This window comes from Lactuca saligna, chromosome 1 (genome assembly GCF_052625555.1).
Source record: "Lactuca saligna cultivar CGN05327 chromosome 1, ASM5262555v1, whole genome shotgun sequence".
Classification (NCBI taxonomy): domain Eukaryota; kingdom Viridiplantae; phylum Streptophyta; class Magnoliopsida; order Asterales; family Asteraceae; genus Lactuca; species Lactuca saligna.
In genome coordinates this window covers 189,417,982-189,490,070 of record NC_136417.1, presented here as the reverse complement: position 1 = coordinate 189,490,070, position 72,089 = coordinate 189,417,982, and the positions used below count along the sequence as shown (strand labels likewise).

The 72,089-nt window shown below is 39.6% G+C and overlaps 1 protein-coding gene and 1 non-coding gene across 3 annotated transcripts; one reads left to right on the top strand and one right to left on the bottom strand.

Annotated features, from left to right (window-relative positions):
* Window positions 1-19,516: 19,516 nt before the first annotated feature.
* On the bottom strand, window positions 19,517-19,623 carry LOC145027945 (small nucleolar RNA R71). The gene has a single exon (XR_013675706.1). It is a non-coding gene; the product is annotated as a small nucleolar RNA R71 (small nucleolar RNA).
* A 13,153-nt stretch (window positions 19,624-32,776) lies between these two features.
* Window positions 32,777-35,508, top strand: PHOX2 (Octicosapeptide/Phox/Bem1p (PB1) domain-containing protein / tetratricopeptide repeat (TPR)-containing protein). Of its 2 annotated transcripts, none has more exons than XM_078995203.1 (2): window positions 32,777-32,975; window positions 33,085-35,508. In XM_078995203.1, exon 2 carries the CDS (start codon window positions 33,094-33,096, stop codon window positions 35,368-35,370), a length of 2,277 nt encoding a protein of 758 aa, XP_078851329.1. In that variant the 5' UTR covers window positions 32,777-32,975; window positions 33,085-33,093; the 3' UTR covers window positions 35,371-35,508. The 2 variants fall into 2 exon arrangements, with proteins under 2 accessions (XP_078851329.1, XP_078851324.1); XM_078995198.1 differs by having other exon boundaries at window positions 33,067-35,508.
* Window positions 35,509-72,089: the final 36,581 nt, after the last annotated feature.

Genomic DNA, 72,089 nt, shown 5'->3' with positions numbered 1-72,089 from the left:
TGTTCCTATGTTTGTTGGTCAGCAACTGAGAAGAACCACCATGGCGGTTGGCCATGGTGGTTGTCGCTATTAACATCGATACGTCACCGTTGTTGCTGCTTGTGTTACTATCGCCATCGCCAAACACCACCAAGTGGGTGGTTAGGAGTATTTCGCAAGTCAAAGGCGTATGTGTGTGTTTTACTTGGTTTCGTTGGCTGGAACTCTCAAAAACGGTGAAACATCCCAAAAATACGACCCAAAAATTTTGTTTTTAAATAATAATAAAAGTCATAACACTAAATGTCATATAATAAAACCATACGTCGGATATCTCAAAAGCCATAATAAAAGTGTCGTATCAAAAACTGTATCAAATCACATTTAAGTATCTGAACAAAACTCCCAGGAATAAAGTTGAAGCTGTGGAGTGTGCGATGCCATCATCCCCAGCTCTTCCCTTTACTTGTGGAAGTACCTGAAACCAAAACTGAAACTATAAGCACACAGATTAGTGAGCTCCCCCAAACTACCACATACCAATAACATATAAACACATACGGGGCCTTGCCCACTGCATCGGACCGAAGTTCGGAACTAACTACGGCCTTGCCCTCTACATCAGACAGAAGTCTGGAACTGACTGGGACCTTGTCCCCTGCATCGGACCGAAGTCTGGAACTAACTTCATCGGATCGAAGTCCGGAAACTGAGCATTGCATAGCATGTCATAAACATATCAACTAGCATGAACACATTAACTGCAGACTGCATCGGGTCGTAGCCCGGAACACATAACGCATAAATCCTGTCTGAGCCACGAAGGCATAAAACATACTAAAAACTGCATTGGACCATAATCTGGAAACTACTGCTAGCTAAACGGGATGGCATTGTGGCCTTAGACCCGTTCCTACTGGAAGGAAACTCACCTCATAAACTGATTGCTAAATGAACTGCTCGGGAAACTGTCTGCTGTTGCTCCAGTATCTCCCTGGCTACAATTTCCATAACACACTAAATCAAATACTGATAAGTATACTGAGGGTAAAATGACTATTTTACCCCTGATCAAAGTCAATCCTACTGGTCAAAGTCAACATACAGTTGACCTGACTCGTCGAGTTGGGTCACCAACTTGTCGAGTCCTCACCCACTTCCTTGCTTCTGCTCGCTACTACTCATCGAGTTTGGCATAGACTCGACGAGTTCCTCTTCAATTCTATTACTCAGTCAATCTGCATTCGACTCGCCGAGTTATATGAACAACTCGTCGAGTCTGATCTAGATGTATGAAGATTGTCTCGGTCTCGCGACTCGACTCACCGAGTGTGAAGAATGACGCGCCGAGTCGCATGCATGCAATTACTATTCAAATGATTCTGCTGAAAACCAACGCATCCAACTGATACATCTGGGCTCCTAAGGCTTGGTTTGCACGTAAAGGTTCCATTTTTACGTGCACATATACTCCAAAAGAGGTTTATAGGCTTAAAATGCATGAATAAGGTTAGATCTAGGGTTTATATGCAACAAGGATCAATAAAGGTATTAGATCTGGGTTTTGCAATAGAAATATGATTAGATCTGAAAGCTATACCACTACACAAGCTCCTTTACTAGATTAAGCTCATAAATGGGCAAAAAGGTAGCCTAAATGAGATTTCTAAAGAGAAGCAACCAAGGAACAGAAAGAGTCCGATTAATACCTCAAATGCCTCTAAAATGTATGCAAGAACTTGATTCCCTTCTTCTCCTTTGGATCTAGCCTTCCTCTTCTCTTCAAATCTTCACTCTTTACACAAAAATGCCCAAAAACACTCAAGATAGGTTAAGGTGTTGCTATGAAACATTCTGAGGGTGGGGGAGGCCAGATTGGGCGCATAAGGGGGGGTTATATAGGGTGCAAAACCCGTGGATCTAGGGTTTCTTCCAGATTGGCGGACTCGCCAAGTCCAAGATATGGACTCATCGAGTCGCCCACTTTCACGTGCTCGAAATCCCATCTCTACTCGACGAGTCAGGCAATAGACTCATCGAGTCCCTCTTGAAAAACTTGGAAAAATAAACATTAAATAACATACCAGAAATGGGGATGTTACAACTCTCCCCCACTTGTCTCAGACTTCATCCTCGAAGTCTACTGCTGCTACATCTGCAAACAACTCTGGGTAGTGCTCCCTCATTTCCTCCTCTGCCTCCCACATCCACTCAGATCCCTTCCGATGCTACCACTGCACCTTTACTAACTGAACCACCATGTTCCTCAAGGTTTTCATCTTCCGATCCATGATCGTTGTGGGTCTCTCAATATAATTCAGGTTGCTATCAACCTGAATGTCCTCCAAGGGTACTACTACTGCCTCATCCACCAAGCACTTCCTCAGTTGAGAAACATGGAAAGTGTTGTGGATCTGACTGAGCTTTGCTGAAAGATCCAACCGATAAGCAACCCGTCTCACCCGGGCCAAAACCCTAAAAGGACCGATGAACCTGGGGCCCAGCTTGCCCTTCTTCTGAAACCTGATAACACCCTTCTAGGGTGATACCTTCAGGAGAACCATATTGCCCACCTGGAATTCCAAGTCTAAATGCCTCCTATCGGCGTAACTCTTCTGCCGACTCTGCGCAGTCTGCAGTCTGCTACGAACCTGCTGGATCAATTGTATTGTCTTGAGCACCACTTCGGTGCTCCTAATGACTAGCTGACCGACCTCGCCTGAAAAAATCGGGGACCTACGCATCCTCCCATAGAGCATCTCAAAAGGAGGTCGATCAATACTCGCATGGTAATCGTTGTTATACGAAAATTCCGTTAACAGAAGATACGTATCCCAACTGCCCTGGAAGTCTAGAACACATGCCCGCAGCATGTCCTCGAGTGTCTGAATCATTCTCTCGCTCTGCCCATCCGTCTGAGGATGGAAAGTGGTGCTAAAATGGAGACGAGTACCCATCTCATCATGAAACCGCTTCCAGAATCTGGAAGTAAAACGGACATCTCGGTCTAACACCACTGAAACAGGCACTCCATGTCGTGCCACCACCTCTCGCACATATATATCAGCTAGCTTCATAGCCGATATGCTCTCCTGGATCGGTATAAAATGAGCACTCTTCATCAACCGATCCACTACAACCCAAATCGAATCCACTCCACGTGTGATCCTAGGAAGCTTAGTGATGAAATCCATAGTGATATCCTCCCATTTCCACATTGGTATGTCAAACGGTTGCATCTTGCCGTGAAGCCTCTAGTGCTCTGCCTTAACTTTCCTGCAGGTCAGGCATCTTTCCACATACCATGCGACATGCCGCTTCATGCAGGGCCACCAATAGTCGGGTCGAAGATCCCTATACATCTTCATTGCCCCTGGATGGATGGAAAATCGTGACTTATAGGCCTCATCCATCAAAACCTGCTGCACTCCGCCCCAGTACGGTACCCATACTCTCCAATGAAGGTTTAATAATCCTCGGCTATCGTAGTCAAAAGAAGCTACTCGGCTCACAATCCTCTCACACTTCTGCCTCTCCTCCTTGAGGCCCTCGGCCTGCGCCTCTTTGATTTGCTCCAATAATAGAGTAATCACCGTCATCCTCAAACAAATGTCTTTGATCGGGGCCGCTACTGCCTTGCGGCTCAGGGCGTCGGCCACCACATTGGCCTTCCCTGGATGATAAAGGATCTCACAATCATAATCCTTCAACACATCTAACGATCGCCTCTGCCTCATGTTCAGATTCGGCTGGTCCATGAGGTACCTCAAGCTCTTGTGATCTGTGTAAATGGTACACTGGACCCCATAGAGGTAATGTCTCCAAATCTTAAGGGAAAAAACCACTGCCCCCAACTCCAAATCATGCGTAGGATAGTTAGCCTCGTGAGGCTTCAACTGTCTCGTGGTGTAAGTTATCACACGGCCTCGCTGCATCAACACTGCTCCCATACCTATGATCGAGGCATCACAGTATACTATGAAATCCTCTACTCCTTCTGGCAAGGTAAGAATTGTTGCCTCGCACAATCTCTGCCTGAGGGTCTCAAATGTAACCTGCTGCTCATGCCCCCAACGAAACGCCACCGACTTCTTGGTCAGTCGGGTGAGCGGTACTGCTATCTTGGAGAAATCCTGGATGAATCTCCTGTAATATCATGCCAAACCTAGGAAGCTCTGAATCTCGGATGGAGATCTCGGGACTTCCCACTGCATCATAGCCTCTATCTTGGCCAAATCTACCAAAATACCCTTCTGGTTGACGAGATGACCAAGGAACTGCACCTGGCGCAACCAGAACTCGCACTTGGAGAGCTTTGCAAAAAGTCTCTCCCACCTCAAAATCTCTAGCACCTCTCTCAGGTTCTCCTCGTGCTGCTCTTGAGTCTTGGAATGCACCAAGATATCATCTATGAATACTATTACAGAACAATCCAGCATCGGCCTGCACACGCAGTTCATGAGATACATGAACATGGCTGGAGCATTCGTGAGCCCAAACGGCATCACCACGAACTCATAATGACCATACCGGGTCCTGAAAGCAGTCTTCTGCACATCCTCATCTCTAACTCGCATCTGATGATACCCGGAGTGTAAATCAATCTTGGAAAACCAAGATGCTCCCTGCAACTGATCAAACAAATCATCTATCCTCGGAAGTGGGTAACGGTTCTTCACCGTTACCTTATTCAGCTCCTGGTAATCTATACACATACGGTGCGACCCGTCCTTTTTCTTTACAAAAAAAATTGGTGCACCCCAGGGCGAACTGCTCGGCCTAATAAAACCCTTGTCTAGCAGCTCTTCCAGCTGCGTAGATAACTCCTGCATCTCTGGGGGAGCCAACCGATACGGTGCATTGGCTATCGGAGCCGCACCAAGGATTAGGTCAATCTTGAACTCGACCTACCTCTCAGGAGGTATTCCCGACAAATCCTCAGGAAATACATGCGGGTAGTCTCGTACCAGCGGAACATCATCAACTGTTGTCTTGACCTTCTCCCGGGCATCTAAAACATAGGTAACATAACCGACGCAACCCTGCTGAAAATAACGCCTCGCTCTCACCGCTGAACACAGAACTGGTCCGCATTGTGGCCTCTCGCCCTGAATCACTAACTCTCCCCTACTGGGAGTGTGAACCCTCACTAACTGTAGCTCACATTCTATCACTGCCCCTATTGGGGCTCATCCAATCCATGCCTACTATAACCTTATTCCCTAGTAGGGGAATAGGGACCAAGTCCATCGGAAACCGCTCATCGAATAACTGTAGAGAACATCCTCTGTGTACCCTTGCGACCCTAACGGTCCTATGAGCTGCTATCTCAACCTCAAGTGGACAATCTAGCTCCCCAGGAGCTCTGCTAAACCTCTTGCTAAGCGCAAGAGAGACGAATGATCGGGTAGCCCCCGAATCAAACAATATTGTAGCTAAAACGCTTTTCACTGAGAACGACCCTATACAAAACATATAACCATAAGAAACAATTAATAATAAATGCAGAGATAAGGGAAAAATACATACTCGTCACCACGTCAGGAGTTGTTCGCACCTCCTCTGCTGTCAGCTGAAAAGCCATACTCTTTGCCACCAGTGTCTCAGCTCGGCCTTGACGTCCATCTGTAATCCTCAAAGTAGCAGGAGCAGGTGCTGACACCTTTCCTGCAGCAGCTAAACTCGGACACTGGGACTTTTTATGTCTCCTCTGATTGCGATGGAAGCAAATCATATCCGATGTCGTAACGGTGATAGTAGTGGCTGTACAATCTTTGCTCATATGCCTGGTCCGACCACACTTGTAGCAGCCGACACTCCTTGCCTTGCACGCCCCATTGTGCAATCTCCCACACATGCCACACCGAGCGTGGCTCTGCTGACTCCTAGCTTTGTGATCTGAACCCTTGGGCTTTTTGCCCGCACTCCCTGTACCTGGAGCCGCCTCCGGCTTCCTCTTTCACTCAATCTCTCTCTCTCTCTCTCTCTCTCTCTCTCTCTCTCTCTCTCTCTCTCTCTCTCTCTCTCTCTCTCTCTCGTGCGCGCGCTCGCTCGCTCGCTCTCGAGCTCTAACAATCATGTCATCCAGCGTTTTACAGTTGGACCGGCTCACAAACTGGCAGATATCACTCCGCAGCATCTCATGATAACGAACCTTCTTCATTTCCTCATCATCCGCGTACTGAGGAACAAGAAGAGCCCTCTCCCTAAACTTGGCGGTAATCTCTGCCACTATCTCTGTAGTCTAGGTAAGATCCTGAAACTCGCGTGCTAACTGCTGCACCTCAATAACCGGTGCGAACTTGACTCTGAACCTGGTAGTAAAGTCTGCCCAGGTCATGGCATCCAAAGCTGCATCATTCCTGATGGCATGACCAATCTCCTCCCACAAATCTCGTGCCCTATCCTTTAGAAGACAGGATGCCAATCTGACCTTGTCCACCTCGGGACACCTGCTCGTGCAGAATGTGGTTGCCACATCCGCCAACCATCTAGTACTCCCTATGGGGTCCCGTGCCCCATGATAATTCGGAGCTCTGCATACCCGAAACTCCCTAAAAGTAAGTGTGTGCGACCCCATCATGGCTGCCACCTCAGCACGGAAGGTGCTCAACCTCTCTTCCATCAACTCTAAGATACCCTCCTTGATCGAACTGAAGATCACAGGAGTCTGCTCAAGTACGGTGCGAGTAATCTCTAAAGAGAGAAACTCCCTAGTCTGCTCATCCAACTGCCCGGCCTCCGGGCCTGATCCTAATCCCCCTCCGGCACCTGAACTGCCGACTTCTAGACTAGGGCGTAATACCACCATTCTCAAACACAACATAATAAACATCAGGAACACTGATATATCTTGAGGAATCACTACTACCACAAGTTTCCTGGTCTCATCTCAGCTTTCCTTGATTCGAGTACGGATCCTCTGCTTTCCGTAGTACGGGCCCATACTACCTTCCACATCTATCCGTACTTTCCTCAAGTACTGCCTTGACTCCACCAAGTCACTATTACTGCTAATAATCTTTGCTACTCCCATCCTAGGCTTGCCCTAGGGAATTCTCTGACTATACCTGATCCAGTCCTCAACTGCTGAAAGCCTCCTTGTGATGCCAATTAGCCATCACCTGAATACCATCGAATGCGGCGAGGCTCAGATAATCCTTCAAGTAAAAGACTCATCCCTACAACGGTTAGACTCAGACAAGAGCTACGCAATAGGGCCAAGTCTAGCACTCTGAGATTATTCAACCCTGTTCACATGTGACGTGACGCATTCACCTAATGGCTAACTCCCATCACTTAGAGTCCCACAAAGCACAAAGCAAGCAACATTCAGACATAGGAGACTACTTAAGCAATTCTATCCTCATAATGGGAAACTGTACTAACATACAATGCTAAGCTCATGTTATCAGGCATAACCTAAACAGGCTATCCTACTGCTGACTACTCAACGCTAGCATGCAATTCTTATAAAGCTGAAACACATAAAGCAGGCATATAAGGCATCCTCCTAGATCCTTAGTCCTATACTTGCATGATGTTCTACTGAAACTGAAACTGAAACTCAATATTAACTAATACATACTATTGTATGGGTAATTTGGGAGTACTTACTTGAGCTCGGATGATCGCATGCACCACACCCTTTTCTCTTTTCAAAGTTCTTTTCTTTCTAAAATTCTTTTTACTTTTCTAAAACTCTTTTCTTTCGAAAAACATTTTACCATTTCCTTAGTTTGAGTTCAGACACACCCGAAAGTGTGCCCAAATCCCTCAAACCAAGGCTCTGATACCAACTTGAAACATCCCAAAAATACGACCCAAAATTTTGTTTTTAAATAATAATAAAAGTCATAACACTAAATGCCATATAATAAAACCATAAGACGGATATCTCAAAAGCCATAATAAAAGTGACGTATCAAAAACTGTATCAAATCACATCTAAGTATCGGAACAAAACTCCCAAGAATAAAGTTGAAGCTGTGGTGTGTACGATGCCATCATCCCGAGATCTTCCCTTTACTTGCGGAAGTACCTGAAACCAAAACTGAAAATGTAAGCACAAAGCTTAGTAAGCTCCCCCCAAAACTACCACATACCATACAATAACATATAAACACATACGGGGCCTTGCCTACTACATCAGACCGAAGTCCGGAACTAACCAGGGCCTTGCCCTCTACATCGGACAGAAGTTTGGAAACTACATCGGACCGAAGTCCGGAACTGACTGGGACCTTGTCCCCTGCATCGGACCGAAGTCCGGAACTAACTTCATCGGACCGAAGTCCGGAAACCAAGCATAACATAGCATGTCATAAACATATCAACTAGCATGAACACATTAACTGCGGACTGCATCGGGCCGTAGCTCGGAACACATAACGCATAAATCCTGTCTGAGCCACGAAGGCATCAAACATACTAAAAACTGCATCGGACCATAATCCGGAAACTACTGCTAGCTAAATGGGATGGCATTGTGGCCTTAGACCCGTTCCTACTGGAAGGAAACTCACCTCATAAACTGACTAGTAAATGAACTGCTCGGGAAACTGTCTGCTGCTGCTCCGGTATCTCCCTGGCTACAATTTCCATAACACACTGAATCAAATACTGATAACTATATAGAGGGTAAAATGACTATTTTACCCCTGCTCAAAGTCAATCCTACTGGTCAATGTCAACATACAGTTGACCTGACTCGTCGAGTTGTGTCACCAACTCGTCGAGTCCTCACCCACTTTTTTGCTTCTGCTCGCTACTACTCATCGAGTTTGGCATAGACTCGATGAGTTCCTCTTCAATGCTATTACTCAGTCAATCTGCATCCGACTCGCCAAGTTATATGAACAACTCGTCGAGTCTGATCTAGAGGTATGAAGATTGTCTTGGTCTCGCGACTCGACTCGCCGAGTCCAAAGAATGACTCGTCGAGTCGCATGCATGCAATTACTATTCAGATGATTCTGCTCAAAACCAACGCATCCAACTAATAGATCTGGGCTCCTAAGGCTTGGTTTGCACGTAAAGGTTCCATTTTTACGTGCACATATACTCCTAAAGAGGTTTATAGGCTTAAAATGCATGAATAAGGTTAGATCTAGGGTTTATATGCAATAAGGTTCAATAAAGGTATTAGATCTGGGTTTTGGAACCGAAATATGATTAGATCTGAAATCTATACCACTACACAAGCTCCTTTACTAGATTAAGCTCATAAATGGGCAAAAAGGTAACCTAAATGAGATTTCTAAAGAGAAGCAACCAAGGAACAGAAAGAGTCTGATTAATAACTCAAATGCCTCTGAATGGATGCAAGAACTTGATTCCCTTCTTCTCCTTTGGATCTAGCCTTCCTCTTCTCTTCAAATCTTCACTCTTTACACAAAAATGCCCAAAAACACTCAAGATAGGTTAATGTGTTGCTATGAAACGTTCTAAGGGTGAGGGAGGCCAGATTGGGCGCATAAGGTGGGTTATATAGGGTGCAAAACCCGTGGATCTAGGGTTTCTTCTAGACTGGCGGACATGCCGAGTCCAGGATATGGAGTCGTCGAGTCGCCCACTTTCACGTGCTCGAAATCCCGTCTCTACTCGACGAGTCGGGTAACAGACTCATCGATTCCCTCTTGAAAAACTTGGAAAAATAAACATTAAATAACATACCAGAAATGGGGACGTTACAAGTGGCCACCACCACCATCGTGAGGTGGTGGCTGCCACCACATGCCATCGTCGGCCACTACTAGGTTGTTGTGTGTATGTGTTTATTTTAGTAGTGGTTGTGTGTGTTTAGTTGGGAATAGCATTGCAAAATGTAACCATAAATTGGAATAATAAAATGAAACCCTAACCACCACCGTAAGGTGGTGGCTGCCGCCACCGGCTGCTGTGCCGGGTGGCGGTGTGTTTTGCCTTGTTGTGTTAGATTCGTTTGGGATGCTTGAAACCCTAATGGACCTAATGAAGCCCTAATGGGCCAAATGAACCCCAATTGATCAAAGGACCTAGTAATTGGGCTTATTGGGCTAAGATTGGGTTGGAAACCACTACTAAATTTTGGGATTGATGGGGACCGCATGAGAATTAGGGATTGATGGGGACCGCACGAGAATTATTTATTAAATTTAGAATATGAATTAATTATCATTGGCAAATTAACCTAAAGCACTATTGGACTTAATGGATTAAGTTCTTAATGGGTTAAGTAGGAAAACTTAACTCTAATTATCATTTTATGTGAAAACCTTAATTTCACTTGGGCCTTGAGTTGTTGGGCCTCGCCATTGGGCTTTGGTAATTAGAATATTAATGGGCCATCCAAGAATAATCATATGGACTAGAATATGTTGATGGACTTAGGGTAAGGCCCATATGAGGGTGTGGGCCCAATTTGGAAAAAAAATTGGGTTGTAGATGGGCTATAGTTTGGGCCTTGATGATTATATGATATTGGGCAATTGGAAATGCCAAATGTTTGGACTGGACTAAGTAGTTAGGCCTTTAATTATGAACATGTAAAGGTTTGGGGCCCAATTTGGAAAACTGGGCCATATGTTGGGCCTTGGGCTTGAATCAAGCCAAGATGGGGTTATGTAGCCTATTACTCTAAGACCTTGTGGTTATGTGTTGGGACCCAATTATTAATTGAGTGATGTTTTAATATTGATAGTTCGGGAATCTGTCATCCAGCAGTTGGGATTGTGTCTACGGGACTTCAACATTCTGAGGTAAGTTATCCTCACTATACCAATGGGTCTAAGGCACCACGACCGGCCCTTTATATATTTGTATATGGATTATGGCATGATATGTTTATTCATTACATCCAGTAGTTAGGATGGTGGTATGCTTATGCTTAGTGACCTGGTTAGGTCAGTGTCCTGGTTTTAGGATGATGCTATGTTAGTGATCGATAAGGTCTATATCCCGGTTATTGGGATGTTGCTATGATTAGTGATCTGTTAGATCAATTTGACTGTTATATGATATGAGCTAGCGTATGATATTTATGTGCACATGTTTTTATGATTGGGGGTTGGTTTGAGGCGGTCTCGCTTATGCTGAAGGCCAACATACTCGGTGAGCGTTCCAGTTAGGTTGTAGGCCATGCGAGGCCGTCCAGTCATGTTGAAGGCTTGGGAGTGGTCTAGATGGGCTGTAAGCCCTGGGAGGCGGTCCAGTCAGGCTGAAGGCTCATTATGTATGTTGTTTTGTATTTGCGGATATGATTATATGTGTATTATTGTGGGTATGGGTATTTTGGGGGGGAACTCACAAAGCTTTCAGGCTTACAGTTTCAGTTTATTGTTTCAGGTAAATTAGGGGATCATGGCAAGGCAAAGGCGTGATCATAAAGCTCCTCATATCTCATGATTTTATGATTTGATTCTGGGGATACTCTGATGATTAAACTATTTTGAAAACAAGTTGTGATAACTTAATGGTTTTAAATGTTTTAAAAAGTTTTAAATTGGCTTGAATTTTTGGGATGTTACACAGCAAACACGAGGTTTCTGCTTTGTCTATTTATCCGGATTGCGGTTTTGAGATATTTGGGGTGTCTTTCCCGATTGACTTGATTCTGATTCCCATGGGGGATGTTTGTGTAATCGCGGGTATAGACTGGTTGAGCCGTTTCGGTGCCATGATCGATTGCGACGGTCAACATGTGATAGTTCGAACCCCAAGTGGGGGAGAACTATTTATCTAGGGAGAGGGCGCCAGGATCGGTTCAGGGTTTTTCTGAGTAGCAAGGGCTCAAAAGTATATTCAGCATGGGTGTGTGGGTTATTTGGCGTATGTGGTGGATACGCGGGTCGGGGATCAAGTCTCGGTTTCAGACGTTCCAGCCATTAGAGAGTTCACTGATGTATTTCCGGAGGAGTTACCCGGTGTGCCTCCTGAGAAACAGGTTGAGTTCAGGATTGACCTTGTGCCAGGTGTGGCCGATATTGCCAAGGCGTCATACCAATTGGCACCGCCTAAGATGCAGGAGCTGTCATCTCTACTGCAGGATCTGTTAGGCAAGTAGTTTATCCGTCTGAGCAGTTCTTTATGGGGAGCACTGATTCTTTTTGTCAAGAAGAAGGATGGTTCACACTGGATGTGCATTGATTACCGGGAGCTAAACAAGTTAACGGTGAAGATCTGTTACCCTCTTCCACGGATAGATGATCTCTTCGATCAGTTATAGGGAGCATCTTGGTTCTCCAAAATAGACTTTAGGTCTGGATACCATCATTTCAAGATGAGAGAGGAGGACATGAAGAAGACTGCGTTCCGGACTCGTTATAGGCATTACGAGTTCGTGGTGATGCCTTTTGGGCTCACCAATGTGCCGACAATATTTGTGGATCTAATGAATCGAGTATGCAGGCTGATGCTCAATCGCTTAGTTATCGTATTCATTGATGAAATCTTGGTGTATTCCAAGACGAAAGAGCGGCATGAGGAGCATCTGTGTGAGCTTCTGGGAGTTTAGAGATGAGAACGACTTTATGCTAATTTCTCAAAATGTGAGTTTTGGTTGTGAGAGGTTCAGTTCCTTGGACACCTCGTTAACCAGGATGAGATTTTGGTCGATCCGGCTAAAATCAAGGTGATGATGCAGTGGGGGGTTCCGAAATCTCCCTCGGACATCAGGAGTTTTCTGGGCTTGGCAGGGTACTACCTGAGATTTATTTAGGATTTCTCCAAGTTTGCAGTACCCCTCACTCGTCTGACAAGGAAATGGGTAGATTTCTGGTGGGACCCTGAGTAGCAGACGACATTCGAGACTCTGTGATAGAGACTTTGCGAGGCCCCAGTGTTGACCCTCCCTAAGGGAATAGAGGATTTTGTGGTTTTTTGTGATGCGCCCATCACCGGCTTAGGTGCAGTCCTCATGCAGAGAGGACAGGTGATATCCTATACTTCACAACAAACTGAAGTTGCATGAGATGAGATAACCCACACATGATATTGAGTTGGGAGCAGTGGTGTTTGCCCTCAAGATCTAGAGACATTATATATATGGGTCTGTTGTACCATCTACACAGATCTGGAGACATATCATGGATCAGCCGAACCTGAACATGAGGCAACGCAGGTGGATGGATGTGGTCAAGGATTATAACTATGAGATCCTTTACCATCTGGGTAGAGAGAATGTGGTAGCAGATGCCCTAAGCCGCAAGTCCGCTGGACCTTTTATTCATGTGACATGTATAAGGATATTTGTGGATTCTCCACTAGTAGGCTTGATTAAGGAAGATCAGTTTTGTCACACCCCCAAACCAAGGATGGCGGAAACGTCCGGGGGTGGAGGACTTCATGTACAGTATCACAACAACGTGTATAATAGTGCTCAAAGTAAACACAGCCATCATAAATATAATTGAAAAAGTTACACCAAAGTATATGTTTACATGTTTCAAAATCAATTACATTATGATGACAAAAATAAATTGTTAACGGTTTAACGTCCCATCCTCAAAGCGCTGAAGTTTTCCTGTTTCACTGATTTCCTGAGAATACAAGTAGTTTTGAAAAAGTGTCAACAATTAAGTTGGTGAGTTCATAAGAGTTTTGTTTGAAGTAGAAACCGTTTTCCTTGTAAAATCGATATAGTTTGATTTCCAGAAAATTCAATATTTTCTTAGTTAAGTGTGAATAGAAATATTCCTATATGATGCATTAATGAACCCTAGAATGACCCGTAGAGTTCCTCTATAATCGTCCAGCGTATATAAGTTATATAAGGTTTAAATTAGACAAAACGTTGAATATAGTGGGTCTACCCTAGGTCCACAACCCAATGAGGAACAGGAGATGAGGCGGGCCCCACCAATTCTAAGTCAACCGAGACTAAATTCTTATATAACTCAAACATATACGCTCAGTGATTATAGTTAAAGTCTAACAATTCTAGATGAAATATAGTTTTAATATCATAATAACTATTTTAAGTGAACCTGGTACTTTGTATCAGTACCCCTTTTTGGTATAAAAACCGGCACTTTGTATTTGTACCCCTTTTTGTATAAACCCGGCACTTTGTATTTGTATCCCTTTTTGTATAAAAACCCGGTACTTTATATTTGTACCCCTTTTTGTATATAAACCCGGCACTTTGTATTTGTACCCCTTTTGTATAAAAACCCAGTACTTTGTATTTGTACCCCGTTTTGTATATAAACCCGGCACTTTGTATTTGTACCCCTTTTTGGATAAAAAAACCCGGTACTTTGTATTTGTACCCCCTTTTGTATATAAACCTGGCACTTTGTATTTGTACCCTTTCTTTTTATACGAGTGTGTTATGTAAATGATCATAAACTATACCTATTATAGTTTATTAAAATGTTTGAAATGTATATGTACCCTAACTATACCTATTATGTTTTAGTATGTTTCTTTGTGGTGTTTAAGAATCCCATCCTATGTAAGTCAAATGTATAGTACGATATAGCTATGATTAACTTGCTTTGTTTTGTACTAATGGTTATGATGGAGGATTCTTATAAATTCAGTAAGTAATTTCCTATTATATAAATATATCATAACAAGAAATACATGTAATATATGAAGTTATCAAAGATTTAACACTTTCCTCAACATGTTACAAAGTGTTTTGATAGTTAGAAGCTGTTAACTAATTCTTAACCTTTCTGCACTATTTTAGAAAAATAATATAAAAATCATACGAAGTCAAAAACTAGATCCGTAAATTCTGAGAGTTCCTAAAATGAGTATAGTTTACTCATAAATTTTATCATGATTTTTGGAAGCTTTTAACTTGTATTAATATACTCATATTCACAGACTGGTCCGAATTTGTGTTTGAAAAGACAGGCTGTTTTGTAAAAATCACCATAAATTGTAGAGAAATCGTGTGGAGATGTGAAAGTAGTCATTTTAAAGCTAAGAAATGGAACTACTTGCACCTAAAACAGTTTTGAAAAATAAAATGTTTAATTTGTCCAAAACAGTACGTGAATGGAGTTGAACTTTTCTGATAAAGTTGTTAGAAAAGTTTAGTTATATTCTTGGTGTTTTAACTTGTATTCCCCCCTTAAAAACTTGAGAAAACATTAAAATGTAGGGGTATGAACTCACCTTAAGTGATTTCAGTAGATGATTGTAGAAGAATGGAAGTGTTTAACTCAAGAACACTTGGAGATGCCTTGAAGATTTTCAAGAATCTAACATCATAGTTATGGAGTTTGTGTAAGCAATCAATGATTTGAGTAGAACGAAGTGCAATAATCACAAGGAGGATGAATTATACTTACCAAGAGTGGAAGAACACTTGATAATCAGCCTTGGAGACTTGAAATGGAGAGAAAAAGTTTCAGAGAAAAGTGGGGTTTTGATTCTTGGTGAAATGAGAGAAAATGAGAGAAATAAGGAGAGAGGATGTTTTGTTCCAGCTCTAAAAACGTGGGAATGGGTGGTAATTGAGTGTAAGGGACATTGAAGTGACCTAGGTAAGGTGGGGAGGTGTGGTTGGTCATAGAGTGGGTTTGGGGGTGGTTGCTTGTGACATAAGATAAAGCATAGTCAACACTCCACCTCTTTGTACTTTACCCACTAGCTTTTATTATTTAAATAAAGATTTTTATGAAAATATGATTAAATTATGAATATTTAGGGTTTATTATGTTCAAATATAATTTTGGGTGAAAATCCCGCGTTAAAATAATTAAAAACGGGCTTAAAATGTTAAAAATATCAAAAATGGGCTAAAAGTGACAAAATTCTGAAATCTGGCCGAGGTTCGGTCTTCTGATGCTAGAACCGAGAGGAGAGAGGGGTAGAACCGAGAGGAGGCGAGGAAGCGAAGGAAGCGAATCAGAGTTGAGAGGCGAAGGCGAGGGCTCGGGTTCGGTTCCTCATGGGCGAGGTTCGGCCCTGAGAGGACCTTTCGGGTTCGGTTCCTCCTGGGCCAGGTTCGGCCCTGAGAGGACCTTTCGGGTTCGGTTCCTCCTGGGCGAGGTTCGGCCCTGAGAAGACCTTCGGGTTCAGGTCTCCTAGTTTCGGTCCTCCTGGTTTCGGTTCTTAGAAGGTTCGGTTCTAAAAGGTTTCGCCTCTTATAAGAGGGTTTCGGGTCCTTAAGCCTATTTTACTCGTTTTTACCCCGTTTTAAGCCATTTTTGACCCGATTAAGGGTCGGAATGACCCAAATGACTTCAAAAAGTTACGAAAACTTTTGAGAGAGATTTGGGAGAGATTTCACATACTTGGAGAGATTTCTCATACAAAGAGATATTTGGGAGAGATTTCTCATACAAAGAGATATTTGGGAGAGATTTGACATTCTTAGAGAGATTTGGGAGAGATTTGACATTCTTAGAGAGATTTGGGAGAGATTCTTGATAAGAAGAGATAGAGTGAAAACGATTGAGAGAGGTTTCATGTGTGGCATTTGTGAGTGTCCGGCTTCGCAATGCAAGGTTTGTAAACTCTGTTAAGCCTTGTTAAAGGATCTTACACACTCCCGATGAGTATGCAACATTGTTTTATCGGTTTGTCTCACCACGTACCACAGTTTTAGGTTAAGGAGATCTAGATGTTCGCACTTTTTGGTTTATGATCTCTCATTAGAATAGGGAGTTGTTTAGTAAATACATAACGTAAGCCCTAAAACACAAGGGTTAGTTGAGTTGACCGGTTTGACGTGTTGACTTTATTTTACTTTGAATTGACCAGAATTTGACGATTGTCACAAGTTTGAGGGTGTTTGAAAGGATAAGTGGAAGATTGAGAGAATCAAGGGTAAGATCACCATATTTGTTTAGGACAGTCGTGGGTTTTTGACCCGTTGTGGTTGAGTATGGGTTCCTGTGTCTGGTGGGATCAGATAAATTGTATTGGAGTAGGCTCACAAGTCTCATTTCTCTATTCACATAGGGGCCATCAAGATATATTAGGATCTGAGATTGAGTTACTGGTGGTCGTGCATGAAGAAAGAGATTGGTTGGTACGTCGAGAGGTGTTTGACCTGCAGGATGGTCAAGGCCGAGCATCAGATGCCACATGGAAAGTTGCAGCCTCTGGAGGCTCCCATGTGGAAATGGGAGCAAATCACGATAGATTTCATCACCAAGTTGCTGAGAACGACAAAGGGTTTTGATGTTATTTGGGTCATCATGGATCGATTGACCAAGAGTACCCATTTTTTGGAAATTCGGGAGAGCTCATCGGCCGAGAAGTTGGCCGATGTGTATATTCGTGAGATCGTTGCTCGCCATGGGGTTTCGGTCTCCATTCTTCCAGACCGTTATGTTCGGTTCATGATATTGCCATATTTATACTTATTTTTAGGCAATATTTAAGTATATTTTTATTAATAAATTGATAATATGTTTAGAATAATGATACTTATGAGTTTAAGTTGTTATTTTCAGTCAATATAAAGGATTTTCGAAGAGAGGGACCAAAGGTGACAAAATGGGGAACATGGGAGATTTGAAAGACAAGAAAATCATAGATTCACGATAAAAACTCAATTCACGACGTGGCGATGAAGCCCACGACGTGGCACGGGTGTTCCAGTAGATAAACATCGCGACGCGGAGGATTTTCTTGGAGGATACGTATTGCTTGAAGCCCACGACGTGGAACTCCTCTGGCCACGACGTGGCGCGGTTTTTTAAGGATTATATAAGTCCTCCTGATTATTACGAAAGGAGAGTTTTTTGGCAGAAGAAAAAGAGTTCCAGGAGACGTTTCAGAGAAAAAGAAAGGTCCTGGAAGAGGGATTTCAACACCAAAAGAAGTAAAGGTTTATATTTTAGTTAATTATGAACGTGTCTTTCATTAGTTTTAGTTGTGTTAGTTTAATTACTATGATGAGCAGCTGAATCTAGCTACTCTTGCTTAGCTAGATGAAGCTTTGAACTTATGAATAATTATATGTTTATGGATTAATTTGAGTTGGTTAAAATTGCTTGTGTTTGATTTGTATGACCTAGCATGTTATTATTTGTTTATCTAATTGCTTGATTGCATGTTCTGTGTAGCTTAGTGACCATGAAACTGCATGAACCTGTTTACCTAATAATTTAGTGAACATTGAATTGTTAGAGCTAGGATTGACCAATCTTAGTTAGTAATTAGACTAAATAAATCTTAGCTGTGCTAGAGAACGTGAATTGTGACCATAATTGCGTTTATACAACAAATCTTACATAGCATATTTACATTCATAATTATTTCTGTGTTTAATTATGTGTGAACATACATGGTTTGACATGAATTAGTTACTTATTGGTAAGATAGAACTAAATTACTAATATAACTAAAAAACCAACTTAATAATCCGTGATCATTAGCTAGCCATAAGGGAGAAGTGGATTCAACTAAGCGAGAGAGTATTTTTATTTATTGAATTTGATTTAAGTTCATCTGATCTTGTAAAACCAGATAAAAACCCTTATTAAACTTGTTAATAAATTAGGTTAATTTAATAGTAAGTAAATTAATTAGAACACCGTTCCCTGTGATCGACACCCGACTTACCTAAGCTATACTGTAATCTGACTAGGTACACTGCCTATAAGTGCATAGTTAGTCTAAGTTTGTTAGGTTATAAATATTAAAATTAGTGGGTACTTTTGTGCACATCAAGTTTTTGGCGCCGTTGTCGGGGAACGGCTTAGTTTTTAGCTTATTTATTTGCATTAAATTAATCGATCCTTCTTGTGGAGTCAAAACCACAAAAGGTTAATTTTCTGTTAATTACAAAAAGTTATTTATTTGCATTAAGTTAATTTTTCAGCAAAATAATACTTGCCACGACGTGGATAGTTAAATTTTTTAATTTTAGTTTGTAGTTAGTTTTTCTTATTTTAGTTCAGTTTTATGTTTTTAGTTTAGCAAGTTGCAGGAGTTCATGACCAGAAGCTCAAACACACACTTGGTGCCACCACTTGAAGATCCCGAGTCTGCACTTCTCAAGAAGAAGACGCCCATACAAGAATTGAAGTCAGCCTTTTCTAGGAAGGCGGGAAAGAAGACAGGAGAGTCAAGTTCATCCGTGAGGCACAAGAGCAATCTTGAGCATTTGGATCATACGCCCATCCAAACCGAGTCCGAAAGCGATACCGAGCCAGAATTTGAAGAACACACGAGCGAACCCGAGAACAAGCCAAGGAACGAGATGGAAGCAATCGAAGAGATGTCCATGGGAGCATACAAGAAGCAGATCCGAGAAGATGTGGGTCCCGGTTTAGTCCAACCCGCAATACCTGCCACTGCTACATTCGAGTTGAAGGGACATATATTGACTGCACTGAAGGATATCCCATTTTTTGGGAAAGATCATGAGGATGCTTTTAAGCATCTAGATGAAGTCAATGACATTGCGGATTACTTCAACGTCCCAAATGTCAACAGAAACATAGTTTTGCTTAGGATGCTTCCCGTCACTTTCAAAGGAGCTGCTAAGGAGTGGTTAAAATCACTTCCACCGGGTACAATCACCACTTGGGCTCAAATGCGTGAGCAATTCCTGGACCGGTTTTGCCCGCCATCCAAGATATCTAAACTCAAGAAGGCAATAGCCAACTTTGAGAAACAGACGGGGGAGTCATTATACGAAGCATGGGGGCGGTACAAGGGATTGCTCAGAAATTGCCCTCAGCATGATCTAAATGTGCAACAAGAGATCTCAATTTTCTATGATGGGGTCAACGTTATGACGAGACAACTCCTTGACTCTTAAGGACCATTAACAAAGAAAAATCCAAGGGAGGTCAAGGAGTTGATTGAAGAATTCGCGAAGCATTCTCGCGAATACCACAACCCTAGGCAAGATGGAATCAAAGGCAGTGGAGGAGCCCAAACTGAAGAAATTGCAGCTGTAATGGCCATGTTGAATAACATGGATCGCAGGATAACACAAATGGACCAGTCGATACATGCCATAAGAGTGGGGTGTGAGCGATGCAGTGGGACACACTTGACCAAGGACTGCAATGTGGATGAGTTTGGGAACAGAAAAGCTCAAGTGTGCTACTCTAGTGGGGATAAGTTTGATGACGACTGGAGGAAACCAAAGAAGGAATGGCTGCCATATGAAGAGTATAAGAAGCAAAAAGAAGAGAAGTATAGGCAGACAGGTCGAGGCCTTTATCAAAAGGAGCAGCCACCAACCGAGAAGAAACCCGACCTAGAGACCATTTTGATGAAATTTATGGAGGCTTCGGAAAAGAGACACAATGCCACTGATTCCGCCATTTTGGAACAACAAACTTTGATAAAGAATCAGCAAGCCTCCATCCATAACCTTAAAGTGCAATTTGGGCAACTAGCTACTCTAATTCAAGAACAATTGTCCCCAAAGAATGCCGAAGTAACGACCCAATCTCACATAATGGCCATCGATATTGAAGAAGAAGCAATCTCTGAGTTCCTTGAGGCATTGGAAGAAGAACCGCAGCAGCCCAAGAAATTAAGGATCGAAAATGAAAAAATTGTGGAACCAGGATCGCCACGACGTGGCACTCCTCTGGCCACGACGTGGTGCAAGTCTAAACAAAAATTCATTGAGCCTATTCCAACTTATCATCCACCTTTGCCATTTCCCACCCGAGCAGCACTTAGTCAACTGGAGAAGGACCAATTAGAGTTTGTGAAGCATGTGAAAGGGATTCCAATTAATACTCCCTTTGTCGAGTCCTTATCCAAAGCTCCCGAGAACCAGAAATTACTGCAAGGCTTGATCGACACTCGAAGGCAATTAAAGAAGCAGTCTATAGTGGTTCTAAGTGAACAAACTTCAAAAGCTGTGTTGGGAGAAACACCAGAAAAGATGGGGGATCCTGGACGCCTCACGCTTCCATGTGAATTCAGGAATAAACTGAAGGTTAATGCTTTAGCCGATTCTGGGGCTAGCATTAATTTGATGCCTTTTTCATTTTATAAAAAATTGGAAATTCAGAAGATGAAGGCTACAAAAATGAAGATTCACATGGCAAATCGTTCGGTGACACAACCCCGGGGCATCGTGGAGGATATTTTGGTAAAAATTGGAAAATTTGTTTTTCCAATAGACTTTGTAGTCTTGGATATGAAAGAAGACCTGGATGTTCCATTAATCCGTGGGCGTCCATTGCTTAGCACTGCTGGAGCTCTTGTTGACATTCGCGATTCTAAGCTCACTTTGAGGGTTGGAAATGAACAAGAAGTTTTTGGGATAAAAGATGACTTTCAAGAAGATAAAGAAGAGGTGTTCACAATTAATAGAGAGAATGAACTAGAAGAACTGGAAAAGCTTATGGAAGAAGAGATAGAGGCAATTCATCAAGGCAAAAGAACAAAACCGAGGGCATCTGTTCCATATTTGATTGAAGTCATAGCTTACAAGAGTCCGCCTTCTTGGTAGAGCAAAGAGGATGAGGAAATGACAAGTGATGAAGAAGAGATTACTTCTAGAGTAACAAAGCCAGTGGTGAAAGAAGAGGAGGATGCTACAGAGTGCAAGGAACAAACTAAGGGCACAAAACACAAGCTTGGAGAAGAGGGAAAATTTAAAAAGGAGAATTCAAAGAAAGAATATAAAAGGTGAGTTCAAGCTTACAAGTGGCGGTTCAAGGAACAAAAGATCTTAATGGGTGATTCTTCAGCAGATTCAACGTAAAAGGCACGGAGTCCGGCTCAAGACTTCAAGAAAAAGAAGCGCTTTTCGGGAGGCAACCCGAGTTTGGTTTGCATTTTCTTTTCTTTTAATTCTTTTCTTTTTAATTAGGAAAAACCTCAACTCATCATCTAATAACTGGTAATTAGTAAGTAATTAGCTGTAGGGACTTTTAAATAATGAATGAAATGCAAGGAAATTAGTTAATATGTTAGAGTTTACTAGAATTTTGCATTTAGCAGTTTCCACGACGTGGGCATAGCAAAACACGTCGTGGCCCAAAATAAGAACACCAGATTATAAAGAAGACTTAAGGTCCACGACGTTGGCATAGCAAGCCACGTCGTGGCCTTTAAAAATTAGGGGGGGGCATTTGTTTAAAACCCTTTGACCAATAATTCTCATTCCCCACTTGGAGACTGCTGCACGAACGGAAACATTATAACCCCACAGGCAATTTCGTATTCTACTTCCAATTTCCTTGCAAGATCTTGCCAATTAATCTACTTGGTACGTGTTTTATTCATTATTTTGTAGTAATTCTTCCAGTTTCAAGTTTTCATGGTTAGGGTTTGTATGATTCAAGAGATTGGTTGAATCTAGTGGTTGATTTTAGATTGCATGTCATTTTAATGTTCATAGGAACAAACCCCTAGCACTAATTGTGGAAGAAATCGCTTGTAAAAAGTCTGATCCAGAAATTGTTCGCGATGCGGCCCACGACGTGGCATAGCATGGCCACGTCGTGACTTCTGGAAGACCCATTTAATATGTTTTAATGTGTTGGTTGTTTGCTTCTTTGGTTTGCTTTTGTATGCAGAAATGGGACCACGACGAGCTGTTCCACAAGAGGAAAACTCGATAGATGTAGCAAGTATACATCCGTTATACCAATTTCCTCAAAACATTCCCCGACCGTTGCTAACTACCTATGAGAATCGGCTTGGATGGCTCTACAATAGGGAATTTGCAATAGCCCCAATTATCGATTGGGGATGGCTTGGTGGAGTGGGAATGGTAGCAGAGTTGGAATGATATTGGTCGAAGACATATGTTGGAGATCAATTTTCTTTCACTTGTCACGGGTGGAGGAATTTATTTGCTATTCAAGAACCCGTATACCGGGAATTGTCGGTAGAGTTTTTCTCTACCGTATGCTTCGAGGAACGCACCCTTGATTTCACCTACAACCGGGCACTTGTGTTTTGTTTGGGTGGTATTTATAGAGAGTGTAGTCTTCGGGAATTCGCTTGGCGTATGGACCTCTATACCGAAGTGGAGACGCAATCTCCGTTTTTCATACCGTTCTTGCTCGGATGCGTTTGGGATTTTGCTCCGGGTATTATGGATGTGCAGTTTTGGCGGGGCATTTCTAATCATGAGTACAACACTCGTGACTCGAGCGAGTCACAAATTCGGAATCCTGTTTTCTGATTTTCACACCGCCTTATTACTTTTTCAATAAATCACAAGCATCATGGTGATAAGGTCCCCATTCAGAATCTGTTTTATTTATGGACTCTTATTACCCCGGGGTTTGCTGTGATTTACCTTATATGTTGGCGAGGTTTATGGGGAATAAAGTGGCCAGTTCTAGGCTCGGGAGCCCGATTACTGGGGAACATTTGGTTACTCGCGTGGCTAGGTCATATCATATTTTGACCCATGACTTTGTGAGGAATCTTACTCGATTCCCGGATACAGACATGACCATTCAAGTCTTGGGTGTTATGCGAGTGGGGGTGAATATTGGGGGTCGTTTTGTGATACCACCAATAGATGACGAGGAAGAGGAGGTGCAGCCGGGACAGCAACCACCAGCCAGACCGAGGCGTCGGAATGTGCGGGCTAGAGGTGAAGTCGATCGAGAGCGTGCTGCTTCACAGTATGTGCAGGGAGTGCCCACCGACCCTTTTCAGAGTCGGGTGGGAACATATTTGGATAATCTACGGGGTCATGCCATTTACAATACCCAACTTACGGAGGGTATTTATTCGCATTTGGACCCGACCACCTTCTATGCCACCACAATATCCTTATTTTCCGACATGGGAGGAGCTATGGCGTCCACAGAATGACGGGGCAGGGTCAAGTGGAGCACAAGATCAAGATGATGATTGATTTTATTTCTTTTTTTTTTGAGTAGTTTTTAGTTTGTTTGACGTTGGTGTGTAAAACATTATTAAAATTATTATGTTACTTTTTCTTTCTTTTGGGTTGTTCCATTTTTCAGATTAGCATCGGAATTCTAAGGAGCATAGAAGAGTAACTTTCGAGTCATGTCTGTCTAGTCAAGGAAGCTTAGAGTCGTGAGTCGGAACCCACAAGTCAAGATAAGTGTGGGGTATTTTAGGAGAGAGGTTATAGTTGGGAAATATATTTGCATAGGAGCGTCAGAAACGAGTTACCCATTGGTCAATGCTGCTAGAGTAAATAAAACAAATAAGTCATTTCCTGCTGATTCACAGTTTCCACGACGTGGACTCCTTCGCGCCACGTTGTGGCGTTCTTGCAGTTAGACGAATTTCAGCATTGTTATTCCATATCACGACGTGGACTGTAATATGCCACGACATGACCCATTTTATCATTGCCCATATTTTCCCTTGCAAAAACCCACTTTTAAGCATTGAAGTTTCGAGTCATGTTCGTGGTTTATTTACGTATTCAACCTGTTCTACACTAAGTTTCTATTTTTGGAAGTCCAATTGCACATTTTCCACGCTTTTGGAGATGCTCACGCCACTATCCCAGGGGAGTCTGTTCCTTTTTCTCCCTTTTCTTTAATTTTGATTTATGTTAATGCCTACAATGAGGGCATTGTATGAAATAAGTGTGGGGTAGGGGTAGAAGAAGTAAATCGCTAGATAGTCATAGAAATTGAAATTTTTAGTAATTGGAATCTAGTAATAATAATTTGAGTTAATTGCTAGTGTTATGTGGGATGATCCGATGAAAGTTCAAATGTTTAGTTGAGCCAAAATACGTTATAGTGCATTTGTGGCCTCCCTTATTTTAGTGAAATCATGGAACAAAAATATAACTCCGCTCGGTTTGAAGGATGCAATATGTTTAGCAGCCGAAACCTGAAATGTATCCAGGAAAGTTATTATCATTAACCAATAAAGGTTGAGGTTGAGCGCCTCTGCTTAAGCATGTAGGTTTTGAGTGAAAAAAGTGAGGTACATGTAATAATAATAAAAAAAAAAAAAAAAAAAAAAAGAGAATTATGAGTAAAGTGTGAAGAATTTTGGAGCAAATGAAGTGAAGATCACAAGATCAAAATTCCAAGAAATTCAAAAAGTTGAAGATACCAAGAAATCAAATCAAATAAGGCGGTGAATTCAAAGAAATCAAAGATCAGATTGTTAAGAAAGTGAAGAATTCCTAAAGAGCTCCATAGTGGTATCATAAATTGTAATTCTAGATTATGTATGCTTAGGTTGCTCAACTAAAAATACCTTGAGGATAAGGAGGTTTTCTGCGGATGGATTCGGAGGGTTGCATAAAATGAGCATTGTACGGAAAAACTGGGCGAGTGTTTATGAAGATTGTGAGTATTTAAAGTTTGGGGGGGGGGGGGGACTTAGGTAAATTTTAGACACAAATGCATGCGTTGAGGTCTTGACATAATGGCTGAACTAGAGACGGATTGTTCTGTGTGGTATTAGTAATTAAGAATTACGTTTGAATTTGCTTGAGGGCAAGCAAAGCCTAAGTGTGGGGTATTTTGATATTGCCATATTTATACTTATTTTTAGGCAATATTTAAGTACATTTTTATTAATAAATTGATAATATGTTTAGAATAATGATACTTATGAGTTTAAATTGTTATTTTCAGTCAATATAAAGGATTTTCGTAGAGAGGGACCAAAGGTGACAAAATGGGGAACATAGGAGGCTTGAAAGACAAGAAAATAATAGATTCACGATAAGAACTCAATTCACGACGTGGCGATGAAGCCCACGACGTGGCACGGGTGTTTCAGTAGATAAACATAGCGACGCGGAGGATTTTCTTGGAGGATACGTATTGCTTGAAGCCCACGACGTGGCACTCCTCTGGCCACAACGTGGCGCGGTTTTTTAAGGATTATATAAGTCCTCCTGATTATTACGAAAGGAGAGTTTTTTGGATGAAGAAAAAGAGTTCCAGGAGACGTTTCAGAGAAAAAGAAAGGTCCTGGAAGAGGGATTTCAACACCAAAAGAAGTAAAGGTTTATATTTTAGTTAATTATGAACGTGTATTTCATTAGTTTTAGTTGTGTTAGTTTAATTACTATGATGAGCAGCGGAATCTAGCTACTCTTGCTTAGCTAGATGAAGCTTTGAACTTATGAATAATTATATCTTTATGGATTAATTTGAGTTGGTTAAAATTGTTTGTGTTTGATTTGTATGACCTAGCATGTTATTATTTGTTTATCTAATTGCTTGATTGCATGTTCTGTGTAGCTTAGTGACCATGAAACTGCATGAACTTGTTTACCTAATAATTTAGTGAACATTGAATTGTTAGAGCTAGGATTGACCAATCTTAGTTAGTAATTAGACTAAATAAATCTTAGTTGTGCTAGAGAACGTGAATTGTGACCATAATTGCATTTATACAACAAATCTTACATAGCATATTTACATTCATAATTAGTTCTGTGTTTAATTATGTGTGAACATACATGGTTTGACATGAATTAGTTACTTATTGGTAAGATAGAACTAAATTACTAATATAACTAAAAAACCAACTTAATAATCCGTGATCATTAGCTAGCCATAAGGGAGAAGTGGATTCAACTAAGCGAGAGAGTATTTTTATTTATTGAATTTGATTTAAGTTCATCTGATCTTGTAAAACCAGATAAAAACCCTTATTAAACTTGTTAATAAATTAGGTTAATTTAATAGTAAGTAAATTAATTAGAACACCGTTCCCTGTGATCGACACCCGACTTACCTAAGCTATACTGTAATCTGAATAGGTACACTGCTTATAAGTGCATAGTTAGTCTAAGTTTGTTAGGTTATAAATATTAAAATTAGTGGGTACTTTTGTGCACATCAGTTCACCTCTCGTTTCTAGTAGAAGTTCCATGAGGAACTGGGCATGAGGCTGCACTTCAGCACTGACTATCATCTGTAGACCGACGGTTAGAGCGAGCAGACCATTCAGACTCTTGAGGACATTTTACGGGCCTGCATCATTGATTTTGGTGGGAGCTGGGAGTTCTACCTACCCCTTGCAGAGTTATCCTACATCAACAACTTTCATTCCAGCATTGGTGCTCCACCTTTTGAGCTGTTGTATAGGCGGAGATGTCATACCTCAGTCTGTTGGGGCGAGGTCAGCCACAGGGTGATAGGTCAGACTGAGGTAGTTTTGTAGACTACCAAGATGATTCAGCAGGTCAGGCAATGGTTCCAGACCACTCAGATTTGGTAAAAGAGTTATGCTGACCGTCGCTGATCATATTTGTAATTTCAAGTCGTTGACATGGTGTTACTGAAGGTCTCACCCTGGAAGGGTGTGATCCTCTTCAGGAAGAGGGGAGAGTTGGGTCCCCGATATATTGGGCCATTTTGGATTATTACCAGGGTTGGCAAGGTGGTGTATATAATGGATCTTCCTGAAGAGCTCAGCCAGATCCATAGCACATTCCATGTTTTGCAGTTATGGAAGTGCGTATTGGATGAGGATGCGGTTGTGTCACTAGATGACATTCGGGTGGATGAATGCCTGAATTATGTTGAGAGGCTGGTGGCTATTCTAGAAAGGAAGGTAAAGATTTTGCGTAACTAGGAGATACCTTTGTTAAAGGTACAATGGCAACATCGGAGAGGATCCGAGTGGACTTGGGAGCCGGAGGCCGAGATGCGAGAGCATTATCCTGGTTTGTTCACCATAGCAGGCTTCGAGGACGAAGCCTAGTTCAAGTGGGTGAGAGTTGTAACATCCCGATTCCCAGGTATGAGCTTTATGGCTTAAAAGACAAATTCTCCTTTGGAACTCGTCGAGTTGATGGCCTCAGACTCGATGTGTAGGAAGCTCTCTACTCGACAAGTTATTGAGAAAAACTCGACGAGTTGACGGTTGTTTATCAAACCCTAATTTTCAGGGTTTTGCAACCTATTTAAAGACCTTATGACTCACTTTTGGCCTCCTTCATTGTCCCCTCACTCCAGAGAAACCCTAGATCGTGCCTCATCTTCCATTTTGAGTGTGTGAGTTTAAAGAGTGTTCTTTGGTGATTTTCTTGAAAGAGTTTGAAGTTGGTGGTGAGTTGAAGGGAGAAGCTTTAGATCTGGGATTTTCATTGTTGTTGCAGCCATTTGGAGGTATAAAGTCGATAACTTGATCATCCCTTTGCTAGATCTCTTCTTTTGAAATTTTATGGCCATTATTAGCTTATTTTGGGACCATTATTGGATTTGAGCATGTTATGAAGCTATTACTTCAGATCTGGACATCTCATGGACCCCATGGACTTAAAGTTGCCAACTTTATCAAGTCTTGGCCCTCCTTCATGCTATAAGTCCCTTAATAAGCTTTTTTTTTTTTTTTTTACTGATTTAGCCTCTTGATATCATGCATGGACGTAAAGTTAGCAACTTTACGTGGTATTTCAGTCCTAAGGGACCATATCTATAATTTTGGGCTTTGGTTTCGCTTAGAAGTGTCTGAATGCTTTAAGACAATGAAAACTTGACGAGTTGAATCGAGTTTTCTCATTTTCTGGATACTATAGAAAGTTGACAAGTTGTCCTAACAACTCGACGAGTTGGTTCAGGTTTTCCCGTTTTTCTGAGTATTGAAGGAACTCGACGAGTTGATAGATACACTCGACAAGTTGGGTGAACATGGACCGTTGACCATGACTATTGACTATTGACTTTGACCAGGGTTGACCAAGTTTGACCTTGAGGTATTATGGGTATTTTGGAATTTTAATGGATTGATCACTTGGTGAATGTACACATTCAGTAGAGACCTGAGATTCAGAGTCGGGCCTTATCCGTTTTGTTCAGCTTGTGAGGTCAGTTTTCCTCACTGTACTAAAGGGTCTAAGGCGCTAAGGCCGGCTCTTTGGATTGTTATCCTGATTTGTCATATGATTGAGTATTGATATGATATGTTAGATCGGTATCTTGGTAGATAGGATGTTGTTATGTCGTTATGATATGTTAGATCGGTATCTTGGCAGACAGGATGTTGCTATAATATTTTAGATCGGTATCCTGGTAGATAGGAAGTTTCCATTCTTAATGATTTGTTAGATCTGTATGACTAACTGTAGACTGTTATATGATTATGTGTTACATGTGCACATGTTTGATTGGTGGTTGAGGCTTCACTACTTTGTGTGTAAGCCAACAGGCTGGGGTATTCATACCCGATGGCTGAGGGTCCAAAGTATTTCATCATGAGGATGATTGGACTCATAGTATGTTGGCATTCCAACCCGATGGTTGAGGGGCCTGGGGTATTCCAATCTGATGGTTGATTAGACCCATAACATGTTGGCTTTCTAACCCGATGGTTGAGGAGCCTGGGGTATTCCAACACGTGCTTCCAGAAGGTAAAAACATGGACCACAGAGAAGCTGACACGTGGCACAAAATGGACGGGATACATCACCTTAAGTGACCGTCGCGCACCCCCAAAAATCGCATATAAAGAGCATTTCACCCCTTATTCACTTCTCCACACCCTCCATACTCTCTCTCTCTCTCTCTCTTTCTCTCACATACACACATACACACACACACACTCTCTGTCGCTCTCTTTCTCGCTCGAATATCCTCTCTTTCGGTCTAAAAATTTACATTAGTTAGAATATTTTGGCGAAGCTCTGGAGTCTTTGAGATCCTGACAGATAGAAGTGCTCGGTATCGAATTTCTGCATGTGAAATTCCTAATTTTTCATTAAAAACCCTTAGTAAGTAGGCTACACTTACTACACTTAAATTTAACTTGTATTTATATTCTAGTCAATGTTATGAATTTATATATAAGATTTATCAGTAATTCCAATTATAATGTTAATTGATCTACTTACGGGAGAGATGCCTAGAATGGTCACGTTGGCTTGGTTGTTGGATTTCAGAAAGGTTATACGTCGAAACGGTCTTGCCTTTCAACTGTTTGGCCTGATTGATCCTTATTTGATAGAACTCTTAATCTTCACTGAGATTAGTGAAATATCTAGCTTTCAACACCATATTATCGTGATGATTAATATGTAATTATATTATAGATTAATACTTGTTAAGCGTGTTGCCCACTAGTGGGATCACCAGAAAGTTGTTAATCTTCTAAGAAAATGTCCAAGTGAGTTATGTCAGTATACAATGTATTATAATACATATCTATGTATGTTAGGATAGAGAACTAATAAAGTATACCTGATAAAATAGTCTCTACGTGTTTACGAAATGGTGTGTAGGCCATAAGTACACATAAACCCGCGTGATAACGAAATGATGTGTAGGTCGTAAGTACACATAGCCCCGTGTTAATGAAATGACATGTAGGACGTACGTACACATAGAACCGTGTTAAGGAAATGGCACACATGCCGTGACATTCGTGTTAAGGAAATGACACGTATGCTGTAAGTACACGTATAATTGGCAGATCATGAACCATTATATGTATGTACGTATATGTACTGTGGTATATGGTATTTTGGGGAACTCACTAAGCTCCATGCTTACCTAGTTTAATGTAAATGTTTTCCAGGTACTCATGTGAAGGGCAAGGTTCGACTGTACACATGCGCATTCACAACATGTTTCCACACATTGTAGTTATACTTTGATATATTTTAATAAATAAATAAAAGTTAGGTTAAAATCGGGACGTTACACATGGGCATCATATTTTCGTGACTTATCATACCTAGAAGGTGGATGACGAAATTATTTTCCTTCCTCCCCTCTCCTCTTGTATTTCTTGTATTCTAGGGTTTTAGGTGTGAACCATTAGAGGCGTTTATACTTTTGGCGCATGCTTTCCATGTAGCATTTGAAGAAATCAAGATTTATTATATTTGATTATACTAAAAGGTATGTTTTCTTACTAGTAATTTCGATTATAGTAGGATAAAAGTTTTGTTTCATAAAGTATGTTGATATTAATAGTGAAGAGCATAAGATCCTTTTAGGTTGCATATACCCATAAGTGTTATGTAAAATTCCGCAAGTACATTACTATGAACAATTAAATATCCTCCTACATTTTGTTCCTACTTATCTTCCTATTCCTAAAAAATAACGACATGTATAATCCACTAATTCTCTCTTGTAATCTCTTTTCATGATAACCTAAAAACCCCAATAGTAAGTAGAGTCCACCATGAAGCCACGTTCTTCCATATTCCTCTTTGTGATTGAGCACTTAGTGAAGACATAGATTTTGTCCTTGACATAGTTGTTACCCTACTTACAAGTAGGCGATACACTAGTTCTAAACTTCAAAAGGTCAAACAAAGTTGGAGATCTTCCATAAATAGTCACGCATGCCACAATATTTAGCTTCCTTGAAACTAACTTATTCCACTTCTATAATCCTTCAGAATACGGTAATTGGATGTCGTATATATGTTTCCTTAAAGAGGAGATCGAGTAGGATCCATATTTATCTAGACTCCAATGTCATTAATCTACCACCCCATCAAACTTGATTTTCTCACATGATTTTGACAAGTTTAAAGTTCATTAAGAGTTCTTATGTGTGTAATGTGTATAGATCATCACACCAATTCCATTGTATGTTTTCCAGTAAGTTGTAATTACTTAGTGATTTTGAAATCAAGATCGAAATCTATTGCAAACAACATAGGGGTATTATTGTGTTGGATTAGGTATCTAATCCCATAACAATAATTGGTATGTACTTGATTTGATAGTAGCATGAGCCTTTTTGGTTGCCTTCACCAGAGCAACTTGACAAGATAACTTTTGGAGAAAGAGGTTAATATATGATTTATTAATATACTATAAGAATAATATATTAATTGAGAAATCATATTACTTAACTAGTATTAATTAGAAATTAATTTGGAATTAATTTTGGGATTAAAGGAACTGATTAAAAGAACAGGGACTGATATTGCAAATCATTGATAGTTGCAAATTAGGTTGTTGGATTACCATGGAATGGGTTGGACGAAATCTATAGGAGGCCCTATAGAGATTTCGTCAAAGGCCTTCTACAAGGTATCCATGGACTGCTTAAGGCTTAAGCAATCAGATTAGGGTTTCCACCTTGAAACCCTAGCAGCCACAAGTATATGAAGGCCCCTAGACCTCTTGAAATCGGCCACTGCTTCATAAGGAGAAACCCTAGCCGATTTCTGCCCTCTCTCTCACTCATCCTTTACTTTTGGTGTTTGTGATTCCATTAGAGGTGCAACACGTGAGACACTCAAGCTTTCAAGAGTCAAGATCATCCGTGGATTACTTGTTGTTACTAGATAACAAGAAAGGTAAATTCTTAAACCCTAGTTTTACATGGATCTCGAATTTTATATGCTAAATTAGGGTTATTGCTTTGGAAATCTTATTTGCATGTATAACTTGAGAATAATCTAAATCCAAAGGAAGTAGGGTTGCATGTACACATAAGGATATAGATATGCTCAAAACCCATCATATTAGGGGTATTATGAGGCGAGAAATACACAATTAAACCAAATGTCAGACCAAAGACCAAAAACGTTGATGAGAGGCAGATATGATTGACAGGTTGATTTTTTTGAATTGTAATGTTATCCTTAAACGAAATGTTAGACAATTTTGGATTTTTCCCTAACATTGTCTCCGTTTATATACAATTTAAAACAATAACCAATTATGTCATGTACAGTTAAAGCGACAATAACCAATTTTGTACATAAAAGTTATTTTCTTACACATATAACTTATAATCCTTCTAGCCTAGGTGCACCACTTGGTACCAATGACTTTTTATGGGTCTAAAGGACCATAAATAAAATGGCAAAAGCTTTTTATATTGCAAATGAAAATGCAAATACAAAGTTGAGGGACAAAACATACGTGACGAAGAAGTAGAGGGACGATTATGTAATTACTCAAATCAAAGTAATGGAGCCCCAAACAATGTTGCGGAAAACCATTATATAAAACAAGTAGGCCCCCCCATTCTCCAATTGATATTCTAGCTCATCAGGCACTGCTATCTAGGGTTTCGAGTTCAACCGGAAGAACCTCCCTAAAACCCCCCAAAATCCTATCTTTTTAACTCTTGAATCTTCAATTTCCATCAAGAAGATTCAATTTCGTGCAAAACGATCTCATTCGCTTTAATCGGCTCGAAAAGGAGTGTACTTCGTCAAGAGCTAGGTAAATTTATCTCTAATATCTCAATTTCACGAATTAATTTATCATCTAGCATTCTGCAAGTTAGACAGTTCGTCATTTCAGTTCGATTTAGATTAAATACAGTTTTTAGTCAGAAAAAATGGGGAAATCTGGAGGTAGGAAGAAGAAGGGTGGCGTTGTCAATCAAAATCAAAACCCTAGTCAAACCGAGAGTCAAGTGTCGGGAGTTAACACCAAACCGTCATCAATAACACCTAATGGCGGTGTTGGTATCGATTTAGATCCAACTATTTTCTTAAAGAGAGCTCACGAGCTTAAAGAAGAAGGCAACAAGAGGTTTCAATCAAGAGACTTCGTGGGTGCACTTGAACAATACGAGAACGCTCTTAAACTCACCCCAAAAACCCACCCAGATCGAGCAGTGTACCACAGCAATAAAGCCGCGTGTTTGATGCAAATGAAGCCCATAGATTACAAAACTGTGATCTCCGAGTGCTCCATGGCACTTCAAGTTCAACCCCAATATGTTCGAGCCTTGCTTCGTAGGGCTCGAGCTTTTGAGGCTGTAGGTAAGTATGAAATGGCAATGTTGGATGTCCAAACACTCTTAGGAGCCGAGCCAAATCATCGCGATGCTTTGGAAATTGCCCGAAGACTGCGGGCCCCAATCATTGGGGCTCGCCAGGAGGCCCAACAGGACCTCCATAGCCGCCCTTCACCGGCAGCTTTAGGGGCTTCCGCCATCCGCGGAGCCCCGATTGCTGGACTCGGGCCCTGTCTGCCCGCCCGTCCAGTTCCAAAAAAGACCGGCACCGCCCCTTCTGTTCCGGTCAGTGTTCCCAACAATAAGACTTATCCGGTCCCACCTATTGAGATTGATCCCGAGGTCAAAACCACCCAAATGCCAAAGCTTGTTTTGAAGCCTTCAAATGGTGGTTCCAATAAACCTACTGCTAATGGTGATAAGGATACCCAAAAGGAAAAGGTTGTGTTATCTTCAAAACTGCAAGCTTTAGAGGTTGCAATTCAATGGAGACCTTTGAAACTTGTGTATGATCACGATATACGTCTCGCCCAAATGCCAGTGAATTGTAACTTCAAAGTTTTGAGAGAGATTGTGAGCAAAAGGTTTCCATCTTCCAAATCTGTTTTGATTAAATACAAAGATGATGATGGAGATTTGGTGACTATAACATGTACCCGTGAGCTCAGATTGGCTGAATCGATTGCAGATGGCCTTGTTCTTCCTGATAAAGAACCCGATACTGAAAAATTCGACTTATTTGGGGTTTTGAAATTGCATATTGTCGAGGTTACCCCTGAGCAGGAGCCACCATTGTTAGAAGAAGTAGAAGAAGAAGAAGTGGAAGAAGAAAAGCCGGTTGAGATCGAGAGTATTGAAGTGGAAAACAACGGGTCCCATTCCAATTCCGAAAGTGAACAAAAACCGGAAAAGGAAGCCGAAAAAATACCCGAGGATCCGGAGTTGAAAGAAGTTGAAATGGACGATTGGTTGTTTGAATTCGCTCAGTTATTCCGAACCCACGTCGGAATCGACCCGGATGCTCATATCGACTTACACGAGATCGGAATGGAATTGTGTTCCGAAGCTCTGGAAGAAACCGTAACAAGTGAAGAAGCTCAAACCCTCTTCGACAAAGCGGCTTCAAAGTTCCAAGAAGTGGCGGCTTTGGCTTTTTTCAATTGGGGAAACGTTCACATGTGTGCAGCCCGGAAACGGATTCCGATCGATGATTCCGGGGATCAAGAAACAGTGTCCACACGCCTTCAAGCAGCATACGAATGGGTGAAAGAGAAGTACACTTTAGCAAGAGAAAAATACGAAGAAGCATTGATGATAAAACCCGATTTTTACGAAGGGTTGCTCGCGTTAGGCCAACAACAATTCGAAATGGCAAAACTTTATTGGTCGTTTGTTGTTGCAAAAAAAGATGATTTGTCAAAGTGGGACCCGACTGAAACGATTAAGCTTTTCGATAGTGCTGAAGAGAAGATGAAATCCGCAACCGAAATGTGGGAGAAGCTTGAAGAACAAAGAGCTAAAGAAGCTAAAGATCCGAATTTTGTCAGCAAGAAAGAAGAATCTTTGAAGAAGAAGTCAAAGAGTGGTGGTGAAGAAAAAGTCAACAGTGATGAGGCGGCAGAACAGGCGGCTGTTATGAGGTCTCAGATACATCTTTTTTGGGGGAATATGCTTTTCGAAAGATCTCAAGTTGAGTGTAAATTGGGTTTGACCGGTTGGAAGGAAAATTTGGACACTGCGGTTGACCGGTTTAAGCTTGCGGGTGCATCTGAGGTTGACATTGCAACTGTTTTGAAGAATCATTGTTCCAATGCAGAAACTGACGACAAAAAGGCGAAAGATTTAATTTCAGATGTTGCTGATCAATCTTAAAAAAAAAAAAAGGTATGATTTTTGTTCTTTGATGCGACAATTTTCGTGTTTTTTTTTTTCTTTTTTTTGTTGTGTTTAACTGTTTATGATGTTAGATTTGAGATGGGTTTGTGAACGAAAGAACAATTTGGTGGCTAAGTGTTTTGGTTTTGATTTTTTTTCTTTAAAATTTTTTCTTTTGGATCATAAGTTTTAGGTGATGCTAATTGTTTTTGACCTAAAACTTTTAGTGACAAGATACTAGGTTTGCAATTAAATGTTTTATGATGTCGTTGTCAATTTACCATATCTTCGGTTGTTTTTTGTATTGTTGAAGGGTATTTTAGACATTTGACTTAGAAATAACGATGAACGAATTTATTTTGTTAGTGTTAAACAGTTGAAGGGTATTTTAGATCTTGTGAAAGACTTCACTTCAATAAGTTGTGTTTGACGTATTTGTTTTGATAATATAATTTATTATAACTTATAACTAGAATAAAGTTGTTAGAATTAACAAAGATTACTTTAGTAATCAATAAAGCTCGAGATTTGCAAAATGTGGATTTTGTAAACTCTACGTTTACACCAACATGTTAAATTCCAGACACAAGATTTAAGAGATTAAGATAATCTCTTAAATATTCAAGTCAAGTCTCATAATCTGAATTTGAGACATGCTCAACTACAATAATATCGGTAATATACATAAGTTTATATGCCTTAAAAAGATAACTCAACCATGGTTAGAGTTGTTCCCTAAAATAACATATATGGCTGTGATATTGATATAGACCCAAATTATCAATTAGATAACCATATGAATCGTTAAAAAAAATTGTGAATTCATAAGGTTATTTTTGTTATTAAATATATGCTATTTTTAGTTGCGAATTTACAAGTATATTCAAACTCGTGAATTTCGAAGGATTTTTTTCGCGAGCATTTACTTTGTTCATGAGCACAACATTAGTAAAATAAAAAATATCTGAAAAACGAATAACAATATTTTTCTTATAAATATGGAATTCAAAAGTAGAAAAAAAAAAAATTCACTGTCTTTTATTAGATTTTGAACCTACAGCCTAAACACTACAAACCATGCATCTTGTTCATTTCGACTAGACATTTTTTTTTTCAAGAAATATTTATTTTATGCAAATTTAAGGATTTCCGGTTCACGAATTATTATTTTATTTGTGGCTAAAATATTCACCGGTTTTTGTTATAAAAAGATTTTTAGGGCAGAAAAAATGTTCTCGCGAATTTGTGGATTTCTTTTAAAGTGGCAATATAGACATATATCAGACTTAAATAATACTTAAATAATATTATTTTAGCGAATAACTCTACTTGGTTTTGGCTGTGCTAGTTTAGTGGGCCAATCTAGATTTTCCTTCACGTAAGTTGGTTTTTATTTTATATGATTATCTTATTTGATTTCCTCTATGTCCGGAACACGTACCCTTGAAGTAATACATATTCTAAAAGCAACATTCACAATCACATTTTCCTAATTTCAAAGTTGTGAAGTGATAAACTAGAAAACGAATGAAAATAAATAAATAAATAAATAAAAATAATAAAACCTCAATGTAACATCTGTTGTCATCAAAACCATATTTCTAACCTTCAACGACACTTACAATACAAGAACAAATTTGAGCAAACCTCATGAAAAACCTCAAGTATAACACTATGAAATTCCTCTGAATTCATCGATACGTAACAATTCAAAAGCCGGCGTAAATCTTTAGGTTCCGAAATCCGATTCGCCGTGATCATCTCCATCATCGATTCCCGAAAATCTTCTCTAAAATTATACGAGGATTTCTCCATAGCGACCATCACAAACAGTTTGTTACTGTTATTATTATTACTACTGCTATTGTTATTGATATTGTTATTACTGTAACCGATATTGTTACTGCTTTCTCTTACCTTTCTCCTCCTCTCTTCATATCTTCTTTCTTGCCTTTCTCGGATTATTTGGTCTAATCTTTCTTGAACCATGGCGTGTGCGAGGCTAGAGACAGTGGGGAAGCGCTCAGATTTCCCACTTTCGGTTTCCTCGGAAGAAGAAGAAACACTAAACCGACAATTGCAACAAAATCTCTTGCATCCTTTATATGGAAGTTTTTGCTTCTTGTGAAGGCCTTTAGAGGATTGCATTTTGATAGAGGAGATGTTTTCAAAAAAGATATATTTAAGGCAAGTGACCAAGTCATCAAAAGCAAAAAGAAAAAGGTCAAGTAGGAGATTTCATGATTGTGTCACTAAGTATTCATTGAATCAACCAATCACTACATAATCTTGTACCTTTATTAATTAATGTTGGAGTGTGATAGACCATGGTGAAATTACTTAACAACTAAACGATTCTTTATGACTTCAAACTTAATTTTAACCAAAAAAATTTATTCTTGCAGTTGTTCTTTGCAATTCATTACTTCAGAATTCTTATTTAGGATCAAAATGATCCTTGATTTGAACGAACAATATAAGTTGTTTGTAATAAAAATGATTATTGAGATAAATGTAAAATTACATAATTGCCCCTTAAAACACATGATCATAGAGGGGATAGACTTATGATAAGTTATATCTAGGCACATATGTCACATGAGTACTGCCTCTCAATTGAAAAACCCTAATCTAACACACCACATGCCCTCATCATTGATGAACTTAACACTAATTCTGCATCTCACCCTCTGCCAAACAATCCCTTTTGATCAATTTTTTTATTACTCTTTTCGTATTTGAAAAATGGCAACGTGTTTGATGAGCTGCTGACATGGCAACAGCAGCATCGCTCCTTAAGAAAAAGTTTATAACTTTGCAGGGTACTTTACTTTTAATATGCTCTTCTACTTAACAATGGGTACAGAATGATTAAAACTAAGTTACTTTAATCAATACAAGATATATAATATTATCTCCATTAAAGATTAATTAACCTCCAAAATCAACTTTTGTCGGGGTTTTTGGATAAATGCAAGACTAGTATGTGCTGTTTTTAGGTGCTCCCCAAGTTCCCCCTCACTCTTGCTTGCTTGATCCCAAGTTCCTAATCATGATAAGAATCACAAGAGGATTGTACAACTAGATAGAATCTCCTCTTTAAAGATTTCTTGTTTCCAAATCTAATCTGCTTGCTCATTTAGACTGTGTTTGTTACACTGGATATGACCGAAGTACAAAATTTTTTTAGGGTTACTTTCAATGATAAAAATGACAAGGTCATTCTTGTCTTTGCACAAAATAAAGATTGAAAATGAGTTATGCCATACATTGTTCCACATTTTTTTACAAGACAAAAAATTGTAATTTTTGTCCCTTTTTAACATTTGTATCCAACTTTGTCCACATAGATGATCAATGCATGTCGAAACGGAGTCCAACCTATTTTGTTTTGTAATATAAACTAGTTCAAAGACCAAATAGCCCCTAAACTCATGTATAAAAAATGATTTATGGAACAATGGAAGTACTTTTTAGACATTTAAGAACACTTAGGATTCTACTTTTTAAGTTAATTTAATACCCATGTGTTGTGATTTTATCCACTAGCGCGCACTTTTACTCCATAATACCACTAACAATGGATAAAATAACAAAACAAATACCAAATTATCTGTAATGAATATTTCTTTGAGGCATTTAATAGAACACCATCAATTATACCAATTTCCTTTATCTTTTATGCCATCAAGCAAATGGGATAAGAATAAAAAACACTACTTTTTAACTAACGGTGTCTAATATTTTTAGCATTTCCACAGACAATTCAAACAAGTAACGAATAACAAGGCATTTCATCGAACACCCAAATGTTAAAAAGATAGGAAATTTCTTCAGCACCAACAAATCAACAATGAATAATAATTCTAAATGCATGCTTGAAAGTTGAAACCCCTAATTACTTTTCTTCAATTTCTCAGCTTTTCCTTGAGATCGTGTTGATGTAGCTAGTTTGTAAATCCCAACAACCTTTAACAAAATTCTAAAAATTTAGAAGGAATTAGAAATCTGATTAAATGCGATGAATCAAAATATATAAATGTTGGATTACCAATGCGAGGAGGTGAAATGCTACCAATAAAAGCGTCATGAATGTTGACGTCTCAAGGATCCATGGCTGATGGCTTTGAATGCCCATTTTAAAGATCAACCTGATATTATGATCGTGTAACGAAAGATCTGGAAATTATAATATTTTCTCAAACGGTTTCTACATTTCATGTTTTGTATTTATTTTACTATTATCTTATCGTTCAAAAATAAATTATTTTGATAAAATTCTAAAACAATAACATGATATTTTATAAAATTTTATTTTTCATTTTATTTATATCAAATTGTTAAAATCGAGATCCTATGATCACTTGTGATCAAACCTTGATCAAAAGATTATAGTAAAAGAGGTTCATGGCCGAACCAGCATGGCCTCGCTCAAGCCAACGTCTTGGCCTAACCCAACAAGGCCAAGGGTCGAACGTGGTAGATCGAGCCAAGCATGGATGGACCAAGCAAAGTTGGACCTAAGCTAGGACAAAGCGAAAAAAAATTGGGTTGGAGGGTGTTGGAAAAACATGATTTTCTTAAACAATAAAATATGATTTTTAGTTGACTTTGGAGTTTGGACACATGAAAATCGAGATATTTATTGCCAATTTTAGTAATATTTAGTTGAATTTCATTCTCCTTGAAGAGAGTTTCGAAATTATATATTACATGTTGAAATTGAATTTAAGGTAAATGAGATATCGACTCAAAGTAAGGTTGTTGGAATGAAAAATTAGAAAATAGTAAAGGTACTTTGGAATCTGTTGTGTCTGTGTTACGTACCAAAAATAATGAGTAAAAATTTTCTTTTCGTAAACCCAACCCAACACATTCATTCATTCCAAAACACAATCAAAGTATAAAATGTATCGGATGGTCATAAGAGTACAAAACAATCATAATATGCGGAACACTGGTGGATGTTGTGTGATAATGTTGGACCCTTCCCTTTCGAACTAGAATTACCTGGAAACATTAAATCACAAAACCGTAAGAACAAAGCTTAGTGAGTTCCTCAAAATACCACATACACCATACATATAAACGGGCCCCGCCTAAACTACGTAACAGGCCCCGTCCAAATATTTGATCCCCACCCATATAGATCATGCATAATCGGGCCCTGCCCATGTAATCGGGCTTCGCCCATATAAACTTACAAACACATGCAAGATTCACAAAGACAGCTAGCATCCTACAACATAATCCAATGAGTCGGCATTGGTGTCTTCGACCCACGAGTACAATGAACAGACTCACCTAAGTCTGATGACAGATAATATCACATTCGGGGTGCTGATAACAGAACACCTCCACCTAATCGTAAACACGATAAAACCCAAATCAGAATATAGGTGAGAATCCATACTCAAAGGTCCTTATTCCAATATTACTCATACATGGTAAAATATCATTTTACCTTTATAAGACTAAATTTTCCATTTCCCCTTCCTATTGACCTAATATCCAAAATTGTCCAAAAACACTTTTTGAGGCTACTCCATGTAAGGATGAAAGTGAGTCCAAACCCGACCCGGATAGACCCAGAACCAAAAACCCGGAACCGGTTAACAGGATTTTATAGGACCGGAAACCGAATCGGTATATAAGAATCAGTTTCGGGTATGATACTGGATAAAGTGGGTCTAGAACCGTAAAACCTAGAAACATCAAAGTGGGTAGGGTGGATCCGGGTAAAGTGAGTTTAGAACCGAAAAACCCATAATTTTTTGGTAATTACTTGTTACTTAGTGGTTGAACTTTAAAATTTTCCATAATTATATCCCAACTTCGAGGGACTATAAGTTATTGAATGGAAACCCAAATTTGACAAAATTATAGTCTAAAATCATGTATAAACTCTGATATGTATATGTGTGTATATATATATATATATATATATATATATATATCACATATCTTAATATTTTAGCCTTTATTATCCTTATTTAGAACTAAAAGGTACTTATAACGTTAAAACTTATATTGCTAGAGTCGAAAAGATGTAAACGAAGACGGGAGTTTGGCTTAAAAGGAAAAAAGGATGAAGATGGTTGAAGGCAACCCACTACGCCCAATATAGTGGGGCTTACGCCCAGCGTACTGGTGAGATGAAGACTACGCCCAGCGTAGATAGACTTACACCCAACGTACTGGTGTTGGAGTCCGGAATTCTAATCGTGATGAGTTTCTTAGTACGCCCACCGTACACCGACTTACGCCCAATGTACGTAAGTCGGTTCCAAGGTATATAGAAAGTGATTTTAGGCTAACCAGAAAAAAAAAATCAACTAGCATTAATCCTTAGTTGACAAATAACTCATATTTGGCCGTTTTGAGGGTCTAGAAGGTGGCCGGCAGGCCGTTAAGCTGACACGAGCAAGAATCTAAGGGATTAGAGAGCGGATTCATGTCGGTAATCATGTGGTTTGTTCTCGTGACCATCTTTAGCATTCTATTGTGATGCTACTATGTGTTTACTTTCTGATTTAGGTGAAAAAGCCTTTTACTTTGTGTTTATTATTGAATGAACCTTAAATTATGGTTTAATTGCTATTTGGATTATTTGGTCTTATTCAATTTATTTTATCAAGTTTGATTGAAGATCCATATGCATTAAAGATCGTTACTTTGTTCCCTATTGTTGAATTGATATAGTTTAGATGACCATCTAACTGTGTTAATTTGAATCATGGTTGTCCAGTGACCACTGGTGATTATGACTAGTGTTTTGACCGAAACCTAGGGTTAGGAAATAAAGTTGTGAACTTTAATCTGTGTGCATGAGTAGAATGACCGTTCTCTGCATGATTTAACTCCTAAGACCATTAGGGTTAAATAAGATCAAATCTTGCTTAATACGAAATGAATACAAATTTGCATTATTGTTTGTTCACCTGATCAATGAATTAACAATTATGTTGAAATCAAAGGATTAGTAGTCGTGACCATGACACTAGTCATATTATGAATCGTTGAATAATGAACAAATATCCATTATATTAGTAGTTAACCATTAATTTGAGGTGTAATTTATCTAAACCGAAGTACCTAAAGAGATTTGTCTTCTAGTCAGTTTATCGATATTTTATGTTAAGTGGTATTTGAGTATGTAATAAAATATTTCTTTATTATTTTTGTGTGTTTTATGTAACTTATAATCAAACACTTCAAATTAGTTCACCACCATTCCCTTAGTGTTCGAAACTTGTTCTTACCACAACAATACTATTATACGATTATGTCCAGTGCCTAGTGTGTGTTAGTTTGGTTGCGATAAATTTAGTTTTATAAACTTAAAACTTGAGCAATATATATATATATATATATATATATATATATATATATATATATATATATAAAATCACACATCAAGTATTTGGCGACGTTGCCGAGGAACGGTGTGCAATTAATTTGGTTTATTTGGTTATTCATTATTTGTTTTTCGTTTTTATTTTTGTTATTTTTATTTTTGTTGATAACGTGTCACTTGTCAGAAAAGTTGTGGCTGTTATTTGCAGAAATTAAATTTTTTGAAGTCCCCAATTAAATCAGTTGGAAAAAGAAAATTAAAATGGGCAACAGGAAATTAAATTCACCATATATATGCCCAGCGTAATTGGCATTACGCCATGCATATGCAACAGATGATCGTGGCCAAATTTTTCTCGGTATTACAGTTACGCCCAACGTACCTACTAATTACGCGTAGCGTAACTAGGTCAAACCATGTACTTTCAGCATACTACTTTTTACGCCCAACATAACTTTGTCAGGTTATATCCTCTTTTCGCTGACTTCTTTTTCCTCATTCAACCTATTTCACACATAAGTTGTTCCGTCTACTACTTCACAAAAAGTCTCGATTTGGCTTATTTTCTTGTAAAATTCGACACAAAGATTGTGTCTCGAAGGAATCCACGAAGAAATCAACCCGAGGAAATCATTGATCACCGTTTCTTGCAATTCCCACAAAGTCTTAACAAAGAAAATCATGGCAAATATTTGAACAACCTAAGTTTACTGCTCACGAAAGAGATTGACATCGCACCTTCATTCAACTGGGGGTTGGCATCCCAGACTGGACTGGACGAATTGATCCGCAATTTTTTGCAATACACCTACGTGGACGTGAGTGGTGTGTCATTGTTTGTATGTTGAGGATGGGACATACTGTTCAGGGTTATGGAATCTGTTTATTGGGAATTTTTGCTAGAGTTCTATTCTATAGTTTCCTATGACCCTAGGAAGGCCCCGATGACAGGACAACTTTTTCCTTTCAACTTGGTGGTGTGAGTAGGGAATGCAGCGCGATTGAGCTTGTCGTTAGAGTAAGGATTTATACTGAGAATGAGATGAGGAGTGTCCACTTCCTGGAATTCCTTGTTGATTGTGTACGAGATGGCCGGATGACTACAACGAAAATAATTTATGGGCTGAGATTACTGGGGGAGATTATGTGACATCCCCAAAAATCTCGGCCAGAAAAGACCGATTTTTCATTTATGCTTTTAAAATAGTTTTAGAGTAAATCCTTTTGATTTGAAAAAGTTGCGGAATTTGTTCCCAAAAACAAAACGTGATAAAATAATATTTACCAAAGCATTTCATAAAAGAAATGTATTTTCATTATATAATCAAAACTCGGGATGTCATGTTCCGATACAGACCATAAAGCATAAACGATAACATTACAAGTCATTCAACAAATATATACATATACAGACTTGTAAACAAAACAACTTGATGATTCATCCATCTTATGCCCTTGTGCCACTTCCTGTAATACAAATCAACTGAGTGGGTGAGGCTTAGGAGCTTGGTGAGCATATAAGGTTTTCAACCCACAATAAATGATTAAATTAATTTTCATCAACCAACAATAACCCAATTACCCATTCCCGTTATTGTCACTTTACGTACCCAAAATAACTAACACAAGGGACCTAGTCTAAGAATAGTTCATTAGGGCAACAACACATGCATTCGGAGGTTTCCCGGTAATATATGTCAAATAAGGCAACCATGAGGGGGATGGAGTACAACGAATGAACACCCAAGTTCATTAATGTAACGCCCGGGTTTCAGGGCTAAGCATTTTTGTCAATGTAATAGTCTAGGTCAACTATTGTAACTCTTTTTGAAGTAATAAATATGAAATATTTGAGTATTATGTGAATTATGTGTGTTTATGTGTTTATTATTTAATTATAAATGTCTAATTAATAAAGAATAAAAATGAGCGTCAAAATTAAAGTGTGAGATAATCCCGATATCTCTACATAAAGTTGTAGAATATGTCTCAAGGTTTCCGTACATATAAAGAATGCCGAAATCCGAGCTATAACGAAGAAGTTATGACCCGCCGAAGTTTTACGGCAAAACCGGCACGACACCGGAAGACGTAAATAGTGAATTTACGATAGAAGACTTTTTAGCCTTAGCAATCTAAACAAAAGTCGTATAATATGTTAAACTAAGAACATCAATAAAAATAACGCCCAAATCTGACTTCGTATGAAGAAGTTATGATTTTTCTAAGATTCGGCTTAGCAGTGCACAGCCCGAAACTCGAATTTTAGTTCGAGCGGTTTTTGGCTTATGCGACCTAAATGAGAGTTGAAGATCTCATTCATAGGAACTCAACGGTAAAAAGGCAGACGAAAACAGAGTCCGTATGAAGGAGTTATGAACTCTTCGCGGTCATTTAACAGTCTAAACGCCTCCTACTGTTAAATTTGAGACCGGTCGAGAATTTTCCAACGGAGTCTAAACGAAAGTTGTAGATCTTGATTTTACCTACGCATGGATATAAAGAACGTCGAAAACAGAGCTCGTATGCGAAAGTTATGATTTTTCTAAGTTTGAAGGCTGATACGCGATAGGGGGTGACGTGGCACCACCAGAATTGGACACGTGGCACCACCAGAAGGCCACCACATGGACCAACTCGACGAGTCATGACTCAGACTCGACGAGTCCATCAGAATCCTCCCCTATAAATAGAGGTGCCGGATTGTTGGATAAGGTGTCTAAGTCCATAACTTATTTGGTATATACTTGACCCGACCGGCATGGTCCATTTGGGTTGCATCTCATCCAAACTATTATGGATAATTTTATGAGAGTTATACACATATGTTTATTAATATATTATGAGTTATAATATATTAATATGAAGTTACGTTATTTAATTAGTTTTAGTCTTAAATTAATCATGGATTAATTTAGAGATTAAAAGGAATACTAATTAAATTATGGGCTATTTGTTTTATATAGTGTGGGCTAATACTCATTTGTTAATGGGCTAGGTTTATGTGGAAGTCCATGGATGATCCATGGAGCTTTTAACCCATGGATCCTTGGAAAAGGAAAAGACATGGGTTATTAGGGTTTCACCCTAACCATGCATACTATATAAGCATGCTTATGGAGCATGAAATGAGGCCTAAGAGAAAGCTAGTGATCTAGTGTGTGTGTGCATGTGTGTGGCTGATTTATACAAGGTGTATATACTCTCTCAAAGTTTTCCAAGAGTTTGTGGTGTTTGTGATTCCATTTGAGGCATTCACACTATTGGTGCTTGGCCCTCAAACTCCTAAGAACCCAACACACCAAAAGGTATGTAATCTCTTCTAACTCTTTTATGTTGAAATGTTCCCCATGCCATGTTAGATAGGTTATAAACCTTGGAAAATTATTATTTTGCATGTATTTAGACAAACATAGATCCAAGGTTTATTAGGGTTGCATGCACACTTAGGAAGTGTTAGATTGCTCAAAACCCAACACGGATTCCCTCATTTCCTCACCCCTCACCCCTCTTCTTTCTCTCTCTAAACTCTCTCTCTTTAAGCTCCCTAACTCCCCTAAAAGCCTAGGTAAACCCCCTAGCACCCGAAGGAAGCCCCGAGGCTCCCGGAGTCCCGAGAAAAGAGCCTTTCGGCTCGGGAACGCTACTCCAGCGAAGCCCGGTTTTCGAGAAAAACCCGCTGTAAGTGAGCTGTACCTATCCTATCTTTAGTTTACCTTATGTTTTAATATAGGAATGTTATTAGGTCCTTAAAATAATTATTTGGGCTATTATTATGAGTTATACTGAGTGTTATTAACGCTTATATAATAATAATAATAATAATAGTCAGATAACTAATTTGTCGCGGTTATCATTAGACTAAACCCTAGTGGTATCGATACTAGGTTTTATCGAAGGAATATCATTTTGAGAGTATCGAAGCGCTGTCCAAGTGCTGAGTCACCACCTAATCAGGTGAGTGCATAGTTACTTTCAACTTACACATAGATATGAAGTATTTTATATAAATTACGTGCTATGTGTGCATATTATCTGAATACTTGCTATCTATGCCAGATGAACGTTGTTATACATGTTTTCAATGATTTAAACTGTATATGTATTTTATATCTACGAAAATGTTAGGGTAAAACATGGGTAGATGTAATAGGTGATGTGTGATAAAATGATGAAAGGCCTCGATGTTGTTGTTGTTGATCCAGTCATCTAGCGGAGTATAGATGACGACCACGGACTCTTCTAGACAGTCCAGTGGAACACTAGCAGGCTTGCAACCTGTAAGTGTTGTGAACGATGTGTTCACCGGTGTACTCCATCCCCCACATGGTTGCCTATTAGGACATTTATTGCTGAGGAATCCCCTTAGCAGTAGTGTCCGTCCCGATGATGATCCTTAGGCTAGGTCCCTTATGATAGGTGTTTAGGGACGTAAAGTGAGGATAACGGGAACGGGTAATCGGGTTATTGTTGATTGATGAAATTAATAAACTTATTTATTGTGGGTTGAAAACCCTATGTGCTCACCAGGCTCCCAAGCTTGACCCACTCAGTTTTATGTATTACAGGTAGTGGCGCATGAGCATAGGTATGATGTTTTGGACGAGGGATTACGGATATAGGCCTGTAGATATGAAATAATGTAGTAAGGCTTATATTGTACTGTTTATACTTTTGATCTGTACGAACATGACATCCCGAGTCTTTTAATGAAATACATATATATGGAAATGCTTTTGATAAATCTTTATCATATTATTGTTTTGGGAAAAATTCCGCAACCCTTTTATTAAAAGATAATTCTGATTTTGAAATAAAGTATAAACAAAACCGGTCTTTTCTGGCTGTGATTTTGGGGATGTCACAATTAACACCTACAGGTGGCGAACCTGCTAGCGTTCCATAGGACTGTCTAGAAAATTATGTGGTCGTCATCTAAACTCCGCTATATGACTGAATCAAAAATAACAACGAGGCATCTCATCTGTTTATCACACAACTATCTACCCATGTTCTACCCGACATATTAGTAGATAAAAATTTATATTTTTATACATAGTTTAAAACCTGTATAGCATTCTCATTCAATACATATTCCAAACAACAGATGAGACACATACACATAACATGTATTTCATAGAGAATAAATCATATCTATGAGATAGAAGAAAGTGAATATGCATTCACACATATAACACAAAATATACACATAACACGTATTTCGTATAAAATACTTCATAATTATGCGTTAAAAGAAAGTAACCACACACTCACTTGATCAAAAGATGATCGGACAACACTACGGCTTGTAGAAGTAGTATTCTTCGGTAGATCTGGAAGATCTTCACAAAAAAACCGGACTCCTCACAGGCAGAGCTTCGGCTCGGGAATCGCACTTCTCAGGATCTTCAGGGCTTCGAGACTTGCTTTGGGGCTCGGGAATGATACCGGGGCTTCGGGATACTTCTGGCACGCAAAACGATGCAAAACGGGAGAGAGAAGAGAAAAAGAGCAAAGATATCGGCTGCCCTCACAAGCCTTTTATAGAGGTTGTGCCTCGCATTACGCTGGGCGTAATGCCCTTACGCGGGGCGTACTCCTCCGAAGTCGTCACTGCTTGCGTCATTGGAGCTTCGACGTCATCGCTTACGAACCCGGAGCACTCGAGTGGTACGCTAGGTGTACAACACTACGCTGGGCGTAGTGTTGATCGGAACGGTGACTCCTCCCCCTTCGGATATTATCCGAAATATATATATATATATATATATATATATATATATATATATATATATTATAATTATTTAATAAACTTCAAAAATTCATATCTTCATCATACGAACTCCGTTTTCGACGTTCTTTATATCCACGCGTAGGTGAGACTACGTTCTAAAACTTTTGTTTTGACTCCGTCGGCTAATCTTGACTTTATTTTTATTATTTATTTTTAGTAGGCCGGGACAGGAAAACTCTGTTATAAATTCATAACTTCTTCATCCGACGTCCGTTTTCGCCTATCCTTTTATCGTTTCACTACAATTAATGAGATCTTAGATTCTCGTTTATATTGTTTCGGCTAAAAACCGCTCGGTCTCAAATCGAGTATTCGAGTTGCATACTTCTAAGTCGAAACTTAGAAAAATCATAACTTCCTCATACGAAGTCAGATTTGGGCGTTCTTTTTATGCACGCTCTCGGTTTAATGAATTCTACGAATTTCGTTTAGATCATTACGGCTAAATATCGCGCTAACGTAAATTTCACGTTTTACGTCATTCAGCGTTGTCGGTTTTGTCGCGAAACTTCGATAGGTCCTAACTTCTTCGTTATAACTTGGATTTCAGCATTCTTTATATCTTCAGAATCCTTGTTTCAACCACTACATCTTTATGCGAAGATATCAAGCTTATCTCACACTTCAAATTTGATGCTTATTTTATTCTTAATTCATTAAATTATCATAATTAAGAAAATAAACACATAATCCACATAATTAACATAATACTAAAATATTTCATCAGTAATACTACAAAAAGAGTTACAAGGGTTAACCTAGACTATTACACCAATGATAATGCCTAGCCTGGAAACGCGGGGGTTACAGTTCTCTCCCCCTTAGGATGATTCCATCCCCGGAATCACACATCAACAAACAGATGCGAATAGCGACTCAACATGTCACTCTCCGTTTCCCAAGTGAGATTTGACCCATTCGTATGTTTCCAACGGACAAGAACTAATTCGACCATCTTGCGTCAAAGCTTCTTAGTCTTTCGGTCAACAATTGTCTCTGGTTCTTCAATTAACCTCTTGTTTTCATCTTTTCTCAATTCAGAAATTGGAATTATGTCAGGAACTTCTCCCGTGAACTTCCTCAAATAACACACATGAAAAGTGTTGTGAATTCCAAAATACGACACATATCTCAATAGCCTCTCATGGCTATGCTCAGATAAGACCCTTCGGTCAACTTGTCTCAGTGGGACCTTCCGGCCCATCACTCGGGTGGACCCTCCGGTCCTAACTCAGTAAACTCAGAATAATACACAACATAAATCACAAAGACATAATGCAGGATATCACAGTACTCAGTATAACACATAATACATCTCAGCACATAAAGGTACCACTCATGGTAAATATAGTGAGAAGACTCACCTTGCAAGCAAGCAAGCAAATAACCTCATACCCAAATCTCGAACTAGCCTCTGTCTATCACAAAGGCTGAATATCTCTAATTAATACTCTTTTCACGACTCTAATAACTGAAGGCTATTCTTTCTCTCGGTCTAATTCTTGAAGTGGATAAAAGACCATTTTACCCCTCCATGGTCTCCATTACTCATGATTGACCCAACCCTAAAATCAACATAAGTCAAACTCGAGTCAACAATCCATGTTTGACGCGACTCGCCGAGTACACCCATGTGACTCGTTGAGTCCACTCGCTTCATCAGAAGTCTCGTGAAGGTCCAGCTCATCTCGTCAAGTTGACCCCTAACTCACCTAGTTATCACATGATCAAGCTTATCGGGACAAACCCTCACCGACTCGTCGAGTTAGGCCAAGGACTCGGCGAGTCCCTTCAATATGATTTCTCATTCAGACGATTTAAGGCATATCTATCACTCCACACACTAGATCTACCATCCTAAGGCTCGATTGACATGTAAAGCTTCGATTTTTACACTCATGCATGGTGGTTTTGCTCTAACCTACCAATACATGTTCTCATAAGGTGTTAAACACCATACTCCTCATATGGATGAATAAAGTCGAGAATTTTGGACTCTAAGGACCTCACACGGTCCAGATTTGAGGTTTAAACCTCTATATAACTTAGTGTTATCGAAGTCCCAAATAACATGTGATGAAAACCCTAACTTCTCCACTCATGATATCTAACCAAATAAAGGGGAAAGATTCAAGCTTTTTACCTTCCTCTTGAAGCTCTGGATGAAATGGCCTGAACCCCAACAACTCCTTTTTGTTTCTTGTTGAACAAATTCCTCTTTCTCCTCAAAGATTCACTAAAATCCTTCAAGGTTAGCTTGGAGACTCTTTTAGCTCACTACACTCGTTTAGGGTTTCACACATAAGGGTTAGGCAGCTGGTGAGGCAGAAATGGGGGCATAAGTTCCCTTATATAGGCCCCAACTTCGAGCAATTAGGGCTTATCTGACCAACACCTACTTGGCGAGCCGGCTCTCTGACTCGTCGAGTCCATTCACTAATCCCACGAAGACAACTCGACTCTACTCGATGAGTTGCACTCATAACTCGTCGATTCACTCCATAAATCTCAAAATTAAACACATAATAACATACCTGAAAGTCCGGATGTTACAATTATTAGGAATGTGAGTGTGGTCAAGGCCCGTATCTCATCATTAGCTGAGTGTGTGTGTATGTGTGTGGGGGGGGGGGGGTATCTCATAACATTATTTGAGTATGTATATAGGACTAATTGATATATTTGGCTATACTTGTTGTCTGTGTGATACCTGTATATATGTTTAGTAGTTGAGTGTGAGCGGGGCCCGTTTCTGATAGTTAGCCGAGTGTGTGCGTGGCCCGTATCTTGTAGTTAGTTAATTGTAGGCGGGGCTCGTATCGCATAGTCAGCGAAGTGTGGGTGCGGCCCATATCTCATAGTTAGTCGAGTGTAAGAAGTGCTTGTATCTCCTTGAGTGTGGGCGGGGGCCGTATCTCTTAGTAGCATGACTATGTGTATGGTATGTGGTAGTTTGGGGAGACTCGCTAAGCTTCGTGCTAACAATTTTTAGTTTTTGGTTTCATGTACTTCCGGTAGTAAAGGGAAGAGCTCGAGATGACTGCAGTGAACACACCATTTGTTTAGCCTGGGATGTCTTTACTCTGATATTTTGATAGGATTTTTGATGTGATACTCTGATTCAGTACTACAACTTATGTTTTTGGATGAAATGATTTTGATAATTATGGTTCTTTAATAAATAAAAATGAAACTTTTGGTCATGATTTTTGGGATGTTTCAAGCTTAAATTTATGTAAAAACTCTATGTGGTTCTTTGTGATATGAAATTGTTATTCACCTTGCTAAGCATTCTATGTTTCATGAAAGAACAAAGCATATCGATGTAGGGTATCATTGGATTAGAAATGCCATTGAAGACAACTTGTTTGAACTTGAGAAAGTTCATACAGATGATAATGGTTCCGACATATTGACTAAAGCCTTAGAATGGGAGAAGTTGAAGATATGTTGCTCGATCTCCGGGATGACGAACTCTTCCTCATAGGCAAAAAAGGGAAGATTTGTTGGGTTTTATCTTTGGTTTTTTTATCCCATGAGGAAAGCCCACTTCTTTAGCATATATATATATATATATATATATATATATATATATATATATATATATATATATATATATATATTTCATACCCTAATCTTTATTAACACACAATTTACAACCACCAAGTGAAAAAGATAGAGAAAAGAGAAAAAGAGAGGGTTTCACCATTTTTTTTGGATTTCTTGACACCCCCTTCAGTGTTTCTTTGTTTTCTGGAGATCCAACGGTTCGTTTTCTTTGATTTTCGTACACCGGCTTCCTAACATCGAGGCCTTCATATCCAACAGTTAAATGTGTGAGATTAGCTCTAGAGACTCGGTAATCGAAGCTTCTATTTGCTGCTGGAAATCAACTTTTGGTGATATTCATTCCTTTCTCTTTGTTGTTTGATTCCATATACTTGAAGTTGTTATTTCCATGTATATGATGATTATTGTATGCCTCTAGTATATCTAGAGATGAATTTGTATTGCTCAAATATTGGTGATAATGGATTTGAAGCAACTCTAATAGTCTTGTGGTTTTGTACTCTGGTTTTGGAAGATTTTCCATGCTAAAATTTTGGTGTCTCGTATTGATTGATTACTTATTGTTTCTGGGTTGATTATATTGATCATACATAACTTGCATTGAGTATGTTTTGTTGCAAGTGAAAATACCATATTTGTTTGCATCCTTAAATGTTCATTCGGAAAAAGTTTAATCAAACAACATTTTATTCTGTATTGTTATTTCCTATTGTGGCTGCGTTTTTTCCAGCACAAATATGACTAGCAGGGGCGGATTTAGGTGTGTGTGTGTGTGTGTGGGGGGGGGGGGGGGTGGGGTGTCACCGGTGGCACCGACAAAATCTAAATTTTCCGGCCGTGGTGGAAAAGATTTCGAAATTTTTAAATTTTTTATTTTTTTTACTATCGTGCAACCCCTCATTTTCTCGTACACCCCCTACTGAGAAATCATGTGTCCGCCCCTGATGACTAGAGGATTAAAGAACCCTTTATCCACCCCATCTGGTCTTTCTTCACTAAGATGCATGGAAACGCCCAAGTAGTATCCGCTCCCGTATCTGAAACGTCTAGGAAACGGAAACGCCGAAGAAACGGCCGAGAAACGTTTTCGGCAAGTATCGACAATCCAAGAAACGTTTCTCGCAAGTATCGTTCACGTTTCCTTTTTTTTTTTGCATGGGCTTTTATTATGTGGTGAATTGGTGATAGAGTAACGGGCTTACATGTCGGTTGCTATTACTTATTACCCTACAATTAGTCGATTAAAGTTTACAAGGGTAATTGCAGATTGCTTCACCGATCGCTGCTAGGTTTTCCAACTTTTCCTTGCTGACAGCTGATCGATTTTTATAGTTTAATTTACTGCCTCTTTCAGTCTTTTGTCGTTGATCAAGAAGACAAGAACAGGAAAAAATATAAAAACTCATTCACACGTTCACCACTCTCTATTCTCTAATTTGATTGTCACACCCCAAAACCACGAACGGCAGAAACGTTCAGGGGTGGAGGACGTCGTGTACAGTATCACAACAGTGTAATATAATAAACAAGCAACAACATCATCCATTGCATTATAAGTAAAGTTTTAATACATGTGTGTTTCTTTCATTGTAGTAAGACACCAAAAATATACAATCAAAATAAAAGACGAGACTTGTCTGCTCCGTCTTCTCAAAAACCTGGCCTCCATACCTGTCTACTGATGACCTGAGAATACAAGTTATTTTGAAAGCGAGTATCAGCTTTAAAGCTGGTGAATTCATAAGTATATAATTGTCATTGCCTTTTTTGTGAAAATCTGTTATAAAGGCCATGTAAATCGTTAAATGAAAATGTTGGTGTACGTATGAAAACCCTAGAAAAACCCTTATTTTCTGTAAGTATGAAATGTAGTCTTCTACCCAGACCCGAATGTTCTGTACGTATGAAGTGTAGTCTTCTACCAAGACCCGAATGTTTTGTAAGTAAAATGATAGTTTTCCTTTAATTGTTTAGTACTAAAGTACTTAGTCTAACTCATCGTTTATGTGAAAGAATCACAAAATAAAGTAAACAGGAAAATGTACTATTGTAAGTGTTGTCACTAGGTACTAGGACCAACACATCATATGTAACTGTTATCCCAAGGTACTAGGGTTAACACAACCTATATAACCTAATGAACATCCGAAGATTGTCCAATTGTCCACTGTAGCAGCAGCAGGGGGAAGGAAGGGTTAGTCCCTTTAAAGGTACTCCTAATATAAGTAATAACCGTAGGCATCCGTAGATGTTCATCACCCACTGTTGCTAACAGATGGGTTCCGGAATGGTTAGTCCCGTACGTATATCCCGAGGTACTGTGGGATAGAGGCCCATCTAGGTATCCCGAGGTACTGGGGATAGGGTCTTGTCTAGATATCCCGAGGTACTAGGGATATGCAGGAATATTTAAACAGAAGGTACTAATAAATCATCCTCGTAATTCGAGATACAAGTATTCATGTAAATGTACATAATTAAGTGTATCTACATGAAGGTACTCATGTAATGCGTTCATGTACGCGTATTCATGTATCATGTAAGTATATGTAAACGTACTCATGTATCATGTAATAAAATGTAAAGGTACTCATGTATCAGGTAATGTACTGGTATAGACTCATGAATGAACTGACTCTTGTGTGATTCCTTGTAATAGGAATTATGTTTGATATCTCCAAATTATCCCTATGATAGTTTGCTGGAAGGTAATTGGTTATTTAAGTAGGTTTATACAATCTTACTACTCAAGGGTCTGAGAAACTAAATGAAAACTGTAAACTATAACATTCATACATATATAAGAATATAAGTGTACATACATAGTTTAGTTCAATAATGTAAAATGGTTTTATAAGACCTCTTATGGGTTTTTGAACAATAATTAACAATGACTTGATGTCATTTATAATATACATTTCAAAGGTAAAACAATTGATAACAATGCGTTTTTAAGATTTAAAACCACTTCATGCATCACATTTTGTAGTATGTGCGATCTGTTAAATGACAAACATTGTTATAAAATACATAACAATGATTTAATAACATGTTTGTTTCTACTTGTATCCCCCCCCCCTTTAAAGCATTTAAAATCATTTAAAACATTGATTAGGGGTATGAACTCACCTGTAGTTGGTGATTGGAATGAAATGAACGGTATCGGATTGCTAGGTGTCAAGCGAGGACTTGTGAACACACTACGATCCTAATGAACATATAATCACCCATATATGCACTCAATTAGACACAATTGACTAATTGATAATGTTTAAGACATCCTAGGCATAATAAACACTTTATATAAGTATTTTAAGCCATAAGGATTGCATCTAAGCTATTGTGGGACAAGGTATTTGTGTTTAGGGTTACCAAAGGACCTTATATGAGAGTTTACTCTCTATAATCCATCACACATGGAGTTTACGGTTGTAAACTCTTGAGTTTATGGCCGTAAACTCCCAAACATGTGTGTTTGGTGTGTTTTGAAGTCCCAAATGCTTTCTAGAATTGTTCTAACTTAGTGGTTAAGTCCTTGGGAGGGTTTAAGGTCTAGAAGTACTCCAATTAGGAGTTTACGGCCTCAAGGCCATTTCCCTTAGAGTTTACGGCCGTAAACTCTAAGTATGGTGGGTTTTTGTTGTTTTCAAGTCTCTTGCATTTGAAGGATATGTTCTAGACAATTGTTTAAAGCTAATGAGAACCCTAGGCACACTTTGGTGCCATTCTTTTGAGTTTACGGCCCAAGAGCATTCTCTTGGCCGTAAACTCACTTTGATGAGTGATTTTTATGTATTTTGGTTCTTCATTTTTGTGGGAAACAATTCCATGAAGGGGTCTAGGGCTTTAGGTGTCTTGAAGACACCCTTTTGTCCATTTCAATGGAGTTTACGGCCTAAGCTTCTCTTGGGCCGTAAAATCACTTTTGTTTGTGTCATTTGATGTGTTTAAGACCTTGTTCTACTTGGGGAAATAGTCTAAATACAATCCTTTAAGTCCTAGTGTCCTCAAAACACCATTTAGTGTTGGAAATGTGGAGTTTACGGCCGAAGGTGAGAGCCTTCCAGATGACGCTTGAGGCTGCAAAGGAGGTAGCAGACGTCACTTCAGGTACCTTTCTTGTAAATGGTTTGCCTGCAAATATACTGTTTGATTCCGGAGCCAACTACTCCTTTGTGTCGCATAAATTTAGTGCGAAATTAGCATTACCTGTAGAAAAACTAGATAATGCCCTGATTGTAGAAGTTTCCAGTGGTAAATTCGTACCTGTTAGTAATCGTATTAGGAACATCGTCATTGACCTAAACGGAAACGAATTCCCGGAGGAACTATTACCCATAGAGTTAAACGGTTTCGACATCGTTTTGGGTATGGATTGGCTTAGCGCCAACGATGCCGATATATTATGCCGAAAGAAGATAGTTAGGATAAACCCACCCGGAAAGGAATCATTTATGGTGTACGGGGACAAACGCAGAGTGAGTTCTGGAATCATCTCCTTGATGAAAGCCAGGAAATGTTTGTCCAAGGGATGTGCATCGTACTTGGCATTCGTAATCGATGCTAAGAAAGAAATGAAAGAGGTGCAGAATATACCGGTTGTGTGCGATTATCCGGAAGTCTTTCCCGAAGATCTTCCCGGATTACCACCTGATAGGCAAGTAGAGTTTCGTATAGACTTATTACCAGGAACAACACCGATAGCAAAGACACCTTACCGATTAGCACCAACGGAGATGAAGGAGCTCATGACGCAACTTCATCAGCTGTTGGACAGGGGTTTCATTCGACCTAGTTCATCACCCTGGAGAGCTCCGGTGTTATTCGTGAAGAAGAAGGACGGAAGCATGAGGATGTGCATAGACTACCGAGAGTTGAATAAGGCAATGGTGAAGAACAAGTATCCATTGCCGAGGATTGATGATCTATTCAATCAGCTGCAAGGTTCGAGCTACTTCTCAAAGATCGATCTTAGGTCAGGATATCATCAGCTGAAGGTGAGAGAGCAGGACATTGAGAAGACTGCATTCAGAACAAGATATGGACACTACGAGTTCTTGGTTATGTCATTCGGACTAACCAATGCTCCCGCAGCATTCATGGATTTGATGAATAGGGTTTGTAAACCATTCCTCGATAAATCTGTGATAGTGTTCATCGATGACATTCTCATTTACTCGAAAAGCCAGGAGGAGCATGGCAAGCATCTACGAGAAGTGTTGGAGGTGTTAAAGAAGGAGAAGCTTTTTGCAAAGTTCTCCAAATGCAACTTTTGGATACGGGAAGTCCAATTCTTGGGCCATGTTGTTAACCAGGAGGGAATAATGGTTGACCCCGCCAAGATCGAGGCTGTAATGAAGTGGGAACGTCCGAAGAGTCCCACGGAGATTCGAAGCTTTCTAGGATTAGCCGGATATTATCGACGGTTTATCCAAGGTTTTTCTTCGATAGCTGCTCCATTAACAGCTTTGACTCATAAAGGAGCTACGTATATGTGGAGTGAGAAACACGATGAGGCGTTCGAGAAGTTAAAGAAGAAGTTATGTGAAGCACCGATACTTTCTCTACCCGATGGAGTCGAAGATTTCGCAGTTTATAGTGATGCATCTGGAGTCGGGTTGGGTTGTGTTTTGACCCAAAGAGAAAAGGTGATAGCATACGCATCTCGACAATTGAAAGAGCACGAAAAGAACTACCCTACTCATGATCTGGAGTTGGCAGCGGTAGTATTTGCCTTAAAGATATGGAGGCATTACCTCTACGGCACGAAGTGCAAGCTCTTCACTGATCATAAGAGTCTCCAATATCTCTTTAATCAGAAGGAGTTGAACATGAGGCAACGACGCTGGCTAGAACTTCTCAAGGACTACGACTGTGAGATACTTTACCACCCAGGTAAAGCAAATATTGTTGCTGATGCTCTCAGTCGGAAAGTCAATCTTGAAAGAAAAAGGCCAAGAGCGTTAAGAATTGAAGTCGTCTCGACGATTGTGGAAAGTATCAAGAAAGCTCAAGAAGAAGCCTTAGAAAAGAATGACCGAAAGGAAGAACGTTTGGGAAAAACGTTAGTGTTTGGTACGAACAGTCAAGGACTGAAGGTATTCCAAGATCGAATTTGGGTACCTAAGACGGGAGGAATAAGAGATCTTCTAATGGAAGAAGCACACAAGACCATGTACTCGATTCATCCCGGTAGCACTAAAATGTATAGGGACCTAAAACCCTACTACTGGTGGCCGACGATGAAGCTCAATGTTGCGAAGTATGTGGCTGAGTGCGTAACATGTGCGAGGGTTAAGGCACAACATCAGAAACCGTATGGGAGTTTAGAACCTTTACCTGTACCCTTGGGTAAATGGGAAGACATCACCATGGATTTTGTGACTAAACTGCCCAGAACAAAGAACGGACACGACATGATTTGGGTAGTCGTGGATCGTTTCACCAAGAGTGCACACTTCATAGCAGCCAACGAGAAGTGGTCTATAGATAAGCTCGCAAACGCTTACGTGAAGGAAATTGTAAGACTTCACGGTGTCCCTCTTACGATTGTGTCAGATCATGATAGTCGTTTTACGTCGAGGTTTTGGAGGAGTCTACAAGAGGAGTTGGGTACAAAGTTGTGTTTGAGTACTGCTTACCATCCGCAAACTGATGGTCAGAGCAAATGAACGATTCAGACGTTGGAAGATATGCTGAGAGCATGTACCCTCGAATTCCAAGGGAATTGGGACGAACACTTACCTCTAGTAAAATTTTCCTACAACAATAGTTTTCACTCGAGCATCAAGATGGAACCTTATCAAGCCTTGTATGGACAGAAGTGTCGTACGCCGTCTTGTTGGCTTGAAGCCTGAGAGAAGCAGTTTATGGGCCCCGATATGGTCCATGAGACTGCTGAGAAATTGAAGGTGATTAGGGAAAGAATGTTAGCAACTCAGGATCGTCAGAAGAGCTATGCTGACAAGAAAAGACGACCGATAACCTTCGAAGTTGGGGATTCCGTTTTGCTTAAAGTCTCACCGTGGAAGGGACTTATACGATTTGGGAAACGAGGAAAGTTGAGTCCAAGGTTTATTGGACCGTTCAAAGTTCTTCAGAAGATTGGGAACCAAGCTTACAAGCTGGAATTGCCCGAAGAACTCAATGGTATTCATAACACCTTCCATGTGTGTTATTTGAGGAAATTCATGGGAGATGTTCCCGACATAATTCCAATTTCAGAGTTAAGGATGGATGAGAATAAACGGCTGATCGAAGAGCCCGAGGCAATTGTTGACCGTAAGACTAAGAAGTTACGACGCAAGATGGTCGAGTTGGTGCTAGTCTGATGGAAACATCCGAATGGGCCGAATCTCACTTGGGAAACAGAGGATGACATGATGAGTCGCTATCCACATCTGTTTGTTGATGCATGATTCCGGGACGGAATCATCCTAAGGGGGAGAGAATTGTAACGCCCGGGTTTCAGGGCTAAGCAGTTTTGTCAATGTAATAGTCTAGGTCAACTATTGTAGCTCTTTTTGAAGTAATAAATATGAAATATTTGAGTATTATGTGAATTATGTGTGTTTATGTGTTTATTATTTAGTTATAAATGTATATTCAATAAAGAATAAAAATGAGCGTCAAAATTAAAGTGTGAGATAATCCCGATATCTCTACATAAAGTTGTAGAATATGTCTCAAGGTTTCTGTACATATAAAGAATGCCGAAATCCGAGCTATAACGAAGAAGTTATGACCCAGCGAAGTTTTACGGCAAAACCGGCACGGCCCCAGAAGACGTAAATAGTGAATTTACGATAGAAGACTTTTTAGCCTTAGATATCTAAAACAAAGTCGTAGAATATGTTAAACTAAGAACATCGATAAAAAAGAACGCCCAAATCTGACTTCGTATGAAGAAGTTATGATTTTTCTAAGATTCGGCTTAGCAGTGCACTACCCGAAACTCGAATTTTAGTTCGAGCGGTTTTTGGCTTACGCGACCTAAATGAGAGTTGAAGATCTCATTCATAGGAACTCAACAGTAAAAAGACAGACGAAAACGGAGTCCGTATGAAGGAGTTATGAACTCTTCGCGGTCATTTAACAGTCTAAACGCCTCCTACTGTTAAATTTGAGATCGGTCGAGAATTTGCCGACGGAGTCTAAACAAAAGTTGTAGATCTTGATTTTACCTACGCGTGGATATAAAGAACGTCGAAAACAGAGCTCGTATGCGAAAGTTATGATTTTTCTAAGTTTGAAGGCTGATACGCGATAGGGGGTGACGTGGCACCACCAGAATTGGACACGTGGCACCACTAGAAGGCCACCACATGGACCAACTCGATGAGTCATGACTCAGACTCGACGAGTCCATCAGAATCCTCCCCTATAAATAGAGGTGCCGGGTTCCCTCATTTCCTCACCCCTCACCCCTCTTCTTTCTCTCTCTAAACTCTCTCTCTAAGCTCCCTAACCCCCCTAAAAGCCTAGGTAAACCCCCTAGCACCCGAAGGAAGCCCTGAGGCTCCCGGAGTCCCGAGAAAAGAGCCTTTCGGCTCGGGAACGCTACTCCAGCGAAGCCCTGTTTTCGAGAAAAACCCACTATAAGTGAGCTGTACCTATCCTATCTTTAGTTTACCTTATGTTTTAATATAGGAATGTTATTAGGTCCTTAAAATAATTATTTGGGCTATTATTATGAGTTATACTTAGTGTTAGTAACGCTTATATAATAATAATAATAATAGTCAGATAATTAATTTGTCGCGGTTATCATTAGACTAAACCCTAGTGGTATCGATACTAGGTTTTATCGAAGGAATATCATTTTGAGAGTATCGAAGCGCTGTCCGAGTGCTGAGTCACCACCTAATCAGGTGAGTGCATAGTTACTTTCAACTTACACATAGATATGAAGTATTTTATATAAATTACGTGCTATGTGTGCATATTATCTGAATACTTGTTATCTATGCCAGATGAACGTTGTTATACATGTTTTCAATGATTTAAACTGTATATGTATTTTATATCTACGAAAATGTTAGGGTAAAACATGGGTAGATGTAATAGGTGATGTGTGATAAAATGATGAGAGGCCTCGATGTTGTTGTTGTTGTTGATCCAGTCATCTAGCGGAGTATAGATGACGACCACGGACTCTTCTAGACAGTCCAGTGGAACACTAGCAGGCTCGCAACCTGTAAGTGTTGTGAACGATGTGTTCACCGGTGTACTCCATCCCCCACATGGTTGCCTATTAGGACATTTATTGCTGAGGAATCCCCTTAGCAGTAGTGTCCGTCCTGATGATGATTCTTAGGCTAGGTCCCTTATGATAGGTGTTTAGGGACGTAAAGTGAGGATAACGGGAACGGGTAATCGGGTTATTGTTGATTGATGAAATTAATAAACTTATTTATTGTGGGTTGAAAACCCTATGTGCTCACCAGGCTCCCAAGCTTGACCCACTCAGTTTTATGTATTACAGGTAGTGGCGCATGAGCATAGGTGTGATGTTTTGGACGAGGGATTACGGATATAGGCCTGTAGATATGAAATAATGTAGTAAGGTTTATATTGTACTGTTTATACTTTTGATCTGTACGAACATGACATCCCGAGTCTTTTAATGAAATACATTTCTATGGAAATGCTTTTGATAAATCTGTATCATATTATTGTTTTGGGACAAATTCCGCAACCCTTTTATTAAAAGATAACTCTGATTTTGAAATAAAGTATAAACAAAACCGGTCTTTTCTGGCCGTGATTTTGGGGATGTCACAATTAACACCTACAGGTGGCGAACCTGCTAGCGTTCCACAGGACTTTCTAGAAAATTATGTGGTCGTCATCTAAACTCCGCTATATGACTGAATCAAAAACAACAACGAGGCATCTCATCTGTTTATCACACAACTATCTACCCATGTTCTACCCGACATATTAGTAGATAAAAATTTATATTTTTATACATAGTTTAAAACCTGTATAGCATTCTCATTCAATACATATTCCAAACAACAGATGAGACACATACACATAACACGTATTTCATAGAGAATAAATCATATCTATGAGATAGAAGAAAGTGAATATGCATTCACACATATAACACAAAATATACACATAACACGTATTTCGTATAAAATACTTCATAATTATGCGTTAAAAGAAAGTAACCACACACTCACTTGATCAAAAGATGATCTGACAACACTACGGCTTGTAGAAGTAGTATTCTTCGGTAGATCTGGAAGATATTCACAAAAAAACCGGACTCCTCGCAGGCAGAGCTTCGGCTCGGGAATCGCACTTCTCAGGCTCTTCGGGGCTTCGGGACTTGCTTCGGGGCTCGGGAATGATACCAGGGCTTCGGGATACTTCTGGCACGCCAAACGATTCAAAATGGGAGAGAGAGAAGAGAAAAAGTGCAATGATATCGGATGCCCTCGCAATCCTTTTATAGAGGTTGAGCCTCGCATTACGCTGGGCGTACTCCTCCGAAGTCGTCACTGCTTGCGTCATCGGAGCTTCGACGTCATCGCTTACGAACCCGGAGCACTCGAGTGGTACGCTAGGTGTACAACACTACGCTGGGCGTAGTGTTGATCGGAACGGTGACTCCTCCCCCTTCGGATATTATCCGATATATATATATATATATATATATATATATATTATAATTATTTAATAAACTTCAAGAATTCATATCTTCATCATACGAACTCCGTTTTCGACGTTCATTATATCCACGCGTAGGTGAGACTACGTTCTAAAACTTTCGTTTAGACTCCGTCGACTAATCTTGACTTTATTTTTATTATTTATTTTTAGTAGGCCGGGACAGGAAAACTCTGTTATAAATTCATAACTTCTTCATCCGACGTCCGTTTTCGCCTATCCTTTTATCGTTTCACTACAATTAATGAGATCTTAGATTCTCGTTTATATTGTTTCGGCTAAAAACCGCTCGGTCTCAAATCGAGTATTCGAGTTGCATACTGCTAAGTCGAAACTTAGAAAAATCATAACTTCCTCATACGAAGTCAGATTTGGGCGTTCTTTTTATAAACGCTCTCGTTTAATGAATTCTACGAATTTCGTTTAGATCATTAAGGCTAAATATCGCTCTAACGTAAATTTCACTTTTTACGTCATTCAGCGTTGTCGGTTTTGTCGCGAAACTTCGATAGGTCCTAACTTCTTCGTTATAACTCGGATTTCGGCATTCTTTATATCTTTAGAATCCTTGTTTCAACCACTACATCTTTATGCGAAGATATCAAGCTTATCTCACACTTCAAATTTGATGCTTATTTTATTCTTAGTTCATTAAATTATAATAATTAAGAAAATAAACACATAATCCACATAATTAACATAATACTAAAATATTTCATCATTAATACTACAAAAAGAGTTACAAGGGTTAACCTAGACTATTACATCAATGATAATGCCTAGCCTGGAAACGCGCGGTTACAGTTCTCTCCCCCTTAGGATGATTCCGTCCCCGGAATCACACATCAACAAACAAATGCGAATAGCGACTCAACATGTCACTCTCCGTTTCCCAAGTGACATTTGACCCATTCGTATGTTTCCAACGGACAAGCACTAATTCGACCATCTTGCGTCGAAGTTTCTTAGTCTTTCGGTCAACAATTGTCTCTGGTTCTTCAACTAACCTATTGTTTTCATCAATTCTCAATTCAGAAATTGGAATTATGTCAGGAACTTCTCCCGTGAACCTCCTCAAATAACACACATGAAAAGTGTTGTGAATTCCAAAATACGACACATATCTCAATAGCCTCTCATGGCTATACTCAGATAAGACCCTTCGGTCAACTTGTCTCAGTGGGTCCTTCCGGTCCCATCACTCGGGTGGACCCTCCGGTCCTAACTCAGTAAACTCAGAATAATACACAACATAAATCACAAAGACATAATGCAGGATATCACAGTACTCAGTATAACACATAATACATCTCAGTCACATAAAGGTACCACTCATGGTAAATATAGTGAGAAGACTCACCTTGCAAGCAAGCAAGCAAATAACCTCATACCCAAATCTCGAACTAGCCTCTGTCTATCACAAAGGCTGAATATCTCTAATTAATACTCTTTTCACGACTCTAATAACTGAAGGCTATTCTTTCTCTCTGTCTAATTCTTGAAGTGGATAAAAGACCATTTTACCCCTCCATGGTCTCCATTACTCATGATTAACCCAACCCTAAAATCAACATAAGTCAAACTCGAGTCAACAATCCACATTTGATGCGACTCGCCGAGTACACCCATGTGACTCGTTGAGTCCACTCGCTTCATCAGAAGTCTCGTGAAGGTCCAGCTCATCTCGTCAAGTTGACCCCTAACTCACCTAGTTATCGCATGATCAAGCTTATCGGGAAAAACCTGTTGGGTTTTAGCCATAAGAACTTTCCTATGTGCGCATGCAAAACCCTATTGCTTGGATCTAGGCTTTCTATCAAACATGCTTTTGAATCCAAGACTTCTAATGGCTAATTAGGTTAAACAATAACATTAATACAGATCTAGAATCATACCTTTGAGTTCCTTGTTGATCTTCTAGTCTTGGAGCTTCTAGAGTCACAATTGTCACTCCTCTAATGGTTTACAAACACCAATAGCAAGCAAGATGATTTAGGAGAGAGGAGAGGGGATGGAATTCGGCCAGAGGTTCCTTGCTTTAGGTTCTGAAAGGTTGTACACGAATTCCACACCCCAAGGGCCTATTTATACCTTTAGACTCCTTAAGGATTTCACCCTAAACCCTAATTGGATAATCTTCACTTAAGGCTATCCAAATCCATTCCATAGATATCCTTATGGACTATTTTGAGCTATCCTAAAGCTCTTAGAAACCGTCCAAAGTCCATCCTAATGGATTTATAGTCTAAAGTCTAACTATCAAACAATTGACAGTTTATACCCTCTTATTTAATTAATCTCTTTAAGTCACCAAATTAATACCAATTAATCTATGACTTATATTAATCAAATAGCTAAATATTATTCCTTATAATATTTACTCTCTCTTAACAAATCATCCTTCAAGTTGCTATGGTGAAGGCAACCCAAAAGGACCATGCACCACCGAATATAGTTATAGCCTTAGACACTATTCCAACAGTCTCCCACTTGGATAAGTCTAGTAACTATACAAGTATAATACGGTTTGCAATCGTAGCTCTCAAAGACGCTGTCAACTCTGATCTAATCAATCTTGTCCTTTAGATAAGGGATCGTATAGTCCTCTGTTAGATATCATGCTGACAATCCTATGGAATGGTTAGTCTAGCATTTAGATTTCTCGATCTTCGATTTATTTGACATAGAACTTAATCGAACACATCAATTCAGTTCTGACCGGGCCCGGCACATAAGTCAAATCAAATCATCGAGTGGACAAGATATCTCTTCTACCCTCTTAGGATAAAATTTACAGATAAACTTTGACTTATATGCATTTACTTATTCATTAACCAACTATACACAACAATGCGTTTTATAACATCAAGTTACTGATGCGTTTTCGCATTATCAATGCACAATCAAATAACAAATAATAAACCATATATCTAGGTTTTAAGACCATATGATATTATCGTCTTGCGATCACCTTTTATATCGTATTCCATAAGGTGATTCCAGCAAGCGCGGGTTTATTCCAATGCTCAAAACCAGTTCGTAAGCACTCATGAACGTTGCAACAACTCTTGCTATGTCTAACACCATTTAGACACTCTACACACCAATTCACGACAATCTTCATTCATATCTACTCCCAACATATGGACGATTGTGGACCATTTGAATAATTCGATTATTCCTAATAAACTCAATTATTCTGGAAGTCAAAACATGCAAAGTGAAACAATAGTTAAACAACTAACATGTGATAGTAACTTTACTCATAAATAAAACTTCTTTATTTAATCATCAAATGTTAATTACATTTATCTATTATACGTTTCTAATACAATCTAATCTATGCTAATATCATCCTTCAGCCCAATACTCCTAGCATGCTGTAAGTGCTTAACCCTACTTAGTCCCTTCGTAAGCGGATCTGCTGGGTTATCTTCTGATGATATCCTCTTCACTACGAGTTGTCCTTCTTCTACACGATGTCTAATGAAGTGATATTTTCTGTCGATATGTCGAGATCTACCATGATCCCTCGGTTCCTTGGTCAAGGCAACCGCACCTTCGTTATCACAGAAAATCTCCATGGGCTCCTTTATGGCCGGCACAACTCCAAGATCACCAATGAAGTTATTTAGCCATATTGCCTCCTTCGACGCTTCGCTCGCTGCGATGTACTCTGATTCGCACGTTGAATCAGCTACGGTTTCCTGCTTGGAACTTTTCCATGTCACTGCTCCTCCATTTAGGGTAAAAACCCAGCCCGACTGCGAACGGTAGTTGTCCCTGTCGGTCTGAAAGCTGGCGTCACTATACCCTCGCACCTTCAAGTCATCACTCCCTCCAAGGACTAAGAACCATTCTTTCGTCCTCCGAAGGTACTTAAGGATGTTCTTCACCGCAATCCAATGTGCTTTGCCAGGGTTCCCTTGATATCTGCTAACCATGCTCAAAGCGAAGGCTACATCAGGGCGAGTACAAGTCATAGCGTACATGATTGAGCCAACTGCGGAAGCGTATGGTACTCGGCTCATTTCTGCTATCTCGGCTTCGGTACTCGGACTTTGAGTCTTACTCAACTTGGCATTTCCTTGTATCGGTAGTTCTCCCTTCTTTGAGTTTTCCATACTAAAACGTTTTAGTACCTTCTCCAAGTAAGTATTCTGACTAAGTCCAATTAGTCTCTTACTTCTTTCTCTTACTATCCTTATTCCCAAAATGTAAGAAGCCTCTCCGAGGTCCTTCATAGCGAAGCACTTCCCGAGCCAGGACTTAACCTCCTGCAAAGTCGGGATGTCGTTTCCTATGAGTAATATGTCATCGACATATAGAACGAGGAAGCTTACTACACTCCCACTGGCTTTGACATACACACAAGATTCGTCTTCGCTTCGTACAAATCCAAACTCTTTGACTTTCTCATCGAAGCAAAGATTCCATCTGCGAGACGCTTGCTTAAGTCCATAAATGGACTTCTCAAGCTTACACACTCTATTCGGATGCTTCGGATCCACAAACCCCTCTGGCTGAGCCATGTAAACATCCTCAGCCAACTTTCCGTTAAGGAAAGCGGTCTTGACATCCATTTGCCAAATCTCATAATCATGAAATGCGGCAATTGCTAGCATCACTCTAATAGATTTAATCTTCGCAACTGGCGAGAAGGTCTCATCATAGTCAACTCCGGGAGTTTGAGTAAAGCCCTTCGCAACCAATCGCGCTTTGTATGTGTGTACGTTCCCATCCACGTCGGTCTTCTTCTTGAAGATCCACTTGCACCCTACGGTCTTACGTTCGGGCACGTAATCAACCAAATTCCAAACTTGGTTATCGTACATGGATTGGATCTCGCTATCCATCGCCTCTTTCCATTTCGCAGACTCCGGGCCTGCCATGGCTTCCTTATAGCTATTAGGTTCATCAAGATTTATTAGTGTACCATCACTAATATACGTGTCCCCTTCGGTAGTAATATGAAAGCCATAAAACTGGGGTTGAACTCTAAATCTATCGGAACGTCTAAGAGGTAAGGATTCGTCAATCGGTTCAACTGGAGTTTCCTCCTCGGGTTGAACGCCAGCGGTAGAGGTTCCTTCATCTATCGATTCTTGAATCTCTTCAAGTTCGATTTGCCTCCCACTGTCTCCTTGGCTTATGAGTTCTCGCTCTCGGAAAACTCCTCTCCTCGCAACAAAGATAACATTATCTTTCGGTCTATAGAAGAGATATCCAAAGGAAGTTTGCGGGTAGCCGATGAAAATACATCGCTCACTTCGAGGTTCAAGCTTGTCGTGAGTATCTCGTCTTACGAAAGCCTCGCAACCCCAAACCTTGATATGTGCCAACGAGGGAACTTTCCCTGTCCACATCTCGTGAGGTGTTTTGGCAACCTTCTTGGTAGGGACTCGGTTAAGGATATGGGCGGCAGTCTCTAAGGCATACCCCCAAAAGAAGATAGGTAGTGAAGCACGACTCATCATAGAGCGAACCATATCCAATAAGGTTCGATTACGCCTTTCTGCCACACCATTCAATTGCGGTGTCCTAGGAGGCGTCAATTGCGAAACTATTCCACACTCCTTGAGATAATCGTGGAATTCAAGACTTAGGTACTCTCCTCCTCGATCGGATCGAAGCATCTTGATTTTCCTGCCCAATTGATTCTCCACTTCATTTTTGAACTCTTTGAACTTTTCAAAGGTTTCTGACTTTTGCTTGATTAAATAGATATACCCATATCTACTATAATCATCGGTAAAGGTCACATAGAAGCGGTTCCCATCCTTCGTGGTTGATCTAAAAGGTCCACATACATCGGTATGTATTAGGTCTAATAGTCCCTCACCCCTTTCACAAGTACTCGTGAAGGGTGACTTAGTCATCTTTCCAAGTAAACAAGATTCGCATGTGTCATCTTCCCTAAGGTCGAATGACTCCAACACTCCATCCTTTTGGAGTTGGGCTATGCGTTTCTTGTTGACATGTCCAAGACGACAATGCCACAAAGATGCTTTATCCATACTAGTGGAAGAATCAATATTCAAAACATCATTTCCTAAGTTATCAACAATCATAACAGTTTCATATATTCCATTACATGGTATAGACACCATTTAGATAAGCCAAAATAGAACCATTCTCATTATTAAAAGAAAATCTAAAACCTTGTCTATATAAACCATGAAATGAAATGATGTTTCTAGCCATTTCTGGCGAATAGCAACAATTGTTCAAATTTAAAACTAAACTATTCTTAAGCACCAAAGAATACACTCCAATCTTGGTCACAGGCGACGATCTTCTGTTCCCCATGATTAGATTGATTCTTCCTTGCTCCACATCCCTACTTCTTTTTAGTCCCTGCACATTAGAACAAATGTGATAACCACAACCGGTGTCAAGAACCCAAGAAATAGCATGATTAGAATCGTTAGATTTTATTGCATATATACCTGCGAAAGATGGCTTGATCTTTCCTTCCTTGATGGCTTGCAGGTAATCCGGGCAGCTTCTCTTCCAATGTCCTATCTTGTGGCAGTGGTGGCACTCTGCCTCCTTCGGGTTAGAGCAGGGCTTAGATGGATCAACTTTTGTCCCACTAGAAGAGGAACCATCTCGGGCTTTCACCTTTCGATAGTTATTTGAAGAAGCTTTCCTCTTCTTTCCCTTCCCTTGACCAATAGCCAAGATAGGAGCAGCAGATGGATTGGGAGTTGGTGCAACAGACTTGTCCTTGAAATTGCTCTCAGCAACCCTCAAGAGACCTTGGAGCTTACTTAGAGTCACCTACTCTTTGTTCATGTGGTAGGTCATCCTAAATTGATTATACATCGGAGGCAAAGAGTGAAGCACCATGTCGATCGCCAAGTCTTCGCCGAAGTCAACGTTTAACTTGCGAAGGCGGTCGACATACCTTTGCATCTTTTGCAAGTGCACGGTAAGAGATTCTCCATGACCCATCTTAGCGGAAATCATGTTGGTGAAGATCTCGTAACGCTCTTGTCTCGCGTTTTGGTGGTACCTCTCCAACAAGTCTTGATGCATCTCGTATGGATACATGTCCTCGTAGGACTTTTGGAACTCGGAGTTCATGGTGGCGATCATGATGCAATGTACTTTCGTCGCATCTCGCTCATGGGTTTCAAAGGCGGTGATTTCGGCGGGAGTAGCAATTTCGGGGTTGATTTTCTCGAGCTTCTCGTCGAGGACATACTCTTTATCCTCATAGCGAGCAATGGTGCGAATGTATCTTATCCATTCGCCAAAGTTCGTTCCATCGAAGGTGACCTTTTGGCAAAGGCTCATCAACGTGAAAGAACTAGCAGCAGCGTTGTTTGCATTTGACATCTTTAGGAAGGACAAAGATAGATTAGAACAAGAATCCCTAATTATCACCCAATAAGAAAAATTAGGGCTAGGATCCAACAATAACATTTACATACTAGAAAAGGGATGCCGTAATCCAACATGCAAATAAATTGAAGGTAAGTGAATGACGATTCACTAATTCTCCATCACAAAACTTAAACTTTTAGTCCTAAGTGTTTTTGAGAATTCCTAGGTTCGGATGAGATTCATTGAACTATTCAATGGCATGTTTAAATCTCGATATGCCCCTCTTGTTTGTGACTGGGATGCCGAGGATCACAAAGCGGGTGTGAATTACCATGCAAATTTACATGGTGCCTTCATTGTTACGATCACCTATTCGATGTGCCGGTAAACCACACACGCTCCATCGAACTATGACAAACAATGAATCACCCTTCGCCACCTTCGCTTAGAACCAATTAGTGTGCTGGTAAACCACACACGCTCCACTAACATCTTAGCAAGGTGCAAAGTGTAATTTCATGGAATTGCATCAATTCACTTTTCCTAAAGTAACTAAGATTGGGAAATTAAAAAATTTTAGTTACTTCGTATTTCTTATTATACTTTTAATGAGAGGATGAGGTTGCCCTATCCTACCCGTTCGGCTAACGACCCTCCACCAATCAAGCAAGCGGTGGGTGTGAGTGTACACCCATTAAGCGCCATTTTATAGGCCGCAACCTTATACCCACCTTATAGATCGGTTTCGTGAATGAGGCCTACTAGCGGTAAGACTAGCATTTAGTTATACATATATATATTATTCTAATAATGTCATATAAGTATAGGGTTGTATTTTAAACCTTTCAAAATCTAGTGTTATTTAAGTTGTCTAAATTAAAGCTTTTAATCACAAATTTAAATTTCAAAACTATAGGGTAGGTTTTAAACATTTAAAAACATGGAGGATCAAATAACAAATAATTTCAATTAACAATTAATATCTTAATTATCTTTATTTGATTTATCTTTGATTTCTTTGAGGATAATTACCAAAAATAATTAAAACAATTAATTAATTATCATATAAAGAAACTAAATATTTAATTAGTTGATAATTACCTTTAACTAGATCAAGATAACACTTATATTTATCAAAAAAACGGATTCATATTGATCTAATTAGTTTATGGTAAGTTTGGATAAGATAAACACAAAGAAATCCCGAATCTGGCCTTTCCTGACGCTTGGACTCGCCGAGTACACAAATGGACTCGTCGAGTCCACTTTGGAACTCGCCGAGTCAGTGACTCAAAACCAAAAAAATCGAATTTTGCAGATTTGTTTCAGTTATTCAAGAAACAATTTGTAGAAAACTAATCTAGGCTCTGATACCACTGTTGGGTTTTAGCCATAAGAACTTTCCTATGTGCGCATGCAAAACCCTATTGCTTGGATCTAGGCTTTCTATCAAACATGCTTTTGAATCCAAGACTTCTAATGGCTAATTAGGTTAAACAATAACATTAATACAGATCTAGAATCATACCTTTGAGTTCCTTGTTGATCTTCTAGTCTTGGAGCTTCTAGAGTCACAATTGTCACTCCTCTAATGGTTTACAAACACCAATAGCAAGCAAGATGATTTAGGAGAGAGGAGAGGGGATGGAATTCGGCCAGAGGTTCCTTGCTTTAGGTTCTGAAAGGTTGTACACGAATTCCACACCCCAAGGGCCTATTTATACCTTTAGACTCCTTAAGGATTTCACCCTAAACCCTAATTGGATAATCTTCACTTAAGGCTATCCAAATCCATTCCATAGATATCCTTATGGACTATTTTGAGCTATCCTAAAGCTCTTAGAAACCGTCCAAAGTCCATCCTAATGGATTTATAGTCTAAAGTCTAACTATCAAACAATTGACAGTTTATACCCTCTTATTTAATTAATCTCTTTAAGTCACCAAATTAATACCAATTAATCTATGACTTATATTAATCAA

What these genes read in the sequence shown, in the direction of transcription:
- PHOX2 (XM_078995203.1), top strand. Translation starts at nt 33,094, where the DNA reads ATGGGGAAATCTGGAGGTAGGAAGAAGAAGGGTGGCGTTGTCAATCAA.